General features: G+C 33.0%; 5 protein-coding genes across 5 annotated transcripts in view; 3 read left to right on the top strand and 2 right to left on the bottom strand.

The window, feature by feature from the left end:
* LOC101260396 (DNA replication licensing factor MCM2) overlaps window positions 1–4437 on the top strand; it is a 5666-nt gene extending 1229 nt beyond the window's left edge. The window contains exons 3-17 of the mRNA XM_004250651.5: window positions 62–225; window positions 320–509; window positions 630–849; window positions 927–1134; window positions 1215–1349; window positions 1506–1697; window positions 1796–1968; window positions 2039–2227; window positions 2335–2451; window positions 2900–2984; window positions 3073–3225; window positions 3314–3439; window positions 3548–3730; window positions 3863–4024; window positions 4111–4437. Of these exons, the coding sequence (XP_004250699.3) occupies window positions 62–225; window positions 320–509; window positions 630–849; window positions 927–1134; window positions 1215–1349; window positions 1506–1697; window positions 1796–1968; window positions 2039–2227; window positions 2335–2451; window positions 2900–2984; window positions 3073–3225; window positions 3314–3439; window positions 3548–3730; window positions 3863–4024; window positions 4111–4230 (2417 nt within the window). The 3' untranslated portion in view covers window positions 4231–4437. The remainder of the gene's footprint in view (window positions 1–61; window positions 226–319; window positions 510–629; window positions 850–926; window positions 1135–1214; window positions 1350–1505; window positions 1698–1795; window positions 1969–2038; window positions 2228–2334; window positions 2452–2899; window positions 2985–3072; window positions 3226–3313; window positions 3440–3547; window positions 3731–3862; window positions 4025–4110) is intronic.
* A 3212-nt stretch (window positions 4438–7649) lies between these two features.
* Window positions 7650–14674, top strand: LOC101260690 (uncharacterized). The gene is made up of 2 exons (XM_004250652.5): window positions 7650–8063; window positions 13899–14674. The coding sequence occupies exons 1-2, from the start codon at window positions 7756–7758 to the stop codon at window positions 14362–14364; spliced, it is 774 nt and encodes a 257-aa protein (XP_004250700.2). The 5' UTR covers window positions 7650–7755; the 3' UTR covers window positions 14365–14674.
* Window positions 14675–18921: 4247 nt separating this feature from the next.
* Window positions 18922–22101, top strand: LOC101260989 (xyloglucan endotransglucosylase protein 2-like). The gene is made up of 4 exons (XM_004250653.5): window positions 18922–19327; window positions 19958–20058; window positions 20699–20892; window positions 21588–22101. Exons 1-4 carry the CDS (start codon window positions 19144–19146, stop codon window positions 22009–22011), a joined length of 903 nt encoding a protein of 300 aa, XP_004250701.2. The 5' UTR covers window positions 18922–19143; the 3' UTR covers window positions 22012–22101.
* A 3605-nt stretch (window positions 22102–25706) lies between these two features.
* LOC101261291 (uncharacterized) lies at window positions 25707–32102 on the bottom strand. The gene is made up of 14 exons (XM_004250654.5): window positions 31785–32102; window positions 31268–31695; window positions 29976–30113; window positions 29589–29670; window positions 29382–29458; window positions 29175–29281; window positions 28139–28256; window positions 27905–28021; window positions 27716–27807; window positions 27511–27577; window positions 27337–27415; window positions 27128–27219; window positions 26348–26491; window positions 25707–26251 (listed from the first exon to the last, which is right to left on the bottom strand). The coding sequence occupies exons 2-14, from the start codon at window positions 31559–31561 to the stop codon at window positions 26219–26221; spliced, it is 1440 nt and encodes a 479-aa protein (XP_004250702.1). The 5' UTR covers window positions 31562–31695; window positions 31785–32102; the 3' UTR covers window positions 25707–26218.
* Window positions 32103–56190: 24088 nt separating this feature from the next.
* LOC138339435 (uncharacterized) lies at window positions 56191–59115 on the bottom strand. Its single transcript, XM_069291032.1, has 7 exons — window positions 58891–59115; window positions 57984–58305; window positions 57672–57896; window positions 57256–57353; window positions 57044–57153; window positions 56595–56719; window positions 56191–56405 (listed from the first exon to the last, which is right to left on the bottom strand). The coding sequence occupies exons 1-7, from the start codon at window positions 59113–59115 to the stop codon at window positions 56191–56193; spliced, it is 1320 nt and encodes a 439-aa protein (XP_069147133.1).
* Window positions 59116–72089: the final 12974 nt, after the last annotated feature.

Genomic DNA, 72089 nt, shown 5'->3' with positions numbered 1-72089 from the left:
TTAGTATGACTTCAGAGCAGACTAAAATCTAAAAAGCTAACACTCGGGTATTTTGCTTCAGATACTGATGATGATAACTATAGGCCATCAAAAAGGACTAGAGCTGATTTCAGAAGGAATTTTGATGATACTGATGCAATGCCAAGTTCACCAGGGGCATCACAACGAGTAAACTCCAGCCAGGATGTACCAATGACTGATCAAACTGATGATGATCCCTATGAGGTTTGTATTTTCACAGTAACACTTCTCTACTAAGGTTAATCATAATTGAATTGCCTGAATATATCTCTTACAATTCTTTGGATTTTCCATGCAGGATGATGAAAATGATGAAGGGGAGTTTGAGATGTACAGGGTTCAGGGAACACTTAGGGAATGGGTAACTAGAGATGAAGTCCGGCGCTTCATTGCGAAGAAATTCAAGGAATTCTTACTCACATATGTAAATCCCAAAAATGAACATGGGGACTTTGAATATCTTCGACAGATTAATGAGATGGTATCAGGTAAATACGTTTCTGAACTTGTCAAGTCATCGCTGACCTTTTCAAGAATGAATTAAGTTTTATGAGTTCCAACAGAGATCTTTTATTAATTTAGATCTTCTGTTCATCATTCATCTGCAGTTAATAAATGCAGCCTTGAGATTGATTACAAACAATTCATATATGTCCATCCCAATATTGCCATCTGGCTGGCAGATGCACCACAATCCGTTCTTGAAGTGATGGAAGAAGTTGCCAACAAAGTTGTCTTTGATCTTCATCCCAACTATAAGCAAATTCATCAGAAAGTCTATGTCAGGATTACCAACTTACCAGTTTATGATCAGATTCGTAATATAAGGTAATATCACTTGCTTACTTTGGCTTGACTACAGCTAGTGTAAATGAAACCTCACTTGAAGTTGTCATTCTTTGCAGGCAGATCCATTTGAACACCATGATTCGTATTGGTGGAGTTGTCACCCGGCGATCTGGTGTTTTTCCCCAATTGCAACAAGTGAAATATGATTGTAACAAATGTGGAGCAGTATTGGGTCCTTTTTTCCAGAACTCATACTCAGAAGTCAAGGTTGGTTCTTGCCCAGAGTGTCAGTCAAAAGGACCATTCAGTGTCAATGTTGAGCAGGTAAACATTGTGTTGTATATTTCTCATAGAAAGAGAACTATGAAATTGATAACTTGATTATCTTTCTAAATCTTTTGCAGACAATATACAGGAACTATCAGAAACTGACACTACAAGAAAGCCCAGGAATTGTGCCAGCTGGTCGGCTTCCTAGATACAAGGAAGTGATACTGTTGAATGATCTAATTGATTGTGCCCGACCAGGAGAAGAGATAGTAAGACTTTTAACTTTTTTTTGGCTTGTTTATGATAATTAATCCTAGTTAAATGAATATTTGGCATGTGCATTACCGTGTGTTTCTTAAACTTGAAGGTTTTGGAACTTTTCAATGACCTTGCTTAAGACAGGCAGTGTTTCTTTCTAATGTCAGGAAGTCACAGGAATCTACACTAACAACTTTGACTTGTCCCTAAATACCAAGAATGGGTTTCCTGTCTTTTCTACTGTGATTGAAGCAAATTATGTTACAAAAAAGCAAGACCTCTTTTCAGCTTACAAGCTAACTCAGGAGGACAAAGAAGAAATTGAGAAGCTGGCCAAAGACCCTCGGATTGGAGAACGAGTATGTCCATGTGCCTTGTCAATTTTAAAATCCAGTTGGTCCTTTTGATTTGTAGACTATCTTAGCTATCTCTTTTCTCATGTATTTTTATTCCATAGATATTCAAGTCCATTGCCCCGTCAATTTATGGCCATGAAGACATAAAGACTGCCATAGCTCTTGCAATGTTTGGGGGCCAAGAGAAAAATGTTGAAGGGAAACACAGACTGAGAGGAGACATAAATATTCTCCTGCTAGGTGATCCAGGCACTGCAAAATCCCAGTTCCTCAAGTAAGTATTTAATCTTGAATGACCTCATTTTGAATCAATGAGTACTGTAATCACCATACAACCCTATCAGGTATGTCGAGAAGACGGGACAACGAGCCGTCTATACAACTGGCAAAGGAGCTTCTGCTGTTGGGCTTACAGCAGCAGTACACAAGGACCCTGTCACTCGGGAATGGACCCTTGAAGGAGGAGCACTAGTTTTGGCTGATAGAGGAATATGTTTGATTGATGAGTTCGATAAGATGAATGATCAGGATAGGTATGCAAGTCTGATAGCTGCAGTTTTAGCTGGTCTTCCCTACATTGCTTGCTTGATTATAACATTTTCATGTTTCTTTCTTTTTTTATTTTTTATGTTTTCTTTAGAGTGAGTATTCATGAAGCAATGGAACAGCAGAGTATTAGCATATCAAAGGCTGGCATTGTCACATCTCTCCAGGCCCGCTGTTCTGTTATTGCTGCTGCAAATCCTATTGGAGGAAGGTATAGGAGAACTAAATTTTGATGTTTTAAGAAATAGGATGATCATATGATCCTAACTGTAGACATTTCCTTCCAAGTCGATGTTACTATTAGTAGGCTACCAGCTCTATCTTGGAAATCTAGCTTAATCCCTCTATTACAGCTGTGGTTTCAACATCTTTGATGGTCACCAGATCTTGGATTTCTTTACACTTTCTTTATCTATGCATTAGATTTAGGTTTCCATTTGCTTTTGTTGTATTGCCATAAAATTCTCACTTTAGCTGCTACCTCACATTCACAGCATCCAATTGTTGTTCTAATGTGCAAATACAATTTGGTGGAATCAAGCATTCTACTTTCTGGAAGTCACTATTTATCCTCTGAATAGCTTATGCTTTTATATTTGTCTTTTCCTGACATTTCTTCCCTGCTTTAGTTTAGTGACTTTTCTCTTAAATCCTTGTAGATATGATTCCTCGAAGAATTTCACGCAAAATGTGGAATTGACAGATCCAATTATTTCTCGATTTGATGTGCTGTGTGTGGTCAAGGTAATGTCATTCTTTTAGAGCCCTGTCAATCTAGTTTAACTTTTCCTTAGTGGAACTTTTGAAACTTAAAGGTTACTGATTTGTGCAGGATGTGGTTGATCCAGTCACTGATGAGATGCTTGCAAAGTTTGTTGTTGATAGTCATTTTAGGTCACAAGCAAAAGGTGCTACTATAGATGAGAAGTCATTTACTGATTCACGGGATGATGCTCGTGCCACTATGGCTGCAACTGATCCTGAGGTTACCCTTGCAGCTTAATTTTTTACCATTTCTTTGAACTTTTATGTTTTATTTTCTTGAATCTATACAAGTTCCTTTTTCCCCTCAGATAATTCCACAAGAGTTGCTAAAGAAGTACTTAACTTATGCAAAGTTGAACGTATTCCCAAAATTACACGATGCAGACTTGGACAAGCTCACACAGGTTTATGCTGAATTAAGGAGAGAATCTTCGGTGAGATTGCCATTTAGTTGAAGCTTCTTTTTGAAATCATTTGAAGTATGGTAGCTTAAGCTTTTTAGCAATGACACATTGTCTAATGTGTTCCATGTGCATGTACAGCATGGACAAGGAATTCCCATAGCAGTGAGGCACATTGAATCGATGATAAGGATGTCTGAAGCCCATGCAAGGATGCATCTTAGACAACATGTTACTCAAGAAGATGTGGATATGGCAATTCGTGTCCTTCTGGATTCATTTATATCAACCCAGAAATTTGGGGTTCAAAAAGCATTGCAAAAGGTAATACTATCAGCACTCTACCTCTTTGTAGCTCATGTTAGGCCTACATAAGGCATAATCACATTATATTCATATGCCCCAGTAATAGTTGTTGATTTGGACATTTTGAAATGGTTTTGAATTTTGGTGCAGAGCTTCAAAAAGTACATGACATACAAAAAAGATTTCAATGCTATCATTCTTCACCTCCTACGTGGGCTTGTAAAAGATGCATTGCAGTTTGAGGAAATTGTTTCAGGTTCTGCTGCCAACCTAGACCATATTGATGTCAAGGTTGAGGAGCTACAAAGCAAGGTATTTATACTCGAAATTCTCTTTATTTATGTGATTACTTCCCAACCGTTGCCTAATGAACATCCCATTCTCTTAAATCATTGCAGGCACTTGATTATGGCATGACTGATCTCAAAGCATTTTTCTCAAGCAATGAATTTACTAAAGCAAACTTTGAGTTGTACGAAGATCAGGGTATCATAAGACATCGCCTTCCAGCTCGATGAGTTATGTTATTGTTTCAGATTTAGTCATATGGCAGGTTGATCTAGTTTGTTTTAAATTGTACACATATGAATGCAGAACTCTGAGACGTTCTTAACATTTGATCAGTTTTAGCTTCTACAAGGAATTTGTTGTTTGCCTTTTGTTGTACTTGTATTACAGATAATTTAAGTTGTTTCAACAGTGAAAAGTTACTTTAATACTAACAATTGAGCCAAAAACACTTGGGTTAACAATATTTTGGTAACGCTAAAAATTGTAATTAACCAAAGATCTTTGAGGTACTTGTTTTTATCAAGATAAAGACATGTTCATTTGGATATAAATTTCTCATATTCAATGTGTAACTTACTAGAAATAAATTGAAGGAGCAAGTTTTGTTCATGGGATAAATTAGACACAATTTAGTAAGTGTTCATTTATGTTTCATTTAAATTAGTATCAAAATATCAATCAACTATACTTATCTTCTTTTAAATATATTTCACACTTCAAAAGGCTCACTTTCTCCTAGTTGGAATGTCATGTGACCATGTCATTGAAGTTTTTTTTTTTTTAAGAATAGACTAATTTAATTCATCAAACTCATTTAAATAAAATAATGCTCTTATTATTTTATAAAAAGAATATATTCGTTTGTTAAAAAGAAATTTTCATGCTTAAAAATCTTTTATCATAAATTTTTTTTTATGCTATTAAGAATAGTTTTTCAAACTTAGTATAATGTCATAAATTTTGAATACTTGTAAAAATATATATTCAAAAAGTATTGATATACAAATTACTCATTAGTGTCAACTTATATATTCAAAAAGTATTGATATACAAATTACTCATTAGTGTCAACTTATATCAATTGATCATATGTTACATAATGGATCACTAATACTAAAGGTCAATTAACTATTAAAAATAATTAATTGGTACTTTGAAATCCATATTTACAATATCTTTTGACGAAAAGAAAATAAAAAGTGAATAATATTCATACTAGAAAATAAAATTTTGATCTTTATGAGAATATATATTAGTGTTTTATTGTATGATAAGTTAAAATATAATATAACATAGCAAGAAAAAAAAATTAAATGTTCCCTCCCTTTCAAAAAGAATGATCCCATTTTCTTTTTAGTCTGTTTAAAAAAGAATGATCTATTTCCTTTTTTAGCAGCACTTTAACTTTAACTTTTTATGTAGCATGTTTAAGACCACAAGATTAAAGGGTATTTTAATACATTTGACATAACTTTAAATTAGAACCACAAGATTAATTTTTTTTTCTTTTCTTAAACTCCGATCCAAGTCAAACTATGCTTATCTTTTTGAAATGGAGAGAGTAATAACTTTCTCTTTCTTACAAACTGTTTGTCAATCTTACAAATTTATTTGAATGCATTCATAAAAGAATTGCTTAAAAGTTTTAAATAATTTACTTATGGGATTTTAAAAATTACCAAGTAAAAATTGCAGACAGAGTTATTTTCATTGAATTTTGTTTGGTAAAAGAATATAAAGAAATTGTTTTTTTATTTTTTTATACTATTCGTAAATTCTCATGTAATTTTTATATTTGTCTTATATAGACATAAGTTTGATGAATTAATTTTAAAAATGATGATTTAATAACATGACATATCAACTAGAATAAAAGGAGATTTTTGAGATAAGTAAGTATTTATTTTGACAAAAAACAAGGATAATATTATTCACTTTCTAATTTTTTTTCAAGAAAAAAATATTGTAAGCATGGAATTCAAAATACACAATTAGTTTTATTGTAATAGTTTCTTGACATTTAATATTATTGATTCATTGTAAAATTATGAGCAATTGATGTAAGTTAGAATGCATGAGTGTTATGTAAATTAATAATTTTTTTTGGACGTATATGTTTACAAGTATTCAAAATTGATGATATTACAGTATACTTCAAAAAACTTATTCTTCATAACATAACAAAAATAAATTTTTTAATTATAATAAAAGATTCTTAAGTATGAAATATTCTTAATAAATATATATATATATATATTTAAAATAATATGATAATTATTTTAGGTATATAAGTTTAATGAATTAAATTAATCTTTTATTAAAAAAGACTTTAATGACATATTATGTCAACTAAGAGAGAATGAAACTTTTGAAGTGTCAAGTATCTTTGAAGGAAGATGATAATAATTGAGTGATATTTTAATTTTAAATAAAATATAAATAATATTTCATAATAATTGGTTAATTTAGGTGGCCATTTAGTGAATTGGCTAGGATAAATTATGTGACAGACCTATCGATAATAGTAGACAAAGAATAAAAAAGAGTTTTCAATTGTGAGGTGTAATTGGTATAGTACCCCTTTTAGCAATAGGGAGTAAAATTGCAAATTCATATTAAAAAATTTGTATTCGATTCTTAATTGTTTGTCTATTTTTTTTTTTAATTGTCTTTAATTACTTGTATATTTTGACGAATAAAAAGACAAAAAAAATTACTTCTTATGCCTTCAATTAATAATATTTAAAAAGATAGAACTTTTTCAAAATCTTCATCTTTAATACTCTCTTTGTTCCTAATTATTTTGTCTACTTTTTATTTTATAGTTGTCCTTAATTACTTGTTCATTTTGATATATCAAGAAAGGACAATTTTTTAATTTATTATATCCTCAATTAATTAATTTGAAAAAGGTAGAAATTTTTTGAAAATCTTAAGTTTTTAATTCATCCACTTCATAATTAATAATGATAACATGATAAACTGAGCATGCCAATAATTATTTTTTAATATGCATGTCAATTTAAAAGTAGACAAGTAACTAGGGACATAAAATAAAATGATAAACTTACCATATCAATTAATTAATTTAAAAAAGGTAAAACTTTTTAAAAATCTTAAATTTCAAATTGATTCACTTTATGATTAATAAGAATAAAATGAATAAACTCAATATGTTAATAATTATTTTCTTAACAAATATATCAATTCAAAAATACAGCTTGCAAAATGGTCATAGATTTTAATTATTCTTTATATTTCTCATTGGTGAATTAAGACGGAAATACTATCCTAGGGCATCATTTATACCTAAATTAATATATTGAAAAAATAAGGAGAAAAGGACAAAACCAAGTTATTTTTACCCCTCACTTTCGTGACTGTGGCAACGTCATTCATGACGGAAGACATCCCTAAGTATCACAAATTATTTATATTATTAGATAGTTTGACTCGAATTAAAATTGAATAATTTAAATAAAATTAAATAATTTAAATAAAATTAAATAATTTAAATTGATTTGAAGTTTTTTATTTAAGAAGGGATATATTTATTAATTATTCACTATAAGAATATAAGTAATTTATTTTTAATTACAAAATTAAAGTTAATCAATAAAACAAAAATAAAGGGTAATTTTGATATTTTCCCCAAAAAATAATAATAAAAAAATTTGGGAAACTTCTCATATAGAGTAAGTAGTAGCAAAAGGGGGATTGTTTTGTGAAAGAGAGAAGAGAAAGGTGAAATTATGGGTATGAAGAGATGGGTAACGATAGGTGTAGTAGTAGCGATAATGGCATCAATGAAAGGATTAAGCAGCCAATTGGGTTTCGAAAAAGAGATAGCAATTCAATGGTTAAAGCTAATGTCCGATCGATTAGGAAATTGGGCGATCCCTGCTTATGTTGCTCTTCATACAATTACACTTGCTCTTTGTCTTCCTTATGCCGTCTTCTTTGAAGCTGGTGCTTCTCTACTTTTTGGCTTCTTACCTGCTGTCTTGTGCGTCTTTTCTGCTAAAATTCTTGGCGCTTCGCTCTCTTTCTCCATCGGCAGGTAAACCCTTCTTCCTTTTTCTTCTAATTTCCAACAAATCAATATATCATGCGGGGTTTACATAATCTTTTATCTTTTTCTTCTACTTTGGCTTCACTGTTTCTTTCTTCAAATTTCGGAGTTAATTAGTTACGTATTTCTCTAGGATTGTCATTTTTTAGTTTGCCTCAGCTGACTTCACTGTTATTTTTTCAAAATATTATCTGGGTATGGGAGTAATTTAGTTATACTTGTAGGAATTATTTATGTGGGGTTTAGATGATCTTCAATATTGTAATTTTTTAGTTTGGGAATGAAAGATCAGCTCAGTTCACTGTCAACATTTCATATTATTGAGAAAAAGGGGATTGTGAGGAAATGGGTGACAATGCAGTGGTGGTAGTGATAATCGCTGCGATGAATGGATTAAGCAGCCAATTAGGTTTCGAAAAAGAGGCAGCAATTGAATAGTTGAAGAAAATGTTGAATCAATTGGGAAATATATGTGGGGTTTAGATAATCCTTAATTTGCCTTAAAAAGATTGTATTTTTTTTTTCAATTTGGGAATGAAGGGTCGAATGAGCAGAAGGGATATAAAGGATTAATATAAGTATTTGGGGTTAATTTGCTTTGAATAAAAGATTGTTTATTTTTAGTTTGGGAATGAAAGGGTCAAATAGAGCAGAAGTGATATAGATGATTTATACAAGGAACTTGGGATTAATTTGCCTAAAAAGATTGTATTTTTTCTAGTTTGGGAATGATAGGGAATCGAACAGAGCAGAAGGGATATAGAGGATTAACATAAGGAATTTGGAGTCAGTTTGCCTTGAAAAAGATTTACTTTTTAGTTTGGAAATGAAAGGGCTCGAATAGAGTAGAAGGGATTTGAGGAGTGATATAAGGAAATTGGGGTTAATTTGCCCTGGAAAAGAGACATTTATTTTGGTTTGCTTATGAAACAGATTCGAATAGAACATAATGGGTATTGAAGATTTAATGTAGCGAAATTGGGATTCAGGTGTAGTTGTTTAATTGATTTAACAGTAGATACTTGAGAATTTGTTTGCTGAATTCATAGATTATCTGGGGTTTCCGAATTTTATTTGACAGTTGAATTGTACATCTTGTCTCCTAGAAATTGTAGATGATTCGTGATTAGCGGTGATTGTTTGATCTAGAGACTAGATACTTATTACTCATGAACTTGTTTCAAATTATCAAGCCTACCTAGGTTTCCGAATTTCATTTGACGGCCGAATTGTATGTTTTGTCTACAAGAAACTATATCATCTATTTTTCTCGTGAGTCCAAATGAGGAGATTGCGAAACATACCCCTTTATTTCTTTGAAAGGTAAGTTTATTACAGAGTAATCTTACTTTTGTTTTGTTTCCGTTGACCGGAATAGTATGTTTTGTCTTGGCATATTGAAAATTGAAACAAGTTACAAGGTTTCCTCTCTTTAAGCTTTGCAGTTCAATTAGGGCTAATAACATTTCCTAATAAAAGCTTCCAACACTAGATTAGTGCTTGTCTTTCTATTTGTTAAATAATACCAATAAAAATAATAGTAATAATAAGGCTTATCCCATTGGTGCCCCCCCTAAAGTTGACACCAAATTTCACTTGGGCACCTCAATTGGAGGATGTTCATTTTAAACACTTTAAGTAGGGTCCTATTATGTTAATTTGACACTTTTTGATGAGTTGACATAATTATGTGTGTTGCACTAGCTTTGAGCGCGTGAAAGGCTTAATTTTAGTGTTTTTTTTTTCTTCTTTCTCTCTCCTTTCCAAACTTTCTCCACTATCGACCACCACCTTGCCACCACGTTGCCACCATTGTATATTAACTTTCTCTTCTCTTGTCATTGTATATATCAACAAAAATAACTTAACAAAGGACCCAAATATGTCTACAACATATATCTTCTTCGTGATATCAATTTTTTCCACCTAATTTTTCCATAGTTCCATTGTCGGAAACAGTGTTGTGAAAAGCGCGCTTCAAAGCGAGGTGACCCTTGTGCGCTTTTTTATCTTGAGGCGAGGCGATCTGAAAAAAGCTCTCGCTTCAGATGAAGAAGCGAGAAGCGACCCTAAGGCAAAAGCGCAATAAAACGCGCTTTTTATTAAAAAAAAGCGACAATTAGGGTTTTTTTTTTTAAAAAAAAATTTAGGTTTTTTTTTAAAAATAATCTGAAATATAACCTTCTCTCTCCTCACGATTCTTCTTTCACGACTCTTTCCCTTCTTTCTCTCCTCACGACTCTTCTTTCACAATACTTCTTTCCCTTCTTTCTCTCCTGACGATCTCGATTGAGGCTGCCTCTCTCTTCAACCTCGACCGCGACTGCAGGTAACTTTTTGTTATCTCTTTTTTAGCTAATGTTTATTAGTTCATCTCTATGAGTTTCTTTTCTCCTGAAATATACAATCTTCGCCTGTGCTTCATCTCTTCATCTCTCTGAGTTTCGACTACTCTAGTTTTTTCTTCTTCTTCTCTTCTTTTCTTCATCTCTGTTGCCTGCTCTGTTTCTAATTAGTGACTGCTGCCTCCTCTGTTTTTTTTTTCAATTCTTTTGCTTTTTTTTATTTTGAGATCAGTTTAGCAGCCTTGTTGAAGAATAGGAGTTTGAATCTTTGTGATTTAATTATGTTTTTTATTTTTTGCTTTATATGTTATGACTTATGAGTATTTTTGCCTATGTAATTTCTTTCAATCTAAGGCTATATTACCTCTATTTAGTAATTTAATATTTTTTTATTTTTATACTAAATGTCGCTTTTTTTAAAAAAAGCGCGCGCTTCGCTTCACGCTTCTCGCTTCTGTGAAGCAAGCCCTCGTCGCTTTTTTCCGCTTCTCGCTTCCCAAAACACTGGTCGGAAAGTTCACTGAATCCTTCAAATGCTTGTTGGTCTATTTTCACCTTTCTCTATTAAGTAATTCTTTTCCAAGTTTCAATTTTTGAAACACTTCTACTCCTCAAAGCTTTTAACTTTTCTATTTCGATAAACCCATTTCAAGTAAATTCATAAATAGATCTGATGTCATCATGGAATCAATTCTTTTGGGTACTTTGAAACTTTCAAAAGGAGCAGTTCCAATGGTGGAGGTGATTGGAGAAAAAAACGATGAATTTGAACAGGGATGGCAATGGGGTGGGGCTGGTTTTGTCTTATGCGGGGTAGGGCGGGGTGGAGCGGGGCGGGTTGATTTTTTTCAAAAGAAATTAAGTGCGGATGCGTGGCGGGTTAATTAACATTAGATATGAAATTATGAATATTTACCTATGAAATCAGTAGATAACTTGAGTGTAGAAGCACAGCGAAAATTTATTTACTTTTCCTTTAAATGTTTGTCATTTTCCCTTTTTTTTCCTTTTATTGGTATCTCAAATGTCCATTTTCCTTTAATTTTAGAAGTTCAAATATGTGTTGTTTATCGTGTAAATCTTCAGAAAGGAAATGGCAGAATATTGATTTTTTTTTGGATCCTATACAGTATATAATTATCAACATTTGCTGGATTTTCAAGGATGCTGAATCTTTCTGTTTTTGGGGATATTGAATGCTTATGTTGGATAGTGTTTGCCTCCGCTGAAGCAATTTCTTTTACCAAAATTCTGAAGTGAGGGGAATATTGATACTAAATGAATATTGCCTATCGGAAAAAATAAAAAAATGTGAGTTTTATATTTAATATCAAATTCAGCTTTTAAAGATAAAAAAAAATCATGTGGGGTGGGTCTATGCAAGGCGGAGCGGGGCGGGTTGAAAATGAGAATTTTTGTTATGCGGTGTGGAGCAGGGCGGGTTAAACTCTTCACGTGTTTGCCCCTTAACCGCCCCGCCCCTGCCCCATTGCCATTCCTAAATTTGAAGGATCGAAGAGATGGTGGTAATATGATAGTTGGATTAAAGGTATTTGCTTATGACGCAAATTGATTATAATAGGTAGATTTGAAGAAAGAGATGGTAAGAATGATAATCTTCAAATTTGAAGGTCATAGTGGTTAGAGGAGGAGGAGATGTGGAAATGGTAAAGGATGAAAATGACGGAGGAGAAAAAGAAAGGTGTTTTTTTTTTCTTCTTTATTGAAAGGTAAGTTCTAAAGTAACTAATTAAATAGTTTTAAAATAGGTTTTGATTCATAATATATTTCTTTAATAATTATTTTCTATTTATACGCCACATGTCTTTATTTAATTCGCTACTTTGACACGATATCGCTGTGTGTAATAACACATCTTATATATTTGGCTGGTTGTAAAAAATAGTGACAATATGACACATCGTCCTCCTACTTAAGGTGTTTAAAATGAATAAAGCCTACTTGAGGTGTCCAAGTGAAAATTGATGTCAATTTTAGGTGGCTACCGATGGGTTCAACCTAATAATAATAATCTCAGAAGAAGCTGGTAGAAGCTAGGTTTGTGAGAATTGTACTAAGTCAAGTAATCTCTTTTTCTTGACCTATACAAAGAAAAGAATATGTTTTTCTTGTTCTTTTATTTATACGCCAGTATCATAGACAACAACAACTATGCCTCAGTTCCCCCAAAAAAGTAGCATAGACAAATATAGAAATTAGTGCTGCTACAGAGAAAGATGTAAGAATGATCACCTTCTTAGCTACATTAGGAGATACAGACAAATGTCAATCCATATCTGATGAGGAGTGTAGCTTATAGTACTATCTGAGATGATTTGCAGCTGACAATGCCATGCAGCCGAGATCAAGGTTTCATTCTTTTCAGATATTGAAACTGCACTTACTTTCTATAAAGTCCATAATCGTTCAGATTTTGGTTACAGCATAGTGAATCCTTGCGGCTGCTGCTAATCTGTTGGACAGCAAAAGGCATAGTTTTTTTGTTGTTTTTTTTTTTTTTAAAAAATTAGTAATGTTGTAGAAAGCAAAAGGCATACATTTATTCCTGCTTTATGTCAGTTGTTTTTTAGAATTCTTTCCCTGATCTTATATCCCTCAAGTAATACCTCAGTTTTCAAAACTCGTAGTTGAAGGGGTTAAATTTGGATTGAACCCATATCTGAAGCAATATTATAATGGAAGTACCTAGAAGGGAGAAAAAAGGGTTAATTATAGGAAAGGTTACCTTGTAGACAAATCATTGTTGTTTCACTCTAAGTGATCTTTTATCTTCCCCAAATCTGACATCCTAATATCTGATAAATGTGAAGATGCTATAATATAAATTTGTTTACAAATAGTTGATTAAGCGAGCTAAATTGGACCATGAAATAAAAAAGTGAAGTAGGCAAAGATGTTGTGGAATGCATATGTAATATATTAATTCGGTTGACTGTTCGAGGATGCATAAATGAGACAAAGAAAGTAAAAGTGGGGATACGATCAGCTTATAAACAAATTAATTTACAAACAGCTGCAGTCAAAAGCATTGTGTTTTGAACTGTGCACCATTGACCCTCGGAGGTTTCTCCGTTATCAAAAAAAAAAAGATAACTTAATTTTTCAGCAGATGAACAACCTAATTTGGAGGAATTGGATATGGTATTGGCTTGAGGAAAGGTTATTGATGATTTGGCTACTTTCTTTCCATTAATTGAATGGACAAAGGAAATTATATTCTAGTCGTTGGATTTCAGAATAACAGGTGACGAGATGGTCATCTGTTCCCCTTCCCCTCTTTTAAGCTTGTCTTTCTGCTTAAGCGAAATAAGCGTATAGTATCCGAGGAGGTGTACATTTAAACTGTTCACCTGAGCACACTCTGCTTTGGTTTGTGAAGTTATAATTTGTTAAATGTTGTCGATATTTCTCCCTCTTAGGATCCTGACATTTCAATTCTAATATTGTACTTCCCCAGGTTTGTGTTTCACAGTTCCAGCTCTGCTGTTGAGTGGGTGCAAAACAACAAATACTTCCATGTGCTTTCAAAGGGTGTTGAACGAGATGGATGGAAATTTGTACTCCTTGCCCGTTTCTCACCTATACCGTCTTATGTCATCAACTATGCCTTAGCAGCCACCAATGTTAGGTTCTTCCTGGATTTCCTACTTCCAACAGCAATTGGCTGCCTGCCAATGATCCTACAGAACACATCTATTGGCAGTCTAGCCGGTGCTGCTGTATCATCCGGCTCTGGATCTAATACATCCAATTTATGGTCATACATCTTTCCTCTACTTGGTATCTTAGCAAGTATCCTCATTTCTTTGCGGGTGAAAAAGTATTCCAAGGATATCTCAGTCGCTGAGACAGTTCCTACAGATGATAACAACAACAATAGATTGACTGGAAGGGTAAAAGGAAAAGACTCAAAGAAACAGTAATATACTATATATAGGTTTTTCATTCCTTCTTTCCCTCTTTAATATCCCCCTGATGGTGATCGAAAGGTAGGGATTTATCGAGCCATGGCTGACATAACCCGTGGTCCCGTTGCTAAGGAAGAAAATGAATTGCGATGAGAACATGGTGGTTTTTCCAAAAGAAGTTGATAATTTATTTTATCTCTTCCTACATTATGGTTAAGAAATTTGATGTTTGTGTAGACAAAATCAATTCTTGAAATCAAAGAGATACTGTGACCGTCATATAGAGATTTAAGCTTAATGGATAAATGGTTTATATTCTCCTTCACTATGCATTTTGTTTTAGCTCGAATGTTTTATTCATGTAGTTTTGTTGCTTTTGTTATCGGTTATCATCTGTTGTTTAATATGTTTAGGTGATTGCACTATTTTGCAATTGTTAATGTTCCTTGCTTGAATGCTTCCGATGTTCTCTTCACTATCGTTTTCCCTTTTCATTTCCATTGAGAGTCTTCTGGAAATGACTTTTGTAGCTCCATGAGATTTGGGGTAATATTTGCGTACATTCTATCCTCTTTGGACTCAGTTTGTGGAATTTCATCGAGTATGTTATTGTTGTTAGGTTTGTGTTTCCGGGAGGAATTCGATCTCGGAATACCACCTAAATAACTACGGCCAGAGAGTCAAATAGGTTGGGAATAAAGGGTCCGAGAAAACAGTTTGAATGATTTTTTGAAATGGTGCATCATATTATTTTCTTTTTATGTCAGTTGATTAATTAAGGTGGAGTCTCGTAGATATATCTAATAAGATTCTCAAATATCTGGAGTTTATTTTTGTATAATATATGGATGATACGATCCACAACAAATCCTATGAGTGAAGACATGGTTGAATTCTATTGAATTTCATAGACGGTATAACTTTGATTTAGTCAATTTCTTTCTATCACATCGTTTTAAATGAAGTTTTACCGTATGACCCTTATTATAGGTACTATTGCATGTGGCTAACTCAATAATTGAAAGTTAGTAGTATAGAGATATGCTTGACCTTTTGTCACGATAATAAAAGGTTTTTAGGATGTACTTGTGTATAGCGAAAACTTAGTTCACCGAACTGATATTTTTCTTCCGTGTGGGACTTCCTTTTTGATTAATTTCTGGCAACACATAAATTATGTTTGCATATAGTTAAGACAACTTCAAGAAATTAATTAGCACTCTGGAATTATGAACCTTCTAATTGCAGAAAAGATAATGATGGAGTATTGGTTAATTGATGCCACTTTAATGCTTAATTAATTTGTTGAAGCAAATGTCACACTAGCACATGAAGATGTCAGTGCTTAGTTAACCATAAATTTCTTTAGACACCATAAATCGAAGGGTAATTATACTGTATCACTATTTAAATATATTTTTTCCGTCTCTATTTAGTTGTCTATTTTAGAAATGACACATATATTAAGATAGTGATAATAGTTATAATTTTACCTTTTTTACTTATGATTTCAAAAAGGATGCATTAAAACTAAGAAAAATTTCAAGAAATTTAAATGAGGGTATAATAAGAAATTCTTTTATCCTTCATTAATTTGTCAAAATAGACAAATAAATAGGGACAACTAAAAAGAAAATATGAACAAATAAATAGGAACGGAGAAAGTAATAAATATAATGTCTTGAAAAATATAATAGATTAATGATAAGAATATATACAAAAAATGTAAAAATTATTCATTAATTTTATAAAAAAAAAAACAAATATTATTGAATATTTCAAAATATTATAGTAGAAAAATCAATTATTATTGAACCGGGGAAATATCTCATTAATTACTTTCTTGTTATTTTAATTAGGCTTATATTGATGGACTAAAATACTTATTTTCGTGTTAAGATAATAATGTCACTTTATTTTATGTTAATCATGTGACCGTTGCAAAGAACAACTTGTCAATTACAAGTTGGGTTAGCTTCTGTACAACCTAGTCAGTCTAATTATTATTTCCTTCATTCCATATTATGAGTTTTTTTTAAAAAAAATTAACACAAGTTTTTTTATTTTTAATATTATTTTTAAAATATTTTTTTAATTTTATTATTTAAATTAGTATTGGAATTAGTTATTATAATTAATATTTAGTTATTTTTTTATAATAATTAATAAGGATAAAATAGAAAATTATATTTAATCTTTGTCCTAACCTAATTTTCTTTAAGGGTGTGAAACACTTCAAAACTTAAGTTAATATGAAATGAAGGGAATATTGTATAAGATTTGCCTTTTAAGTCTTGGTTGTATTCGAAGTATCAACTTTATCTATTATGCCTTGTGTGACGTCCGAGTCAATTTTTTTGTTACTTTAGATAATTGATTAAAGATATTTAAAAAATTTTCTTTTTTATAACAACTTTAATAATAGAATTTCGCCTAAATTTTAGTCTCATGTGCTCTACATTATCGTTGCTTCAAATATATTATCTTGATTTTATTTAATTTGAACTGACCTTTAAACTCTAGAATTTATTTACAAACTTTATCTATGTCATTAATCAACATTAAATGTGATTTACAAATGAAATATATTATGACACCTCATCGTGGATTCATTGCATCAAGATATATATAAATAAATATTTGTGTTCATGTGATGTGTGTTGTTGGTATAGTTAGTTGGCTAATGATATTTGCATCCAACGGAAAACTATATTTTTATGGATATTCCCAAATTAATTATGAAGTGAGAGAAAGCTCTGTGATTATTATGCACATAATTAAATGTGATTATTATTAATTATGTCCTATTGTAATAGTTCTATGTATAATATATAGTTGCTTGATCATGTGCCTTGGTTACAACTATTGCCAGACTTGGCACATGTCATGTGCTATAATACTAATAATTATTCATTTGAAAATTTTTAGAAAAGACAAATTATTTTTATCATATAAATTCGTAAATTAAAATTTTAATTTATCTATTTTAAAATTAATTGGAATAAAATAATCAATTTATTATATTTAAATAATTATTTTTTAATAAATGTTTCAATTCAAAAATGGACAAATAATTAGGAACAAAGGAGCACCTTTTAGTGATAGTAATTAGGACGAAAAGTAAGAATTTATATGTATAAAATACTACCATTTCTATCCCTTCTTACTTGTCCACTTTTTCTTTTTAGTTGTTCCTAATTATTTCTTCATTTTGACAAATCAAGAAAGGATAATTTTTTTTATCTATATACCCTTAATTAATTATTTTGATAAAATGTGGAACTTTTGAATTCTTAAGTTATTAATTCATCTACTTCATAATTAATAGGTGTAAAATAGTAAACTCACTATATCAATAATTATTTTCTTAAGAGGTGTGACAATTTAAAAGTGGACAAGTAATTAGGAGCAATTTCGGTATTTAACCTAAAACTTAATAACTCAAAATTTTCCCAAATTATAGAAATCACATACTCCTCCTGTCCGATATTGCTTGTCATTGTTTTTATTTTTAGAGTCAAACTATAAAAACTTTGACGAACATTTAAATTTTTATTCTTTCATCATATTAATATGAAAAAAATTGCAATTTATAGTACTTTTCATATAATTTTAGAATATTCAATTTTTTTGTTTAGAATATCAAATTAATATGATCTAATTTAATTTTAAAAATTAATCAAATTGATTTTCGAAAAATGTAATATGATAAACAATTTCGTATCGGCAGAGTATGATTTAAATTGTGTAATAACATGTGCACGTGCGTGCAATGCTAGTCATTGACCATTAGAGACTTTCGAGATATAATTAATTACATAATCAATTCGTCATTAATTCTGCCTCTTGAATCCTGTGACTATAACTAATTTTTGTAATTGTGATGTTGGGTCGGTTTAAATGCATTTTGACTAATTTTATAAGCTAATTTTTATTTTTATAAAATTGTTGTACGTAATTTATTTTGTCTTTTTATTTCTTAAAAGAGTATTTGTATTTAAAATCTCATAATTTTCTATATTGACCAAACAGATACCTTAAGTGCCACTTTTAAATTTATGCTATTGAGTGATGTTCTTACTGGGTATACCAAATACTTGTTGTTTAGTGTGGTGGATAACAATAATCACTTAATGATAAGAAATAAAATTAATTTATTTTGTATTTGATTAGAAGTATTAATTAGCAAATCTCAAAATTATCTATAGCCAATTATATTAAAATAATGAAATTTGTCATTAACTTATAAGAAATTCAAATTTAGGAGGTCGAGATAACTTTGTCTTTCCTATACTTATGGGTGGAGTATATATTTTTTATCGAAAAATTATGTAGTGTTTGAATATTACAATGTAATTATTATAAAATATTTAATTTTGCAAATTCTTAATATAATTAGGAAATAAAATTGTTCACTTTTCATCAAATTTCTAATTATGTTATTGCATATATGCTCACCCCACGATTCCTTAAAAATCACTTATTATGAAACGAGAGAATTAATTAGCTAGCTAGTATTGGGACTGCCGAAGTTGCAGTAACTTCCACGTTAGAGTATCTACACTATATATAATGGCATAGAATTAGTACATTTTCTCATCCCAAAACCAAAAAATAAATAAATTCTCTTAGTAGGATTCTATTTATTTTAAAGAATGCTCTTCATTAATTGAGCTTTCTCATTTTTTATTTGAAAGTCGTAACAACATTTTAATTCGCATAATTTATAGTTATTATTAGAGATTTTCTTTATATTCGATTTCTACTCATCGACTCGAAAATAATCGAAACATTATGGGCTTCAAATGGACGATGATGTTGGTGTTGTGTGTGTTAATAGGAGGATCAATGGGAGCTAAGCCCAATAAGCCAATTGATGTCCCATTTGGAAGAAATTATGAACCTAGTTGGGCTTTTGATCACATCAAATATTTGAATGGTGGCTCTGAGATCCAGCTCTCCCTCGATAACCGCACCGGTAATATTTTATTTTTCATCGGATGTGTTTGGTACGATTAAAGTTATTAATTGTATTATTTTTGTTGTTAATGTTGATTTTTGCATTACTTTCAGCATGACTAGCTTCTCTACTTCTTTATTTGTTTTACATACGTGATTTTATTTGTTATGTTTTCCTTTACTTCGAAGGTTTATCGAAAATAATTTTTCCGTCTTCACAAGATAAGGGGTAAGGTTGTTTATACACTACCCTTAACATTCCATCGTATGTATTTGGTATGCCGAAAGTCATTAATCGTATTATATATTGTTAATCTTGATCTTTGCATTGTTTTCAACATGACTTGTTTATTTGTGTTACATACGTGTTTTTTTTGTTATGTTTTACTTGAATCGAGGATTAATCGAAAAACAGTTTCTCCGTTTTCATAAAGTAAAGGCTAAGGTTTTATATACACCACCTTTTTTAGACCTCGATATTATAGTGAATATGTTATTGTTAGTTTTAGTTTTTGTAGAACAATCTTGACTTAACTTTTGATACTAATATTATTATTTACTTTAACATATACTATACTTTTTTTTTCAAAAAGTGTTAGTATTTCTTATGTTAATGCTTCTGATTTTGAATTTGTTTTGGGACATATAGGCACTGGTTTTCAGTCAAAAGGATCTTACCTATTTGGGCACTTTGCTATGCACATAAAGATGGTTGCTGGTGATTCTGCAGGCACTGTCACTGCTTTCTATGTAAGTCAAATTACATATACTAATAGTCAATTAATTGTGTTTAGATCTTAAACTTGTTAAAATTGATCTATATAAATTATACAACAAACATATCTTTTGTTATAATGTAAAGGTGTGATAGTATGTGATAAAGCTAGGGTTTTTATTTAGGGGTATAAAAAACTTATAATAATGTCGCTAGCAAGGATATATATTAATCAAAAAGCAAGGAGCGTCAACATTGATACATATATATATATATGTGTGTGTGTGACTATAAAACTAAAATTTTGACCTATTTATACAATATAATTTCCTAGTGAAGGGATGTCGCTTGACAACCCTCGAGCAAATGTAGCCCCGTCCCTGATGATAGGCCGCTTCGAACAAAATAATAATTCGAAACTATTTGCACAAAACTTTGTGTCACGGGGCTTCTTTGTAGGTTTTACAGCCGAAAAACTATATTCAGAGGTGGATTTAAGCAGATTTAATTTTATCTCATACGCTATATATAACGATAATAATAGCATATCCAATATAATTCTAAAATGTGAGGTCTGAGATATATATATGTTAAAAACTTATTGTTACATAGATACAAAAATTTCCGAACCTGTGAAGTTGTTCTGACGATGTGAATTACTTTGTGTGTATATAGTTGTCTTCTCAAAATTCAGAACATGATGAAATAGACTTCGAGTTCTTGGGGAATAAAACAGGAGAACCATACATTTTACAAACAAATGTATACACAGGAGGGAAAGGTGACAAAGAGCAAAGGATTTACTTATGGTTTGATCCAACAAAAGATTATCACACTTACTCTGTCTTGTGGAATCTTCATCAAATTGTGTAAGTAACTTTTTATTTTTTTATGATCATTTGATAATTGAAAATCGTTTATTCTTTAATTAATTTAGATTCGTGTTATACATTAAAAAAAGAATTTTATTAAGGGGTTTTACATTTCAAATGTCCAACCTGTTTAAATTTAAATGAATTGAATTATATGATTATTATTAATTTAACATAATGAATTGAACTGACATGATTCATCAAACTATTGAGTCAAATGAGTCAAAATATAACCAAACCCAAGTTTACAAACTCAAAATTTGAAGATTGGGAATTATATAAATCTGAAAAAATTAAGGTACTAATTTAAAGAAAATGTCAGTTTCATTCTTTTTTTCTCAAAAAGGCGACAAAAAAAAGGAGGTTTAGTTAGGTCAGGATCGAAGGGTTAAGTTACCATCGTTACTTGAATTATTTTAATCTAAATAAACTTTAGGCACGTTAAATCATGAAAATTTATTAGTTTGACTTATTTTAACATAAAAATAGCGTTTACTTCATAATTTTTGATTTGTTTTCAAATAAATAGTTATTATCTTAAAGTTTCATATACCACAAGTGAAATTTTAGGTCATTATCTTTGCTCTTTATTTCCTTTATAACTAAAGAAAAATACATAATTATATATAAGTTTTTTAAAATATATTTTAATATATTCAAATTTAATTCAATGCTTCCTTTTTTGACAACAGATTTTTTGTGGATGAGTATCCCATAAGAGTGTTCAAGAACAACAAGAACTTAGGTGTCAAATTCCCATTTGACCAATCAATGAAGATATACTCAAGTCTATGGGAAGCAGATGATTGGGCAACAAGAGGTGGACTTGAGAAAATTGATTGGTCAAATGCACCCTTTGTTGCCTCATACAAAGGCTTTCACATTGATGGTTGTGAATCTTCTGTCAATGCCAAATTTTGTGCCAATCAAGGCAAGAGTTGGTGGGATCAAAAGGAATTTCAAGATTTGGACAAAACTCAATGGAGGCTTTTGAGAAGAGTTAGGGACAAATATACAATTTATAACTATTGTACTGATAAAAAGAGGTTCTCTACAACGCCAATAGAGTGTAAGAGGAATAGAGATGTTCCAAGGAATTCAAGAAAGGAAAATTAAGTTTGGTTTATTATTAGGCATGTGTCTGATTCTGTAAACGCTATGCATTTTAGAGGATCTAATATGAATATGATAATATTTTTTATAAAATTGAGTATGGAGGCTGTAATATTGTGTGTAGCAAGTCTACTACAATACTTTAATAATAATAATAATAATAATAATAATAATAATGATTTTTAATTTTTGAAGAAAAGTAGCACTATCATCTACTATTTTTTTTTAAAAAAATATTTGGTGTTTGCTACTTATATTGATGCTCGATTGATTTGAACTTGCGTTATGTAACGCTTATAATTAAATAAAATTTCTTAAACAAAAATGCTACCTACAAATAGAGTTGTTAAAATGAGTTGGCCCAACTCTAATGAGCTAGAGAGTTAAATGGATTGACATGGTCTGACCCTTTTAATTAAGGAAAAATTAGTAAATTAGTCAAAATAAATAACATATTTAGTAAAAATATCCATACTTTATAAATATTAGCAATAATGTTAAAAATGTCATTATTTTAAAAAATTTATGTGTTCCAATTTTCTTCCTATTTTATCTCTCTTTTTCAATTAATTCTATATATCTTTTTTTTAAAAAAAAAATAATCATTCTCTCTCATATTTATCTTTTCAAATTGTTAATTCTCTCCCCCATTTAATTTTTTCTCTCTCTCATGGTTATCTTTTCTGATTTTCCTCCAACATTCAAGTTGCAAATATTTTTTTGCCATATATTTTGGTTGTTTTTTAATCTAAAATTGAATCAACAAGAATCCCTTTGATTAAGGTATCTCTAATCTTTATCCTATTTTCGTATTTCTTTTCTAATTTTATTTTTGTTTAAACCTTAAAAAAATGTTGTTTGTATTTTTCAATTTCCGTTATGATTTACTCTCCAATGGCTGAATTCAAGAGGCTTACTAGAGGTATTCATCTTAATCAACCAATTTCTGGTTCCATCCTTTAATTTATTTATTACTTAACAAATAGTGTATAATGTATGATCCGCTGCTAAAATGAGGGAAGAAAGAAAGTAAGAACATTTACAAGACTCATTGGTGTGCAAAACCTTCCTCAAATTCAGAACAAAATGTAGAATCTTTGTCTACTCGTGAGGATCTTGAAAAAGACGACGAAGATCGGATAGTTGTCGAACAATTTTCTATTAGTTTGTTTTGTATTTATAGTTCTTTTTTAGAATTTGGTATGCTTTCTTAATTTGTATTCAAATCACTATGTATATATCAATATTTGTATTTATTAAAAATTTCATGTTGCATGGTTTATGAATCTTGTATTTGTCCCTAATTTGTATTCATTCAAATGTATGTCAACTAGTTATGTATTTATTTATAAGAAGAACAACTTTCTATTAGTTTATTTGTATTCGAATACAAATACAAATAATAGACATATTGGAATGAGTACGACTTATAAAATGAAACAAGATTTTGAAAAGAAAAATAAATACACAGTGAAAAATATATACGAATACAAATGTATTTCTTAAATAGCTACATTTTATTTGACATACATATTGGAATGAATACAAACTAATAAAGGTATGTCAACTGAATTTGACATTTTTTTCTAATTTATATTTATTCTAAAGGTATGTCAACTAGTTATGTATTTTATTTAAGAATGAGTACACCAAATATTCAATTATTTCTTTTCAATTTTATATTTCATTCACTTTTTCATCATACTAATTTTTTGTATTTTATATATTATTATACAAAATTCTAAATAAAAATTATAATAAATAGAAATACAAATAAAATACATATTGAAATGAATACATACAGGATTTTGAAGAAAAAAATAACTATATAGGGAAAAAAATATATGAAAATACAAATATATTTCTTAAATGACTATATAGATAAATTCGGCATACCTATTGGAATGAATACAAACTAATAAAAAACTATAATAAATATAAATAGAATATATTGTAGAATGAATATAATTTTAAAAAGGTAAAAGTTCTGGAGAAAAAAAATAAAATTTAAATTTTATTTGAAAATGTAACTGATGAGAAAATTAAGGATGCAAAAATATTCCCCCCCCCCCCCTTAATTTAAATAATTATATTCTTTAAATAAAAATAAATAATAAAAACATAAATAAGATACATAACAAACTAAAATGACATTTTTACTAAATATTGAAATTGTTGCTAATGAGTCCTCTTAAATGCTAAAATATTGACATTTTGAAAGCAGTCCAATTCAGTCCTAAAGGGGCCACGGGTTGGCCATTCAACCAAAAAAGGGACAACATTTTCCTCTTAGAAAGGATACGAACGTTGATGTCCGATGAACACGACATCAATACATAAATAAATTTATTCATGAATTACACATACTTCAGTAAATATTTACAAAACAAATACATAATAGCCAAGATAAAACATTCATAAGATTCATCCGAGCAAAAAAAACATTACATGATCACTATTTTCATAAACAAGATAATAAAACTATAAAAGAGAAGTGAAAAATTAGGCATATAAACAAAAATAAAAGAGGTTAAAGATTCGTAGTTATTATGGAGTAATAGACTTGGACTAATAAGAAAATTTAGTGGGCTAAAGACCCTAAAATGTAAAAGATATTATCTTAATTTTATACAAATATTTTAAAAATATTTATTGACAAAATCTTAATAAGTAAAACACTATTAAAATATATAAAATAAATATTTTTCAAAATTCACAGCCCGCGGGCTGGCCTCTGAGGCTTGCAGGTTGGGCTTACGAGGCCAGCGAACCACATGAAATTGGACTAAGAAGTCTCATTCATAAATGGACTGAAAAAATTGAACCCAATGCTATTTAATTCAAGGGTCGGATTGGATCGATCTAGCGCGTCAAGCTCATTTTGACAACTTTACCTACCAAATACCAATAACTAAATTTTTACATATTTAAGACTTGAATCCAAAACCTTTAATAATGAACGAAGAATTTACTTATAATGAGTTCACATTTTGAGATCGTTGTTAGTTCAGATTTTGTGATGCATTTTTTAAAAATCAATTTAAAATTTTAAAAACTATCTACCAGGAAGCACCTTATTAAAACTTTTTTTTTAAAAAAAGACTTGGGCTTTTAGTAAATGAATTAACTTCTAGTTTTCTACTATTTCATCACTATATTAACTTTGAGATTTTGATTGTTGAACTAATTTTGTCTTTAAATAAATTGATGGTGGTTGGTATTAATATGCACCTACTTTTCAACTTGGATTCTGTATATACACTTAATATGACTTAATTTTTATACATTATAGTGTAGTTTCGTGTTATGTTACTATTTGTTACATGCATAAATTGGTGTGGGTTGGTATTAATGTGCCTGGAATTTCGTATCCTTTGACTTTTATCACTCAATATATGGTAATTTTTTTATGCTGATTACCCTATTATTTTGTTATATAATTTTTATATGTTACTATTTGTTTTTTTGTTTTTTTTTTCTAAATCATTTTTCTTCGAGTCGAATATCTATTAAAAATAATGGTAAAAATAAAATTTATTTATACTCTATTTTCTTCGGACACCTCTTTGTGAAACCACACCATGTAATTTTTATGTTAGTAATATTTGTACATTATAGTAGTGTTCAAAATTGACATAATATTGGACTATACAAAGAAATAGATTTCAATTTTACATAGAAATTTAAAAGTAAAATAATTTCTTAGACTGTAAGGACAAATGTTATTGCAATATGTTGACAACCAACGTGAAACTATGATGAATTTGTGCCCACCTACAGGCTATATCGAACATGAATAGAGAAAACTAGATAACAGAGGATTCATGTATCCGACCTCAACTCAACTAGTCCGATATTTGATACAGCAAGAAGTAGTGTGTGATGAGAAGTCAATCTCAGTGGACCTAAAAACTAACTACTGCAGTTTACCAAAGAGAAAATATTCATTGTCCTGAGGTAATACCTCTGCTGCTTCTTTGAGCAGATTTCTCATTCATAAAAAAACCGCGTTTCGAGCTAATAAAATATGATGTGTGTGTGTGTTTCGTGCACTCGTAAGTCAATAATACATATACATAAATTTACATATAGAGAGTGTCACGCGAAAGATGGAGAGATTATGCCTTGTACTAAGCTCTGAAGATTTCATTACGCGAAAAAATTATCAAGCATTGGTGATAATTGCTTTAGCGCCGGTTATTGCTCTCAGTTACTTCTTAGGTCCGACACCAATCACCGTGAGCTGCCAAAAAATGGAACGAATAGTTAAGAGGAAACTATTGAAAGATCACAAATTCATCGAAATGGATAATGTGTAAGAGTCTAAGCATGTACTGACAATGTTGTTTTCAGGCCGCCTCCAGTAGAATCCCTGCAAAAGAACAGGCAGGATGTTGCACGATACAAGAATGTAAATCAGCAACGCGTTTGTTCCCATCCATTTCAGTATTGTGGTCCAGTGTCTATAGCCCCACACATCAACCTATACAAAGGACAAAGCTTTTAGCTATGTGACTCAAGAATGACTTACTTACCAACCCCTAGCATGGCTGCAGTTTTTGACAGAGATAAACTATGACGAAAAAAGATTGGACTGTCTCAAAATCATATTGCCTGGGCGGAACTAGGGTAGCGGAAGGGGTTTGTCGAAAAAGTACACTATATATACAAGGTCAAAATTATTTCTTATATTAGTGGATATGAACCCTTATTTATATTTTGAATCTCCTTAGTGGAAATCCTTTTTCGGCAACTAGATATAGCTACTTGTATATCTGAAGCTTTTCGATAAAGGAACTTCTTATATTAAATCTTGACTCATTGACAATGGAGTTTTAAGAAGTAGAAAAAAACTTTTGATATGTAAAGCCAAATATATGCGAAATACAAAACTCATTCGTTAAACTATACTTTCCACCGAGTTTCAACCATTACACCATTGAACCAAGAAATCCTGAGGGTCAATAGCACAAGGTTCGAAACTAAGTTCTTGGAGATGCAAGTAGATAAAATCAGATACCAAAACCAAACACTACGAAGCTTTGCCTTAGTAGAGACAGATCTAGCATGTTCAGATAATGTTCGAGGAAAGACTAAAAAGGGATGAATAGTGTCTAACCATCATATAGACTGCAGTGAAGAGAAAGCCAGCAGAGCCAGCAGTAATACACATATAACTGAAGGAGTACAAAACCTTGTTTGCGTGCATCCCTAGACAAAGTAAATAAAAACGAGAAGTTAATACTCTGTATATTTGCTCTCTATGGTAAAACAAAGCTCTAAGATATATACAATGAAAAGGAACAGATGTTTAAAAGAAAAGCTTACCCAGGCAGTCACATGTTACACCCAATAGCACGAGACAAGAGGATGGTACCAACCATTGCTGAATTCTAACTTTATGATCCTGGAACACATTAGGATGCAGAGCAACAAAATAAGTGAGCTTCTCATCCAACGGAAAGAAAGAATAGACAAAATGAGAACGCACAAAATGTTTACCTTGAAATGAACAATGATGTGTCCGTAATGTAAACCAATGAAGCAAGTAACAATAGCCATCAATGAGCTACAACAAAGTCAAATGAGCTTAATTGGCAAATTCCAACCAAAGATAAGAGAGTTAAAAGGAAAGGGGCTTTTTTTATTGAGACACGTCATAAGTTTCTGGCAAATAACAAAAAATATTGAGGTATCAATAACAAACCTCAAAAGTCCTTCTGGGTCGAAAGGAGCTTGACACCATGATGGAGCATCTACCGGAAGGGGACCGTAGTTAGGGGAGTTGACACTACATTCCTGTCAAGAAAACAATCAAATGTTTGAATATCAAGGAATGCTGAAAATGGTAAGTAACAGAAAGAGAAACTTTGAATAATTAAAGGAGGAAGAATACTTTTGATCGTCCATAAATGGCTCTTGCATATAAGTGTTGAATACCCAATATTTTTCGATCAATCATTCCAACAGCATTACATGCTGGTCCACTGTCTCCCCGTAAACCACATTTCACCTTCAAAGGGAACATAGTCATGTCAACGAAACTCATCATTTTTGTAAAAAACGGGATGTCATCCCAGACCTTTCAATGAAAACTAATATAGACAACTAATTGCAGTGAAGAACTTACTGTGAATATCTTTGCTTCTGAAGAAGATATGTCCATTGGCATCTGATATTCCCAGTCAGAAACATATAAACCGTAGAACAAAGAAAGGTATAAAGCAGTAACCATTATAGCCATGGCCCTGGAGAAACAAAAATAGAGGGAGAAAAAGGAAATATGATTAAACAGGAGGGTGAAGATTAAGCATCGTTTTCTTGTTTTTGAGAATAATGCAGATTAAGCATTCAACATTAAAAAAATCGACAGAAGCATAAAGCTTTAGGAAAAGTTCAAAATGCACCACATTTGCAGCTACATAAGACAAACAAAAAAATCAGACAAATTGCAGCATCTTGTTCTTCTATGGATACCCCCCTACAAATAGTCCAACATGAAATAATCTATGGTTCATCACTATCCGTTTGTCTGCCCTTTTGAAGAGAACAAATTACTAGTCTGATATTAATAGACTCGGATCGAGCAGATCAATCTCTACATAGACTCGGCTTTTGGGATCCTTGACCCTTTTATTTACTCTTACAGACTCACTCTATTTATCACTTCAATAAGCTAAAAGGTGTCATTGTCCATATTAGTATGTATCATCTCCAATCCTGATGTACACCATGAGGACCAGGTACTTGCCACCCTATGGGCAGGGCATATTGCTTAAAAGACCATGTTGTTAAAATTCCTACACCTTATTTGAACAGAATACGCACAATAGATTTTTTATCGTTGAAAATAACCACATATTAGTATTATCTAGCCACTGGAAATCAAGCCTTCACCATACCACACCAACATTTTGCAATACAGTTACTTTAATACTAGACTTCAATGATTTCATAATTCAGACTGAGGACCATCTTTTGAACACAACCAAAAGTATCAACTTCAAATCAAGCTGATCTTGTACTAATTTAAAATTTTGTCAACAATATGTTATGCTCAACATAAGCAAGACATATTGATGAAAAAAGTAAGTAACATTACCGCAAGGGATGAATAGTTTAAATAATCTTTATTGGAACGAATGGTCAAAAGACTCGGAACTCACCATTGTTGATGGTATCTCTTCAACAAAGATTGTCCTGAATTGACTTTATTATCACCCTTGAGCCAGATTTCACACATTGCTGCCAACAAAAATGATATTGCAATTCTCTGGGGAAGAAAAAAAAAGTTGAAAGAAATAATCCACTTGAAAAAGAAGAGAAATACACGATATAATATAAAACAAAAAAAGAATATGGCGGCTTCATACCTGCAATATACCCATCCATCTGATTCTCTCAACGTCCACTCCATAAGTTAGATTTTTGATACCATGAAAATAGCCTCCTGTTTAGAGAGGGATAAAGCACGTAAGTGTCATACTTTCCAATACAACAATCTAATATTTTGCACCGCATGACAATAAATAAACAGCTGTTGCAAGGTAAAGTTAGACAGATGACTAAAAGAAGAGCACCTTGAAGAAAGAGTCCAAGGATGAGTAGCTTAAGCGCGCGGTGAATTGCTTTTCCAGTTGCAGTCAGTCTGCAGGGTATGTTCTGTATAACACAAAAGAATTTCTATAAGCACAAGAAACAGAAACATCTGAAACTCCAATACAATAGCTTACAGAAACAGCTCAGCCAATATAAAATCATAAAAGTGTCCTTCATATCTTGATTCACAGCTTGTCCATATACAAAATGCATAGATACTAGAGATAAAATTTGCTATAAAACCAATATCTATATTTATGTTGTGGCTCAAACAGAGAAAGCTCTCTGCCCCCAAGACAAATGTAAATGCACAAATCCAGGAACAAAACATAGTTAAATAATCTGAAATTTGCTTAAAACATATTTACCTTGTACCCAAGTGCAAGCGACACTCCAACAATGAAGAGGAAAAATGGCATGACAAAATCTGCCAGGGTTATACCATCCCATGGTGAATGATTGATAGCAGGATAAATTCCACCAGCGTATTCCACAAATATCATTAACTGCAGAAAGTGTACCAGCAGCAAGAGAGAATAAGATAATACATTTTAATGAAAAGAACCAAATTGCTCATTCAGGCTTTAGGAATTAGTTTCACATAAACAACAAACAAGCAATCTAACTCCCTCCTTCACATGTGCTAAAGAAGAACTATCGTCATATTTCCCTTTTTTTAATAAATAAATCCTACATGATAAGACATTTTTAAACCTACATAAGATTAGCATCCTTGTCTGGTAAGCCTTGTTCAGTTCCATCTCCTTTAATCCAATTTTCTCATTGTATCCCCGAAATGGTACATTGTTCTCGTTTTCCCACAACTATTTGGCACCAAAACAGGATGATCCAATCGAACATAAGCTTAGGCTTGAACCATCACAATGTCATCAGTTTTTGTATAATTTTTGCACTTACTTAACAAGATGAAATGAGGTCTGTGGTGCGTGTTTCTGAATCAAAATCCTGCTTAAAAGTCAAAACATCCTTTAAGTCTTAAGCACCACCCAAGTCCCTGTCTTTTCTTCCAACTAAAGTTCATACTTTACAAGTCAAAACAACTTAATACACAAGTCAAAGAATAATGAGCCAGTTGTAACTTGTAATCGTATCTATGTAGTAGTCGTACTCTTGGAACAATCAGCATAAACAGATGACAAATTTGGAGGAATCAAGTAAAAAAGCTGTGAACTTTACTCAAATGCAAAGAAATCTGACACAAGAAAACACTAAAGGAAAAAAACAAAAAAATAGAGAAGAGTCAAAAACAACTAAACAATAAAATTGCAAGAATCTGGAATTCCCGGAGAGATCGAAAAAGACAACAATATGTCCATTGAATCTTCAACTAAGACTTAATGCCAAAATTAGTCCTCATAGCAATATGAAGCTGGTAATATGGACTTGGACTTTAACAAAAAAAATTCAACATTTTTGTTAAAAATAGAAAAGATGAGAAATGAACTAAAAATAGACAAGACCCAAGAAAACAAAAATTAGAAAAAACAAGAAAATTTTCAGAATGAGGAAATCCACAGAGACAACTATATGCACATTGAATGAACAAACATCCTAGTGTAATTCCACAATAGATCTTAACACTGATGAATCATTCAACTAAAACTAAAACTGAATCATCTAAGTATATGAGATATATTACCGCAACAGTGATACCGCGAAAAATGTCAAGAGAAAGAAGACGACCACTCCCTCCTCCAGTCTTAGACCTATGAGAATGAGGTCCACCATGATCACCAATGGATTTAGGCAATGTAGACAAAGGAGATATGGGTGATTTCTCTAAATTACTTGTTGCATCACTAGTAATAACCTCAATCCTAGGAGATAAATTCTTCCCTTCTCCTTCAACTATAATATCCCCTAGTTGTAATTGTTGTGGATCCCATCTTAATCTTGCATCTTTCTTCTCTCTAATTAGTTGATAAGATCCCATTTTTTTCTCTCTACTAATTTTGATTTACACCATTCAACCACCAAAATCAACAATTTTCAAGCAACACCCTTTTCACTAAAACTTGTAGATTCAATCTTTTAATGCTCCAGATTCTTGCACCAACAAAATCTTCACTGCAAAAAAAAAAAAAACATCAAATTTTTATTAGTCTTTAATTTCTATCCAATAACATAATGGGTATCTGAAAACAAGAAAAACTCACCCCACCAACAAAAATTTTTGCAAGAACCAGCACCAGAGGGGACAATAATGTACCAAAAAAAACCCCTCTGTTTTACACAAAACTAAAAAAAATGGTAGAGGGTACACAAATGTTTTAATTGTTTTTTATGTGTATAATAAGTAGACACATATACATATAGATATATATATAGATAGATAGAGAGAGATAGGGGATGAGAGGATGATATGTAGAGAGTGGTGTATGTGCTTATATACAACTCTTCTACTTATAAAACATCTTTTTTATTTACTATAATCCAATTCAGATTAGAACAAAATTAATGGATCGAATATGAATAAAGGTAAGTAAAATTTATTGATATTAAATGTATAAAAAAGAAATTTAATAAATATTTAATACAATAGCTATTACTGTAATATTTATATTAGATAAACTTCAAATCATGCTCACTAGTTTGATATAGAATTTATTTAGAACATTCTGAACATAAAAATGTGATATTATATAGAAAGGGTATTCAAAATAAAATTTTGAATAAGTATTTATTTGGGGAAAAAATTATGAGTGCAAAAGATTGTTAAACTATATGTATAAAAAAAAAGTTAATTAATTAATTGTGGTAATATTAATTGATTGTTGTAAAAATATATAAATATTAAATATTATTTGATATGAATTTAACGAAGAGTTTGAACATAAAAAGGTAATAATAGAAAGAAGAGAAAAAAAAGAGTTGAAAAGAGTATTTGAAAATTATATTTAGAATATGTAGTTAATTTGAAAACAAAAAAAAATAAAAGGTTAAATTTTGTGTGTAAAATTTTTTTTAGTGTAATTTTAAAACGTAAAATTATTCAGAAATCCAATCAAATATATAAGCAAAATGCTTTTTAAGAAAATTATGAATATATGCTCCTAAGTTTTATGCACCTTTATAGTAGGAAATCTTTTATATTATTAGTTTTCCTAAAATATGATATTTATAATCTTCAAAATAAAATAAATTTCTTACTATATATAAATAATTTTAACTCTTTCCTAATAAGGTTTATAATATCATAATTATACTTTTTGACTTTTAAGTTACTATTATATGATATTATAGTCCATAGTATAATTATAAATTTATAACAGTATATTTGGAATATAAATATAGAAGTTGACTCAAGATTTTAATTTATGAGTTTAAATATTAAGATTTTTGTATTAATCACATATATATATATATTTATAATTTATTATAATTTTATTAAATTTGTATTTCGATGTATTTTAACCAAAACTAATAATACACTATAGCTTTATCGACTCAATAATAAAAATTGAGCATCTATGAATGGCATCCAAGGAAAGCATTGATATTTGATATACTAATATGCTCATGTTTTACGTCTACTTGACATTTGCAGACAAAAGATCTTCACATGTGTTGGAATATGGAACAATTTTTTGAAATCATCATTCAAAATATGAGATCATACTCTGTATTGGTAACTCATATAAAAATTGTAATGTAAATTTTTATTAATGTTTTTTATCTTAACAATTTCTTAAGGTGAATTTATTCATATTATTATTATTTTTTTAAAGAAAACTTTAAAATACACATAGAACGGAGTCAATAGTAAAATTAGATTCAAATTCTTCATAACTTACTCGACATGATAAATAATTTGAGAAATGCTAAAATTCCTTTACTCATTCTTAAGATCTCAAAGAACCCCCTATTAATACTCTCTTGATGACATTAGGCAGAACAAAACTACCTTATTTGAATGTATTGACCTTATCTTATTTGAACGGATTGAACTTAACAATTATTTGTACTGTGAAAAAATAATATTTTTACCGATGAAATTCAATACTTATTATATATGTGAGCCGAGATATGATGATAATTACATAATTTTGGTACAAATTTTATATGTCCTCTTAAAAAAATCATTTAATATATCAAAATATAGTGTGTGTATATATATATAAAATGTGATTTTATAGTTTCATCCCTACTTGTTACAATAATATCATCTATCTGTCTTTGTAAATTTTTTAATTATTATTTTTTTAAGTTTGGTGTTAATTTGGTGAATGTAGGAAGGAAAGGGTGGGTGGTGTTGTGGGTGGGTCCCCGGAATAAAAGGCTATTGTTTGCTTCAAAAATGGGAGAATAAATCAAACAACAAACGCGTCCTTATGCTTAATTTTCTTTTAAATCGTTAGAAAACTTTCTTACATATTCTTCGATCAACTCTCTCCTATGATATGATATGTACTATGTGTTCTAAAATTAAATTAACTTTTTAGATTAAAATAATTCTTATATAAGATCGTTTAGGTCACATGCTAAATTAATTTAATATACACATTACATTTTCAAAAATTTGTCAACACAAAAATCTATCAACCTTATTTTTGATCGATCGCATGGACATCACCACAACTAAAAGTTCATCTCCATACTTTTTTGTATGTGATATACCTACTATGAGAAAATAATTATTTTATGATCAATTATAATTTGCAGTGAAAAAAGTATTTTATAAATATCTTAATGTACGTAATTCACCTAGCTAGTATAATTTATTACATGTATCAAAAGATAGCAGCGGTAAATTTTCTTATCAATATAAAAAAATAACTAAATTTTGTTTTGGAGGTGTATATATACATGTGCGTGGAAAACCTATCAATATAAAAAAGAATAACTAAAGGAATTTTTGTTTTTGGGTGTATATATACATGTGTGTGGAAAAATTTAAGATTTGAGAAATAACTCATATTTTCAATGGTAAGGTGAATTTAATGTAAAAATTCTTAAGAGAAATACAAGAAAATGTCAGAAAATAAATTTACGTATTAAATATTCATAAAATTAAAATTTTTTTATAAAATTAATTGGAATCACCAAAATAAGATTGTAGATGTATAGAATTATTTGATTAGGCCGGCAAAGGCATATGCTTCAGCTGTAGTGGCAATAGTGTTTTATTAGCCATGGAACATGACTCTTTTTATTATTATGTTGTATATATATGCATGACTTAGGCTTTGCCTAAATATTAAAATACTTCAAGGGACGCTTTACATAAAACAATTTATTAATATGAATCATCAATGATAAAACAATGAGTACTTACACATCTTTAATATTTTATGTATAAGTGCATCGTTCATATATGACACACTTCTTAGAAAAATATTTGTGAAATAAACTAAAAGTTGGTATCCACGTTTATTTTAAATTATAAAAAAAAAGTTTCTAACAATTCACTTAATATGAACCAGAGGAAAATAAGAAGTTGCAAATATAAGTATCATGTCATTCTTAATAAGTATTGTGATGATATGGTAAGTGTTTCATCATTCTTAATGTAAATTTTTAAAAATTAAATTAATATATAAAATATTCTTTATTATAAAGTGATTTACTGCTATAAAGAAATTTCTCGATACAAATCTAAATTTAATTTAGTTTGAAGTCAATCAAATACCGACCAAGAAAAACAAGAAGCTATTGATAGATATATTCTCTAATCTATTTGATTAAATCAAACTATTGTTTGTGAATTATATTACACACAAAGCATATTTTTTTAGTTACTAAGAGCATGCTTATTTTCCATCCAAATCACTAAACAATCATTAGCAACAAAACGATCACCCAACAATACCTAAATATTACAAGGAAATCACAATATGGTGTTTTATAATTAAAAAGTTACTCAAATTCAATGGTTGAGCTTAAAAGGGCGGAAATTATTCTATCTCAATTTTTCTTGCTAGAAAAATCACATTATAATAGATATTTAATTTATCGATAAGTATTTCATCTCACCATTACTCATTCGCATATATCAATGATCGTTCTCACTTAGTATACATACATAGATAATTTTTGAATATAAATTAGTATAGTAATATCCCTAGTTTGATTACTAAATCTGAAATAAACTATATCAGCCATACTAATTAGTATTAGAATAAGTTATTTATGTGATTGGGTGAAACAAAACAATAGTATCAGAATTAGTTATTTCGGTATTAAAACAATAAAAATACTTCTGAGGTTCCTCAAACTTTCTTTCTATTAAATAAGGAGAAAAATATTTTTATAAAAAAACAACTTATTCTTAAATATTATGCAATGCACATTGTTTTTAATACAATAAACCAAAACGCTAATTAAAAAAATATTTAAATAAATATTTCAACATAGTTTATCTTTCAAACCAACAACCCTAGATAATGATATTTAGGGATTGAACTAGCAAGGATGGACAAAGCTATTCATTCGAACCCTTCCACTGTAAAAAAACACACTATATATACGAAATTAATTTTTTTAAATAATAGATACCTAAAATAAAAGTTAAGTCTCTTATTTATTGTGATTTCAAATACGTGTGAACTTAATAATAATGGTGTACCATGAACTCATATATAGTTTTATATTATATGATTTGCCTAAATATTAAATACATGAAAGGGTCAATTAAGAAGAAGTACTATATGTTAGGTTAGGTCAATTAGTGATGACCTATTGCATGTACAAACATTAATGCTTATAAATTTGACAATTTCATTGATTAGAAAGGTGTGACCACGTTGACAAAGTTTAATTTTTTAGGGTGTTGAATATTATCTCATTTGAAATAGGTCATAAATACGTTTATATTATATATATATATATATATATATATATATATATATATATATATATATATATATATATATATATATATATAATATATGATAATTACCACATGCGGAAATAAAAAGATTTTTCGATGGAATTTGAGTCCTCTAAGACTTTTTTTGATATTATGAGTGAGTTAGAATTATAGTTTTTTTGACTTGGTAAATATATTTTAAAGTTTCATGTGAACAACAAGTGAAGAAATAAGACTTTTCATTTCCATTAGAACGGATGCATTTCCATTATAATTATTGCAGAGCAGAAGTGGAGCTAGATAGGAACTTAAGATTCGGATGAATTTAATAACTTTTTAATAGATTTTGTAATTGTACTAAAATATTAATTAAATATATATGTATATTAATTTTTAAATTCTTAAAAATTAATTACATTTTAAAAAAAATAAAAAATAGAACCTCCAGAATCTTAATTCAGGCTTCGCCTTTGCACAGAGGATATTTCTATTATGTCTTGTTTATATAACATAATTTTTATTGTTTATGAAAAAATGAAAAAGGTTTTCCAACTTTGTAATTTTAGTCAGAACAATTCTGTATTATTAAAATATATCATTAAGTTTAAATTTATATTTATTATTTTATAAGTAATCTACTGTGTCACTTTTTATATTAAAATACAAATACTCCATTGACTTACAATATGATTTTACAAACAGTTTATCATATTTACAAAATAATAATCGAATAAACTTTAAATCGAATCACTCAATATGCAAATTACACAATTTTAATGTCTTTGGGGTAAAAAGTTCTTTCATTTCTTGTTTATGGAATATCATTTTTGATTGCATATGAAGTATATGAAAAAAATTATATAAATTTGAAGTTTGTAATTTCAAATATCCGATGAAAATTTTATTTTAAATTTAGAATTATTTTATAAGTTATATGATTATGTCACTATTTATATTGAAATGTAAATACTTTTTTTTTGACTTTTAAAAATAAGAAAAAGAATTTGTTATAAAATCAAGCTATAAGAATATAATTATAAAGAGAAGAAGACAAGAGAAGTAGATAGAAAAAGAGGAATTTTCTTCTTATTTAAGTGTATATTAGTCTCATCTGCATATCTCATACAATAGTGAATGAACAACCCTATTTATAGGTTGAGAAATCACTCCAAAAGTCATCATATTAAGTACCATAATAAATAGATACATTCTTATCCAAAAAAGTTCATGAAACCTAGTGAATATGGATAGTTGTTCATGTACTTACTTTATGGACTATTCATTCATTCAATGGATTTATAACACTCCCCCTTGGATGTCCATAAATATTGTGCCTCGTTAAAACCTTACTAAAAAAATCCTGTGGAAAAAAATTCTAGTGAAGGAAAAAGAGTACACATATCTTTTGATACACATTATTTGTTGCCTCATTAAAAACCTTGCCAGGAAAACCAAGTGGGAAAAAACCTCGGTCAAGGAAAATAGAGTGCAACGCGTATTATACTCCCCCTGATTGAAACATCACTTAATTTCTTGTGATGATGTCTCCAATCTTCGTACATTGTGGTTGATATATTCTTTTTCAAAAAAAAAAACCACACATTTCCTGAATATGGTGTGTCATTTATCTCAACCAGACGCACTTTCGACTTGCTTCATGAAGGGCTCTTATTTCTGCGTAGCAAGATTTGCTTTATTGATGCTCCAGGATATTATTGTGCCTCCACATGAAAACAAATAGCGTGTTTGAGATTGTGCTTTATGCGGATCAGATAAATATTCTGCATCTGCATAAACAATCAATTTTGTCTTGAATTCCCCGGAATAGAATAAACCCATAATTATGGTCCTTCGAGGATATTCAATCATGTGCTCAACACCATTTCAATGTCCTTTTATCGGGGAGAAACTGAATCTTGCCAATAAATTTACTGCAAATTAAATATCTGGTCAAATGTTGTTAGTAAGATGCACTAGTGCCCTGATTGCACCAAGATATAGAGTTTCATCACCAAGAAACTCTTCATTCTTCTTTTGAGATCTAACTGAATCATCATTTATTTCAAGCGATCTCATAATCATTGGGGTACTCAATGAATATGATTTATCCATATAAAATGCATCAAAACATACATGTGTATGTGAACTGATAGACAAATATTTTATTTGTCAAATTATCAATCAGTAGGTCAAGACAAAAATTTGTCTTACCAAGATCTTTTCGTAAAATATAAGGACAATTAGAGTCATTCTTTTGTACCCTTTTCCTCCTTGACTATTTCAATCCACATAAGGATTCCTGAAGCTTTATTGAAAAAGTTCATTTCAAACTCTTATATGCTTCAGACACCTCGATTGTTTCAAGGATTTTCATATAACCTTCGTTGTCTATCTAGACATTGCAATTATTCTTTACATACATTCAAGTTTTTCGTATGTTGCCAGATCAAAACAAACCTCATTGCATCCACCATACGAGAAAAATATTTCAAAAAATGTCAGAATTTTTGCGATGAATCTTTATACCCCAATACAAAAACAAAATTTGATATCTTACGGTTATACAATCTCATAATAATTTATTTATACCCCACTGACATTATACCTTGATTTATGGACTATCTGTCCAAAACGTCACTTTTGTAAGTGAAACGATATACTTGCATCATGCATTTTACTTGGTCAACCTTTTATCTGTCCACACTATATGACAGATTTGAATTCAAGATCCTCGTCACAATTTATATCATTGAGCGCTACCTCATATCAAAGATACCGTCGACAGTTATTTGATATCGATTCCAATATGACATAGCTTATTGAGATCTCTTCATTTTTCATCATTTTCAGGTACCTGAACCTTTTTCAAGGTTTTATGAATTGTTATGTCGTGGTACTCTCTTATAGTACTTGCCTCATTATTATGACCATATTGATCATTTGCTCCTCTCCTTCTTCAAGGAATTTTATATTTGTAATCGATTGGTCTATTACGCTTACAACGTATCATAGACTATGTCCTTCAAGGACTTCAGATTGGAGCATTTGCAGCTGAATTATATCATAGGGTCAGTGCATTCATGTGGCAATTGATTTGCAACATTATGCAAATGAATTATTCCTTGAACTTTAAGTTCACATATATAATTAACGAGGATCTAGGTAATTCATAATTAAGCTCACACATCATTTTCGGCTGTCAAAATCATCTCTCCCCCTAATGTTAGAAAATCTAATATTCATCCCAATCTTATTTGAGAATTCATCTTTGTGCGTGGTGGAGCAATTAAGATCATAACTGCATATTTAACATTTTAGATGAAAATTATATGGTTCCTGACCCTGAACCAATGTTAATGGGGAGACCTTGTTGGCTTGATGCATACATGTGTTGCTACATGTTAAATAAATTTATTTCATACCAAATTTTATTTTGGGAGTTCTGTTCTCATAACCATGATTTAGTTATAGTTGGAGGCATACAATTTTTGCTAAATCAATCAGCATTATCAATATAATTTCATAATTTGGAACTATGCTCTTAATTTAACAATTCGAGCAAACAACCTTACAAACACCAATTTAAGTTGACAATTGTAACGACCTGTTTAGTCGTTTTGAACAGCAGATTTTATTTCTGGAAAAACAGGCTGAGATGACGGAACCCACGACGGACCGTCATGGGCACGACGGACCGTCGAGGGGTCTCGTTTCAAAACACTTAGAAAATCTGAAATTGGGTACTGAAAATCGACCCTCTGAACTTCGTGACGGAATGGCAGGACGGACCGTCACAGACCCTTCAGAGAAATTGAGTCTCTGAACTCTGTGACGGGCAGCAGGACGGACTGTCGCAGGCGCGACGGGCTGTCACAGACTGCGAAATCAGTCATGGTCGGATTTCTTGATACGTTTTAAGGGACGTTTTTGACTATTCCTGCTTTAATTATAAAGTTAGTGGGTTAATGTTAATAAGTCTAATTACTTGGGGGGTTAAAAGAGGTAACCTTAAGTTAATTAGTGGGTTATTATTGCCATCTTTTCTTCTTAATTATATACTAATTAGGGTAAAAGAAAGAGGGTTTGAATAAAGAAAATAGAAAGAACAAGAGAGAGAGGGAGAATCGAACAGGGAGAGAAGAAGAACAAAGCTTTGGGAATTTGCTTGCTTGATTTCTAATCTTCGGTGGAGGTAGGTTATGGTTTCATGCTTTCATAGTAAACTCTTAATAGAGAATGATATGTATTGATAGTATTGTAAACCCTGCTATGTGCTTAATTGTATGCATGCATGAACGTGATTATATAATTGTGATTATATTAAGCATGATGAAGTTATTGAATCCCAAATATTGATAAAAATCTAATCTCTTTTTAATGATGATGCCTTGGTAAGGGAGAAGGCTTGATGAACTAAAGTAATGAGATTGATGATGCCTTGGTAAGGGAGAAGGCTTGATGAGTTGATAGAATGAGATTAGGGGATCGGGTGTCACGAACCGACACGTAGAATTAGGGGATCGGGTGTCACGAACTGACATGTAGAATTAGGGGATCGGGTGTCACGAACCGACACGTAGATTTAGGGGATCGGGTGTCATGAACCGACACGTAGATTTAGGGGATCGGGTGTCACGAACCGACACGTAGATTTAGGGGATCGGGTGTCACGAACCGACACGTAGATTTAGGGGATCGGGTGTCACGAACCGACACGTAGAATTAGGGGATCGGGTGTCACGAACCGACACGTAGATTTAGGAGATCGGAGTGTCACGTACCGACATAAGAGGATTAATGAATATGAGGGAGCGGAGTGTCACGTACCGACACAAGAGAAATAAAGATAATGAATCTTGAAAGATGTTAATATACTCAATCTAATGAACATGATTCCCAAATGAGTATGGTATTGAGGCTTGAGTCCTCATGTGTGAACTTGACGGTAATTGTTAATGATATAGTGCTTGTTGTTGCTACATGTTGAGTATCATAGTTGATTTTATGATATTACTTGGTATATATTGATTTCTATTTTGAGTTGGCCGATGATATCTACTCAGTACCCGTGTTTTGTACTGGCCCCTACTTTTATTGTTTTCTTCTTTGTTATTTGTGGAGTGCAGTAAACGTGCCATCGTCTTCAACTCAACAGTAATTCTAGCCAGTCTTCGTCACACCGGATCTTCAGGGTGAGCTAACGCTTCTAGCTTGGACTGGATCTTCTTCTTCAAGTCTTGATGTCTTGAACTTCCGGCATGGACTAGCTTTGATTTGTTTTAGCTCTTAGAATACTCTTAGTTTAGTAATTTGATCATAGATGTTCTTGTGATGATGACTTCCAGATTTTGGGGATAATAATAGTTATTGATTTTATTAATGAGTTTAAGTCTTCTGCATTACTTTCTGTTGATATTATATTGAAATGTTAAGGTTTAGATTGGTTGGTTCGCTCACATAGGAGGATAAGTGTGGGTGCCAGTCGTGGCCCGAATTTGGGTCGTGACAAACTTGGTATCAGAGCATTAGGTTCGTTGGTCTCATCACACAAGAACGAGTCTAGTAGAGTCTTAAGGAACGGTAGGGGGACGCCTTTACTTTTCTTTGAGAGGCTATAAGACTTTAGGAAAATTCCATTCTTTCATTCTTTCTTTCGTGCTACTACTTGAATCCAATTGGTATCTAGGTGATACAAATTGGTATCTACCATCTTCACTCTCTTTCGCAGATGGTTAGAACTAGAGCAACGACTACGCCAACACCAACACCAGCACCGGCAGGACAGGGTGCGTCTGAGCCAGCCACTGGGGCTGTAGCTCGAGGAAGAGCAGCGGCAAGAGGCCGTGGTAGAGGTTGTGGGAGGACGTCCTCTAGGGGAAGAGGACGAGCACCTAGTCCATCTGATACTAGGGCAGTGACTCCTCCACCGACTGAGGAGGTAATAAGAGAAGGGGAGGATGGGGAAAATGAACAAGTGCAGAATGAGGGATTGCCACCCCAGCCTACCCCAGAGATGATAAATCAGGTGCTCGCTTTTCTTAGTGGGTTGTCCGATCAGGGTCAGGCACCTCTAGTGTTTTCTGCACCAACACCTCCGGTTTCAGAGGTACAACATGCAGCCACTATGGCTCCTCGTATGGATGCCTCATTGGACATAGGCACGTTTCCACGTCTGACTACTGGGCCTATAATGACAAATGATCAACATGAACTTTTCAGTAAGTTCTTGAAATTGAAACCCCCATTCTTCAAGGGTGCGGAATCTGAGGATGCTTATGATTTTCTGGTTTACTGTCATGAGCTACTACACAAGATGGGTATAGTAGAATGGTTTGGTGTTGAGTTCGTGAGTTATCAGTTTCAAGGGAACGCCAAAATGTGGTGGCGGTCGCATGTTGAGTGTCAACCAACAGAGGCACCACCTATGACTTGGGCCTCATTCTCTAGCTTGTTTATGGAGAAGTATATCCCCCGAACTTTGAGGGATAGCAAAAGGGATGAGTTCTTGAGCCTAGAGCAAGGTAGGATGTCGTTCAATGCATATGAGGCTAAGTTTCGTGCACTATCCCGATATGCCACCCAACTTTGTTTTAGTCCACAAGAGCGGATTCGTCGTTTTGTGAAGGGGTTGAGGTCAGAGTTGCGGATTTCAGCCTTACAGGTAGCGGCTACGGCAAAATCCTTCCAAGAAGTGGTAGATTTCGTGGTAGAGGTGGAAGGAGTGAAGCCAGATGAATTCACCATGGCATCGACATCAAAGAGGTTTCAAAAGGGAGGTGAGTTTAATGGTTCTTACTCTAGAGGACAGGGTTCCGGAGGTTACTCAGTTCGACCTATTCAGTCTTCACTACAGACTGTAGTTGGGGGTCCACCGCAGACCGGTCAACACTTCTCTAAGAGACCTATGCTTGACTCCAGAGAGTGTTTGGATGTGGGGAGACTGGACATATTAGGAGGAATTGTCCAAAACAGAGTTATAGACCCCCAATGGCTAGAGGTAGAGGTGGTCATGGTAGAGGCCGTTATTCTGGAGGACGTGGTGGTCGAGGTAATGGTGGTCACCAAAATGGACGAGGTGATGGGCAAACTGGAGCCGCTACATCACAACATGGTAGGGGCAATGGACAGACAAACGATAGGGCCCATTGTTACGCTTTCCCTGGGCGGTCTGAAGCGGAGGCATCTGATGCTGTCATCACAGGTAATCTTCTGGTTTGTGATTGCATGGCTTCTGTATTGTTTGATCCTGGATCCACATTTTCTTATGTATCCTCCTCATTTGCTAATGGTCTAAATTTACATTGTGAATTACTTGATATGCCTATTCGTGTTTCTACTCCGGTGGGTGAGTCTGTGGTAGTTGAAAAGGTATATAGGTCTTGTTTGGTGAACTTTGTGGGGAGCAACACTTATGTAGATTTGGTTATCTTAGAAATGGATGATTTTGATGTAATTCTAGGTATGACTTGGCTTTCTTCGCAATTTGCGATCTTGGATTGTAATGCTAAAACGGTGACGTTAGCCAAGCCTGGGACAGATCCGTTAGTGTGGGAGGGTGACTACACTTCCAATCCGGTGCGTATCATCTCCTTTCTTCGTGCTAAGAAAATGGTTAGTAAAGGGTGTTTAGCTTTCTTGGCACATCTCAAGGATGACACTATCCAAGTACCTTCGATTGAGTCGATTTCGGTGGTCTGTGAGTTTCTGGATGTGTTCCCTGCAGATCTTCCTGGTATGCCACCAGATAGGGATATTGACTTCTGTATTGATCTTGAACTGGGTACTCACCCCATTTCTATACCCCCTTATAGAATGGCTCCCGCGGAGTTAAGAGAGTTAAAAGCCCAACTTCAAGAGTTGCTAAACAAAGGCTTTATTAGACCAAGTGCATCTCCTTGGGGTGCTCCGGTTTTGTTTGTGAAGAAGAAGGATGGGAGTTTTCGAATGTGTATAGACTACAGACAACTAAACAAGGTAACCATAAAGAACAAGTATCCTCTTCCTCGCATTGATGACTTGTTCGATCAGTTACAAGGTGCTTGTGTCTTCTCTAAGATTGACTTGAGATCCGGTTATCATCAATTGAAAATACGGGCAACGGATGTGCCAAAGACTGCTTTTCGAACGAGGTATGGGCATTACGAATTTGTAGTGATGTCTTTTGGTCTTATGAATTCCCCTGCTGCGTTCATGAGCTTGATGAACGGGATTTTTAAGCCATATTTGGACCTCTTCGTGATCGTATTTGTTGATGATATACTGATATATTCAAAGAGCAAGAAAGAACATGAGGAGCATTTGAGAATGGTATTGGAAATGTTGAGGGAGAAAAAGCTTTATACCAAGTTCTCTAAGTGTGAGTTTTGGCTAGATGCAGTGTCCTTCTTGGGGCACGTGGTTTCTAAGGATGGAGTGATGGTGGATCCTTCTAAGATTGAGACAGTAAAGAATTGGGTAAGACCTACTAATGTGTCAGAAATAAGGAGCTTTGTTGGGTTAGCTAGCTACTACCGCCGATTTGTCAAGGGATTCTCTTCTATTGCTTCCCAACTGACGAACTTGACTAAGCAAAATGTTCCATTTGTATGGTCGGATGAGTGTGAGGAAAGCTTTCAGAAGCTCAAGACTTGGTTGACTACCGCACCCATTCTCACCTTGCCAGTGGAAGGTAAGAATTTCATTGTCTATTGTGATGCATCTTATTCGGGTTTGGGTACAGTGCTAATGCAAGAGAAGAATGTGATTGCCTATGCTTCAAGATAATTAAAAGTGCATGAACGTAACTATCCAACTCATGACTTGGAATTGGCCGCGGTAGTGTTTGCATTAAAGCAATGGAGACACTATTTATATGGGGTTAAGTGTGAGGTCTATATGGATCATCGTAGCCTACAGTATGTCTTTACTCAGAAAGATTTGAACTTGAGACAGAGGAGATGGATGGAACTACTGAAGGACTACGACATCACTATTTTGTATCATCCGGGAAAGGCGAATGTTGTAGCGGATGCTTTAAGTAGAAAGGCGGGAAGCATGGGAAGGCTAGCTCACTTGCAAGCTTCTAGACGCCCATTGGCTAGAGAGGTTCAGACTCTAGCTAATGACTTGATGAGATTAGAAGTAAATGAGAAGGGAGGATTGTTGGCTTCTGTGGAGACAAGATCTTCCTTTCTTGACAAGATTAAGGGAAGACAGTCGGATGATGAGAAACTGCGCAGAATCCAAGATAAGGTATTGCGAGGAGAGGCTAAGGAAGCACAAATCGATGACGAAGGTGTTTTGAGGATCAAGGGAAGGGTATGTGTACCCCGCGTTGATGATTTGATCAACACTATCCAGACAGAGGCTCATAGTTCAAGGTATTCGATACATCCGGGTGCAACCAAGATGTATCGTGACCTAAAGCAACACTTTTGGTGGAGTAGAATGAAGCGTGATATTGTGGATTTTATTGCCAAATGTCCAAACTGTCAACAAGTAAAGTATGAACACCAAAGGCCCGGAGGAACACTTCAGAGAATGCCCATTCCTGAATGGAAGTGGGAGAGAATTGCAATGGATTTTGTAGTTGGCCTTCCAAATAGCTATCACTCAAGCATTGATATGGCTCCATTTGAAGCATTGTATGGTAGGAGATGTAGGTCCCCCATTGGTTGGTTTGATGCATTCGAGGTTAGACCTTGGGGTACTGATCTTTTGAGGGATTCGATAGAGAAAGTGAAATCTATTCAAGAAAAGCTTCTAGCGGCTCAAAGTAGACAGAAGGAGTATGCAGATCGGAAGGTTAGAGACTTGGAGTTTATGGAGGGTGAACAAGTCTTGCTGAAGGTTTCGCCCATGAAAGGGGTGATGCGGTTTGGTAAGCGAGGTAAACTTAGCCCAAGGTATATTGGTCCATTTGAAGTAATTAAGCGAGTAGGGGAGGTGGCTTATGAGTTAGCCTTACCTCCAGGGATGTCCGGAGTGCATCCGGTATTCCATGTGTCGATGTTGAAAAGATACCATGGGGATGGAAACTACATTATCCGTTGGGATTCAGTTTTGCTTGACGAGAATTTGTCTTATGAGGAGGAACCTGTTGCCATTCTAGATAGGGAAATTCGCAAGTTGAGATCAAAGGAGATTGCATCCATCAAAGTTCAATGGAAGAATCGACCCGTTGAAGAAGCCACTTGGGAGAAGGAGGCAGATATGCGAGAAAGATACCCATATCTGTTTACAGATTCAGGTACTCCTTTTTGCCTTTGTTTTCCTTCTTGTGATCGTTCGAGGACGAACGATGGGTAAATTGGTATCTATTGTAACGACCTGTTTAGTCATTTTGAACAGCAGATTTTATTTCTGGAAAAATAGGCTGAGATGACGGAACCCACGACGGACCGTCATGGGCACGACGGACCGTCGAGGGGTCTCGTTTCAAAACACTTAGAAAATCTGAAATTGGGTACTGAAAATCGACCCTCTGAACTTCGTGACGGAATGGCAGGACGGACCGTCACAAGTGTGACGGACCGTCACAGACCCTTCAGAGAAATTGAGTCTCTGAACTCTGTGACGGGCAGCAGGACGGACCGTTGCAGGCGCGACGGGCCATCACAGACTGCGAAATCCCAGTCTGGGTCGGATTTCTTGATACGTTTTAAGGGACGTTTTTGACTATTCCTGCTTTAATTATAAAGTTAGTGGGTTAATATTAATAAGTCTAATTATTTGGGGGGTTAAAAGAGGTAACCTTAAGTTAATTAGTGGGTTATTATTGCCATCTTTTCTTCTTAATTATATACTAATTAGGGTAAAAGAAAGAGGGTTTGAATAAAGAAAATAGAAAGAACAAGAGAGAGAGGGAGAATCGAACAGGGAGAGAAGAAGAACAAAGCTTTGGGAATTTGCTTGCTTGATTTCTAATCTTCGGTGGAGGTAGGTTATGGTTTCATGCTTTCATAGTAAACTCTTAATAGAGAATGATATGTATTGATAGTATTGTAAACCCTGCTATGTGTTTAATTGTATGCATGCATGAACATGATTATATAATTGTGATTATATTAAGCATGATGAAGTTATTGAATCCCAAATATTGATAAAAATCTAATCTCTTTTTAATGATGATGCCTTGGTAAGGGAGAAGGCTTGATGAACTAAAGTAATGAGATTGATGATGCCTTGGTAAGGAAGAAGGCTTGATGAGTTGATAGAATGAGATTAGGGGATCGGGTGTCACGAACCGACACGTAGTATTAGGGGATCGGGTGTCACGAACCGACACGTAGAATTAGGGGATCGGGTGTCACGAACCGACACGTAGATTTAGGGGATCGGGTGTCATGAACCGACACGTAGATTTAGGGGATCGGGTGTCACGAACCGACACGTAGATTTAGGGGATCGGGTGTCACGAACCGACACGTAGATTTAGGGGATCGGATGTCACGAACCGACACGTAGAATTAGGGGATCGGGTGTCACGAACCAACACGTAGATTTAGGAGATCGGAGTGTCACGTACCGACATAAGAGGATTAATGAATATGAGGGAGCGGAGTGTCACGTACCGACACAAGAGAAATAAAGATAATGAATCTTGAAAGATGTTAATATACTCAATCTAATGAACATGATTCCCAAATGAGTATGGTATTGAGGCTTGAGTCCTCATGTGTGAACTTGACGGTAATTGTTAATGATATAGTGCTTGTTGTTGCTACATGTTGAGTATCATAGTTGATTTTATGATATTACTTGGTATATATTGATTTCTATTTTGAGTTGGCCGATGATATCTACTCAGTACCCGTGTTTTGTACTGGCCCCTACTTTTATTGTTTTCTTCTTTGTTATTTGTGGAGTGCAGTAAACGTGCCATCGTCTTCAACTCAACAGTAATTCTAGCCAGTCTTCGTCACACCAGATCTTCAGGGTGAGCTAACGCTTCTAGCTTGGACTGGATCTTCTTCTTCAAGTCTTGATGTCTTGAACTTCCGGCATGGACTAGCTTTGATTTGTTTTAGCTCTTAGAATATTCTTAGTTTAGTAATTTGATCATAGATGTTCTTGTGATGATGACTTCCAGATTTTGGGGATAATAATAGTTATTGATTTTATTAATGAGTTTAAGTCTTCTGCATTACTTTCTGTTGATATTATATTGAAATGTTAAGGTTTAGATTGGTTGGTTCGCTCACATAGGAGGGTAAGTGTGGGTGCCAGTCGCGGCCCGAATTTGGGTCGTGACAACAATAAAACACATATGATCATCGCATAGATGCATCTATCATATAGTTGCAGATGATCCACATGGAAGGTGAATGAGTCCATATTCACCTTTTTATATGTTCCAAAAACTTCAGGGGATTACAATCTCAACCTTAGCTGGTACAATGAAAACAAGCAACACAAGAGAATTCTTGAAGAATCTTTTATTTCTTCATCATATAAGTCACATAAATTCTCAATTACATTTGCATCATATTTAAATCAGAATGGTCAACTGATCATGCGAACTGATCTTTATTTCAGTACACTTATAGTTTACTTTTTCATGTGATTCCATCAGCATGTCCATGTTTGTGTGCAACAAACACGAGGAAAAAATGGATAATATTTATAACCCTCTTCGATTGTAGTAATTTAAAGATATTAAATCTTTTCTAATTTATAATCTCAATATTTCTTTTCAATTCATCAGAAACTTAAAAAGTTTCTTTTGAGACTTACTACAACCCAATATTATTCCTTTGATAATAGCATAACTCGTTAGATCTTGCAATTTAATTTTGTGTACTATCACATATTCCATGACACCATCCCTATGATGAGCATCTCCTTCAAGAAGGAAATTATATTATCATTGTCATGGTCAAAATCATTATGAGCAAGACATGTTTCTTGCTTTACTTTTGGTGTACCATAGGTACACAACCAATGACAAATTTGTATTGTCACACAATAATGACTACAAACCTTATTGGGCAGAACTATTTCTTTCTTTTGTCCTTTCGGTAGTTCACAATAAACATACCATAGTGACGTATAAACATATACATTTAACCCGGGCAAGCAATTAGTCCCTCTACGGTACCGCCTCTTTCAACGCAGAATAGCTGAACAATCGGAATAGAAGTCCTATTTTCACCTTTCCTGTCAAATAAAATTTATTTCCTCTCAAACCTCCCGTAGAGGTAAATTTTGGTATATATCTTTTTTTTTCAAACCTCTCATAGAGGTGAGTTGTGGCATATATTCAATCCATAATGATTTTATCACATCTTGACCCATTCTCTTATAGAATGGTCGAGCATTCACGATACTCATCACAAGTCACATTCTCTTCAAAGAATGGACTAATCATTTATATGGACTTCATAAATTTGCATTATAAGTACATTGTCATGATTTTAAAATTCATCATGTTTCTATGATACACCTCAACATCACTTTGAAAGATCAGGTGTATCATCACTTTATCTTCTTGTCTTTTGATGGAGGATTTATAAACTTGTCAAATTATTGGGTCGACAACATTCACAAGTCCAATGTCCTTTCATACCATTTTGATAATGAAAGTTGCCTTCACATTTCGAAGGACTATTTGGAGAACCCATAGTGTTCTTCCTTTTATAATTACCACAATGGTGACTATTATAATTTCGTCCCTTCATGCCCTTTTTCATATCGTTAATCATTTGTCATCTTTTAGACTAATTATTTACTGTTACCGCATTCATACGATAGAATGGAGCAAGTAAACATCAGATTTCAAAGTTATCATATGTTGCTACCACATTCTTTTCAAGGAACGGAGCAACTCAATGGAGCAAATTTCAAGGCTTTTCATCAAAAATATATTATTTTTCTTAGTCATCATTTTATCATCGCTATGGTGCATTGTCTCAAATTCAATGTTTTACCCATATAAGGCGTGTTACGCCATAATTCTATAGGAATTGAACCCAATCATGGTGCATCAAAACTCAAATTGATGTCTTACTCTTTTGGTGCGATAGAACTTGAATCTATCGTCTTATCCTCAAATATGGCATCCGGACTTTAACTTGATGTCTTACCCTTTTGGTGCGATGAAACTTGAATCCATTGTCTTACCCTTAACCAACGGTATAATAAATCGAAGTACAACATGACTTACCCTTTAAGTCTTTCAAAACAATCAAAATAATATTTAAACTCATGCTATTAAAATTCTATATCTTTTTCCAATTAAGAAGTTTTGTATATCATGTCATATTCAACCAATAGTTGTATATGCCTTTGGTTCCTGATAATTGTTAGTGATTTAATACTATTGTATTCTAAATCATAAAAATATTTTAGAAAATATATACTTAATTTTATGCATATAACACCTTGATTCTCATAACGAGATCAATCAAAATATGAGTCAAAGAAAAACTAAAACTCAATCTTAATTGACTAGAGACTCGTGCTGATAACGTGTTATAAAATCAAGCTATAAGAATATAATCATAAAGAGAAGAAGACAAGAGAAATAGATAGAAGAAGAGGAATTTTCTTCTTATTTAAGTGTATATTAGTCTCATCTATGTATCTCATACAATAGTGAATGAACAACCTTATTTATAGGTTGAGAAATTAATCCAAAAATCACCATATTAAGTACCATAATAAATAGATACATTCTTATCCAAAAAAATTCATAAAACCTAATAAATATGGATAGTTATTCATATATTTACTTTATTGACTATTCATTCATTCAATAATTAAAGTTAAACGTACTTCCTTGTTTTAATATTGGCTCAACTTTTAGCCGTCTAGGACATATACCATAGTAGGATTTTTTAAAATTATTTTTCTATTCATTTTCTCTTCTTTGTTTTAGAGTCACTTTTTGCCTATTATTTTCTTAATGGGTTTTTATTTGTATTTTCTACAATTTTTTTTATAAGTGAAGTTTTGTTTTTATAATTTTGAGTAAATTGCTATAATTTAAATGATTGGCGGTTATTTATTGGATAGAAAATTGATTTTAAAAAAAAGCATGGTTAGGTAAATTTGTACTTGAGGTTTAATTTGATGATTTTATTGGTGTGGATTAAATGTTCAACCCAACCATGGTTTAGATGTAATTTCTTTAATTTTATTAGTAAGGTACTTACATTTAACAGCTCCATTAATACTTCTAATAATTAAGTTGCTTAAGAAGCCATCTATTAATTTTTATCCAAATGACCTTTGAGTTGCTTGTAAGGTTACCGTCATTGCCATTTTTCATGTAATTTTAGAAATTTAAGTTTCAATCACTTTTAACTTTTATTTTATTGTATCAAAATTATTCAACTATCTTTGTCTTATCTAAATAATTACAAAAAAAATTATCAGTAATTAAATAATGTTCTCACTCAAATTTAGAGGTGGAGCTAAAGGTTCGAAGGGGATTCATGATTAAAATTAAGTCATATTTTATCGTATGAAGTAAATAATGATAATAATAATATATAGAGAAAATTGTCTGAAAAATAATTTAATTTTGGTCGAAATTGCTATATTTGGAGAATTTTTTTACTTTTGTATTATTTAATAGTTATTTTATACAGTGCAAACGTGGACACATTACTATTTATATTTATGCAATTTTTTTTTTGTTTATACATGGACACATTTATACTTTTAAAATACACTATTAAATAGTACAGAGACAAAAGATATTTTCCAAAATTTGATATCGTTACAATAATTTCAATCAAAATTCGAATACATTTCAAATTTTTATAATAATAATAATAACAATAATAATAATGAATTTTCTTGCTGAATATCTTGTTCTTATTGCTATTCAAATCCATATATTCAATAATAGTGACATTTAGTGACCAAAAAGATTCAACCAAACTCTTTTGGTGGAGAGTTAATACTAACAACAATAATAATAATACTCAAATTTTTTTAGCATGGTCGTTATAGTAGTGCATCGTGATTCATGATTTATGTAACATAGTTTTAGGGGTCATTTGATGGAATAAAAATAATAATTTTATAATAAAATATATATAAAAAGTTATTTTATCTTTCATTTGTGTATAAATATAAATAAGTCATAAAATTAATTTAGCTCACTATTCTGCTGAAACAATGAAACTGTTTTCTTGTATAAAAAATAAGATAATTAATCTTATTAAATATTTTTATCCAATACTACCCCTATAACTAGTGACGACTTGTTCCATATAAGATTAATATTTTGACGATTTCATTGGTTAGAAAGGTATGAGCACGTTGAATAAGTTTATGTCTTTTATGGTTTAAATATTGTGTCATTTCAAACAGGTCATAAATATATTGTGAAGTATTTAGAGATCATTTGATGTGAAGGATAATATCAAATAGTCTCAAAATTAAATTATAATATAATTTAAGTTGTTGTTTAGTGGTAAGTCAAGAATAATTTATTTTGGGGTTAATAATTAATATTAATATAAGTTATTCCTTTTCTTGGGTGGTATAATAATCTCATGATAAAATAAATAATTGACAGAAATGTCTCTTTCAATCCTTTTGTTATACCACCTTTTACATTCAAGAATGGTACTTTTGTAAACAAATAAATTATTCTTAAAATTTATTATTTTGAATATAATAAACGAAACACTCAATAAAAATAATCTCATTATAATTTATCCCATCATAATTAATTCCATCATAACTTGAATTCAAACTAAACGACCCCTTAGAGCCTATTTGGTTTGACTTAAAAATTGATCAAATCTACTTCTTAAATCGTTTTTAACTTTTGAGAATGTTTGACAAAGTTAAAAATATCTTGAAATAAGTTTAAAATGACTTAATAAAAAGTTTAAAAATCAAAAGTAAGTATTCTTCCATTTTTTTATTTTTTGAATAAGAAGCCATTTAAATTTTACTTTTTATTTTTGACTTAAAAACTTTTTTTAATCCGCCAATTCAAACGGGCTCTTTTTATTGTATTTGGTGTACTTTGCGTGACATATATGAACGAGAAATATTTTTAAAAAGTTTATAATTTAAATATGTTAAGAGATTTTCTATATAAGCAGAGTCAAAATTAAAAAAAATTATGAATTTTTATATTAATCTTAAGTTGATATTACAATAGTATTTAATTTTACAATTTTTATTTTATATTTTGGATCAAAATTACCCCTCAACTTTGTTTTACTAGTTGACTACACCACTGATGTTAAAAACAATTTATTGTTACCTCTGTCGTTAATAAACTTTACAAATATACCCTTCCTGAATGGAAAACCCCAAATCAATTAAAATTATCTGATTTTACTTAGATTATTCAATTTTAACCTGACCAGACCCACTAAATATAATAATTTTTTTACCCAAATAAATTTTGTTTTCCCACCACCTCCGCCGAACAACCCGCTAACAGATTTAGAGTCTTCAGTGGAAACTTTGGCATAATGTCACGACCCAAAATAAGTCGTGAGTGGCACCCACACTTACTTCCCTAGGTGGGCGAACCAACCAGTCTAAACTCCAACATATACCAATAGTTCAACTATAAATAACAAAAATAATGCAGAAGCTCCAAAACTTATTAAGTAACCAATTTAAATAAGTTTCTAAAGTTTAATACTTATTATCCCAAAATCTTATAGTCATCACATCAAGGACATCTATTTTCAAATAACAAGTCTAAGAGTGTTTAAGAAACCAAAATAAGCAAAAAGATGGTCCATGTCCGAAATTCAAAGGCATCAAGACGTGAATGAGAGAATCAAGCACGAGCTAGAATTAATAGCTCACCCTGAATTCTGATGTGCTGGAGACTGGCTAGAGCTAAGGGCGAGTCGAAGTCGATGGTACACTTGTTGCACTCCATAAAAGAACAAAGAAGAAAATACAAGTAGGTGTTAGTACAATGAACACGTATTGAGTATGTATCATTGGTCAACTCAAAATAGAAATTAATATATATTGAATAATAATATAAAATCAGCTACAATACTTAACAGGTGGCAAGCAACAAACACATGAACCAATGACAACAACACCATAGTAGGTACACCATCAATCACAATATCAAGCACACCTATGAGGATTTATGTCTCCACACTATACTCATTTGAAAAATGGTTTCTTTGAGATTGAGTAATATTAAGTTAATTCAAGATTCATTTTATTTAATGTTATTGTGTCGGAACGTGACACTCCAATGCCATCTACCGTGTCGTAACGTGACACTCCGATCTCATAATACCATGTCGGAATGTGACAATCCGATCCAATAATACCGTATCGGAACGTGACACTCCGATCCAATTATCTCATTATTTTATTTCATCAAGTCTTCTTTATTCAAGGCGTCATTTTAATAGAGAGGGTTCAAGATTAGAAATCCAACAGTCTCATAATTTTAGGCCAACCACAAACCACACAATCAAAACAGACAACCACACAATCAAGTACATACAAGACTTTACAATAGCACTCAATACATATCAATCGCTATTTAGAGTTTATCTATCAAATAGAAATAAATCATAATCTAACTCCACCAAAGGATCGACGTCAAGCAAGCTACTTCTTCAATACATTCCCTTTTCCTCAATGCCTCAAAACCTTTCCAATCTATCAAGTGTATATGCATACTTATAATTTAATGAGTCTATAAACTCTCAAATTATTCTATGTCCATCCTAAACCAAAAAACTCACCTACCTAATAGTATAGTCAATCTCCTAAAGTTTAAACCTAAGAGTAAATCTTAATTCCTTGAATTTTCATAAATTTAATGGTATTCAAATAATACAATTAACCAAATATTTAAATATTAAACTCAATATGTCAATTTTTATTTATTATATCATAATAGGATTATAATATTAAAAATTAGGCCACTGATTACGAAATTAGTGGCAGGCTAGGCGAAATCATGAACCTTAATATTTTGACGTCAAAATTGATTAACATTTGCAAACAACACTAGTTGCTGCGCAGGGATGATTGTTTCATCTTTACGATCACCATTCACTTTAATTTTTCCAACCTATTAGCACTCTCCTAACACCAACTCTAAGCAATTGTATATTCAACTAACATTTACTTCAATAGCCAATTTTATTCTTTCTTTTGCTCCTCAATATCATATAAATATATAATAATTCATCCTACCTATTTTATAATAATAATTTTGATTCCTAATAAGAACTACAACTTTACAATATTACATGCATAATAGGAGAAACTACCCATACTTTCTTTCAGCATTAAAGTAATTCTGAGTTAGCACAGAAGTACGGTACCAATTCTAAGAACTTTTCTCCAAATAAATTCTGAACCTAATTGCTTTACAAAATCAATTATAAAATACTAAAACTGATCCACTAAAAAACCAAGTGGACTCTTCAACTGGACGATTCTTCCACTGAACCTTGATAGAGACAATCTCTTTTGATCTCAATTGCGGACCTCCCTATATAGAATAGGGATAGGCTCCTCCTCATAAGACAGATTCTCATCAAGAAGAACAAATCCCAACGAATAATGTAATTTCCATCACCACAGTATTTTTTCAGCATAGACACATGAAATACCGGGTGCACTCCTGACAATCCTGGATGCAATGTCAATTCATAGGCCACCTCCCCCACGCGCTTTAGAACTTCAAATGGACCAATATACCTCGGACTAAGCTTACCTCGCTTACTAAACCGCATCACACCTTTCATGGGTGAAACCTTCAGCAAGACTTGCTCACCCTCCATATACTCCAAGTCTCTAACCTTTCAATCTGCATACTCCTTCTTCCTGCTCTGAGCTGCTAAAATCTTCTCCTGAATGAATTTCACTTTCTCTAACGATTCCCTCAAAAGATCAGTATTCCAAGGTCTCACCTTAAATGCATCAAACCAACCAATGGGAGACATATATATTCTCCCATACAGTGCCTCAAATTGGGCCATATCAATACTTGAGTGATAACTATTGTTGTACGAAAACTCTGCTTAGGGTAAGAATTTATCGCAATGACCACCAAAATCTGTCACACACGTACGAATCATATCTTCCAACACTTGAATTGTTCGCTTAGACTGTCCATCAGTTTGAGGGTGAAATGCAATACTAAGATCCAATGTAGTACTTAATTCAGCATGTAGGGTCCTCCAAAACTTAAAAGTAAATTGCGTACCTTTATCTGATATGATGGAAAGTGGAACTCCATGTAATCGAACAATCTCCGAGATATAGAGTTTGGCTAACTTCTCTGCATTATAAGTCATCTTGACCAGAATGAAGTGAGCAGACTTAGTTAACCTGTCAACAATTACCCAAATAGACTCAAACTTATCTAATGTCTTTGGAAGACCAACTAAGAAATCCATTGCAATTCTTTCCCACTTCCATTCAGGAATGGACATTCACTGAAGTGTCCCTCCAGGCCTCTAGTGTTCATACTTTACCTGCTGACAATTCGGTCATTGGGCAACAAATAACAATGTCACGCTCTATTCTACTCCACCAATAATATTGCCTTAGATCATGATACATCTTGGTTGCACCAGGATGTATAGAATACCTCGAACTATGAGCCTCTACAAGAATAGTGTGAGTCAAATCATCAACACGGGGCATACCTACCTTCCGTTAATTCTCAAGACGCCTTCCTCATCAATTACTGCCTCTTTAGCTTCTCCTTGCAATACCATATCTCGAATTCGGCTCAGCTTCTCATCAGCAAACTGCTTTCCCTTTATATTTTCAAGAAAAGAAGATCTTGCCTCCACACATGCCAAAAATCCCCCTTTCTCTTGTACTTCTAGCCTCATAAATTCATTATCCAGAGTTTAAACCTCTCTAGTCAATGGGCGTCTAAAAACTTGTAAGTGGGATAAACTACCCATGCTCCCTGCTTTTTTACTTAAGACATCTGCCACAACGTTAGCTTTTCCTGGGTGATATAAAATAGTAATTTCATAGTCTTTCAATAACTCCATCCATCTCCTGTGCCTCAAATTCAAGTCCTTCTAAGTAAAAACATATTGTAAACTACGATGATCTGCATAAACTTTACACTTGACCTCATATAAATAATGCCTCCACTGCTTCAATGCAAATACAAATGCACTCAAATCCAAATCACGGGTCAGATAGTTACATTGATGCACTTTCAGTTGCCTCGAAGCATAAAAAATTACATTACTCTCATGCATTAGCACTGCACCCAAACTAGAATAAGATGCATCGCAATAAACAATGAAATTCTTACCTTCCTCTGGCAAGGCAAGAGTCTGTGCAGTAGTCAACAAGATCTTGAGTTTCATAATGCTTTCTTCACATTCTTCCAACCATACAAATGGAACATTCTTCTTAGTCAAATTGGTCAGTTGGGAAGCAATAGAAGTGAACCCTTTGACGAATCTGCGATAATAGCTAGCTAAACCAACAAAACTCCTTACCTCTGAAACATTAGTAGGCCTTACCCAATTCTTCACTGCTTCAATATTAGAAGGATCCACCATCACTCCATCCTTAGAAACCACGTGCCCCAAGAAGGACACTGAATCGAGCCAAAACTCACACTTGGGGAATTTCGCATAAAGCCTTTTCTCCCTTAACAACTCCAATACAATTCTCAAATTCTCCTCATGTTCTTTCCTGCTCTTTGAATATATCACTATATCATCAATAAATACAATAACAAAGAGGTCCAAATATGGCTTAAAAATCCTGTTCATCAGGTTCATGAAAAGAGCAGGGGCATTCGTAAGCCGAAAAGACATTACTAAGAATTCATAATGCCCTAACTTGGTTTCGAAAACAGTCTTTGGAACATCTGTTGCCCGTATTTTCAATTGATGATAACCAGACCTCAAATCAATTTTAGAGAATACACAAGCACCCTGTAGTTGATGGAACAAATCATCAATGCGAGGAATGGGTTACTTGTTCTTAATAGTTACCTTATTCAGCTGCCTGTAGTCTATGCACATCCGAAAACTTCCATCTTTCTTCTTCACAAATAAAACAGGAGCACCCCAAGGGGATGCGCTCGCTCTAATAAAACCTTTACCTAACAACTCCTGAAGTTGGACCTTTAACTTCCTTAACTCAACTGGAGCCATTCTATAAGGGGGGATGGAAATGGGGTGAGTGCCCGACTCCAGATCAATACAAAAATCAATATTTCTATCTGGTGGCATACCAGGAAAGTATGCAGGAAACACATCCAGAAACTAACGAACTATCGAAACAGACTCAATCGAAGGCACTTTGGAAGTATCATCTCTAAGATGTGCCAAGAAATCTAAACAACCCTTACTCACCAACCTCTTAGCACGAAGAAAAGAGATAATACGAACTATAGTGGAAATATAGTCACCCTCCCACACTAGCGGATCTGTCCCAGGCTTGGCCAATGTTACAATTTTAGCATTACAATCTAAGATAACAAAATTTGGAGAAAGCTAAGTCATACCTAGAATTACATCAAAATCAACCATCTCTTGAATAATCAAATCTACATAAGTATTGCTCCTCACAACATTCACAAGGCTAGACCTATACACCTTTTCAACTATCACAAACTGACCCACAAGAGTAGAGGCACGAATAGGCATGTCAAGCAAATCAGAATATAAATCAAGACCAGTAGAAAATGAGGAAGATACATATGAAAATGTGGATCCAGGATCAAACAATGCAGAAGCCATTCAATCACAGACCAAAAGAGTGCATGTGATAACAACATCAATTGTCTTTAAATCAGACCTCCCGGGGAAAGCATAACAATGGGCCATATCACCTGTCTATCCATTGACCCTACTAAGATGCGCTACAGTAGTTCCAACCTGCCCGCCATCCCGACTGAACTGGTGACCACCATTACCTTGGCCACCACGTCCTCCAAAATGACGGCCTCTACCATGACCACCTCTGCCTCTAACTACTGGGGATTTGTAACTCTGCTTTGGACAATATTTCCTAATATGTCCAACCTCTCCACATCCATAACAAGTCCTGGAGTCAAGTATAGGTCTCTATGAAAATGACGAAGTCTTGAGATAACCTCCAAACTTAGAAAAAGTCTGACTGGTCTGCGACGGAACCCTAGCTGAAGCCTGCAATGAAGACTGAATAGGACGGGCTAGATAACCTCATGAACTCTGCCCTCTGGAGTAAGAACCACTAAACTCACCTCCCTTACGGAACTTATTAAATGTCAACGCCGTGGTGAAGTCGTTTGGCTTCACCCCCTCTACCTCTATCACAAAATGAACCACTTCCTGAAAGGATTTTGCTGCAGCAGCTACCTGTAAGGCTGGAATCTGCAAATCTGACCTCAATCCTTTCACAAAGCGGCGAATCCGCTCTTGTGGACTAAAGCAAAGCTGAGTGACATATCTGGATAGTGCACGAAATTTGGCCTCATAAGCAGCAATAGACATCCTTCCTGCTCTAGGCTTAGGAACTCATCTATCCTCTTATCCCCCAAAGTCCGTGGTATATACTTCTCCATAAATAAGCTAGAAAATGATGCCCAAGTCATAGGTGGTGTATTTATTGGTTGACACTCAACATACGACCGCCACCACATTTTGACATCCCCCTAAAACTGGTAGGTCACAAACGCAACACCGAATCGTTCTACTATGTCCATCTTATGTAGCAGCTCATGACAATCAACCAAAAAATCAAGGCATCTTCAAATTCAACACCCTTGAAGACTGGAGGTTTCAACTTTAAGAACTTAACGAAAAGGTCATATTGATCACCTGTCATTATAGACCCTGTAGTCAATCGAGGAAGCGTGTCTATTTCCAATGATGCATCCATGCAGGGAGCCACAACAGCTGCATGTTGTAATCCTTGAACCTGAGGTGCTGGTGCATAAAACACAGGTTGTGTCTGGACCTGATCAGATAACCCACTAAGATAAGTAAGAACCTAATTATTCATCTCTGGGTAGGTTAGAGTGGTACTTCCTTATCCTGAATCTGCTCATGTTCCCCTTCTTCACCCTCTCTCACTACCTCATCAGTCCGTGGAGGAGTCATTGCTCTATCCGTAGCTGGACCAGGTGTTTGTCTACTGCCTCTAGTGGGTGTCATCCCGTGACCTCTACCATGGACTCTTGCCACTAATCCTCCTCGAGTTACAACCCCAATGGTTGGCTCAGACGCACCCTGTCTTGCCGGTGCTGGTGTTGGCACAGTTGTTGCTCTAGTTCTAACGATTTGCGAAATAGAGTGAGAAGATCATATACCAATTTGTATCACCTAGATACCAATTGGATCCAAGTAATAGCACGAAAGAGAGAAGGAATGAAGTTTTCCTAAAGTCCTATAGCCTCTCGAAGAAAAGCAAAGGCGTCCCCATACCGTTTCCCAAAACTCTAATAGATTTGTCCTTGTGTGATGAGATCACCGACTAACGCTCTGATACCGAGTTTTTCATGACCCAAAATGAGTCATGAGTGACACCCACACTTACCCCCTAGGTGGCCGAACCAACCACTCTAAACCCCAACATATACCAATAGTTCAACTATAAATAACAAAAATAATGCAGAAGCTCCAAAACTTATTAAGTAACTAATTTAAATAAGTTTCTAAGTTTAATACTTATTATCCCAAAATCTGATAGTCATCACATCAAGGACATCTATTTTCAAATCACCAACTCTAAGAGTGCTTAAGAAACCAAAGTAATCAAAAAGATGGTCCATGTCCGAATTTCAAAGGCATCAAGATGTGAATGAGAGAATCCAGCACGAGCTAGAATTAATAGCTCACCCTGAATTCTGATGTGCTGGAGACTGGCTAGAGCTGAGGGCGAGTCAAAGAAGATGGTACACTTGGTGTACTCCATAAAGAACAAAGAAGAAAATATAAGTAGGGTCAGTAGAATGAACACGTACGGAGTAGGTATCATTGGCCAACTCAAAATAGAATCTAATATATATTGAATAATAATATAAAATCAACTACAATACTTAACAGGTGGCAAGCAACAAACACATGAACCAATGACAACAACACCATAGTAGGTACACCATCAACCACAACATCAAGCACACCTATGAGGATTCATGCCTCCACACCATACTCATTTTGAAAATGGGTTCTTTGAGATTGAGTATATTAAGTTGATTCAACATTCCTTCCCTTTAATGTTATTGTGTCGGAACGTGACACTCCGATCCCATATACCGTATCAGAACGTGACACTCCGATCCCATAATATCGTGTCGGAACGTGACAATCCAATCCAATAATACCATGTCGAAACGTGACACTCCGATCCAATTATCTCATTATTTTATTTCATTAAGTCTTCTTTATTCAAGGCGTCATTTTAATAGAGAGGGTTCAAGATTAGAAATCCAACATTCTCATAATTTTAGGCCACCCAGAAACCACACAATCAAAACATACAACCACACAATCAAGTACATAGGAGACTTTACAATATCACTTAATACATATCAATCGCTATTTAGAGTTTATCTATCAAATAGAAAGAAATCATAACCTACCTCCACCGAAGGATCGACATCAAGGAAGCTACTTCTTCAATACATTTCCTTTTCCTCAATTCCTTCAAACCTTTCCAATCTATCAAGTGTATATGCATACTTGTAAGTTAACGAGTCTATAAACTCTCAAATTATTCTATGTCCATCCTAAACCAAAAAGCTCACCTACCTAATAGTATAGTCAATCTCCTAAAGTTCAAACCTAAGAGTAAGTCTTAATTTCTCGAATTTCCACAAATTTAATGGTATTCAAATAATTCAATCAACCTAATATTTAAATATTCAGCTCAATCTGTTAATTTTTATTTATTATATCATAATAAGATTATACTATTAAAAATTAGGCCACTGGTTACGAAACCAGTGGCAGGCTAGCAAAATCATGAACCTTAATAAATTTTTGACGTCTAAATTGATTAACAATTGTAAACAACACTAGTTGTTACGCAGGGATGATTGTTTCATCTTTCCGATCACCATTCACTTTAATTTTTCCAACCAATCAGCACTCTCCTAACACCAACTCTAATCAATTGTATATTCAACTAAGATTTACTTCAATAGCCAATTTTATTCTTTCTTTTGCTCCTCAATATCATATAAATATATAATAATTCATCATACCTATTTTATAATAATAATTTTGATTCCTAATAACAACAACTTTACAATCTTACATGCATAATAGGAGAAACTATCCATACTTTCTTTCAACATTAAAGTAACTCTGAGTTAGCAGAGAAGAACGGTACCAATTCGAAGAACTTTCGGCGGCTCTTTCTGATAACTACTCTCTTGATTTCTTCTACACCGTGCGCCTCCCTCTTAAATTTTCTTCTTTTCTCCAAATAAATTTTTAGCCTAATTGCTTTACAAAATCAATTATAAAATGCTAAAACTGATCCACTAATAATTTTAATGTTATCTTCTTTACCTCTAACTATATTAAATATTAAACTACCCTACTAATTTCATAATTATAATTATGAATAGTTCAAAACACCCATTTAATATCTATCGAAAAGTATTTTATCAAAGAAAAAGTTCTAGTGCTCAAACTGACTAAATGAGTTGTTACACATAATGTCTTAGAATCGTAGTAATACTAAGTTAACCATTAGGAATGGCGTGGGGCAGTATGTCTTGCTTTAATTTTTTTTTTGCTTATTAACATGTTAAGTTATCAATCTCTTCCACTACTGATTGCCAATTCTTGATTTTACATTATTTCTTCCATTACTGATGGTCAATTCTTGATCTTACATGATTTCAATTTGTGTCTTACTTTGATTCGTCATGCACAAGTAATAAAGTAATAAGTTTGTTGAAACATTTTCTTTACACTTTCTACCTTTCATGTTGAATGTTTGTTGAATTATTTGTAACAGATCTTGAGATTTGATGAACAATAAGAAGAATGATGTTTGGTGTTTTCGGCGGTGTGAGGAAGGAGATCTTGGAAGGAGTGGTGGCTATGTTGGTGGCGGGAAAATTTGATTTAGGTAAAAGAATAAGTTATATTATAAAGTGGGCCGGGATAAGTTAAAATAGGATAGTTAAAGTAAAATTGGATAATTATAATTGATTTGGAGTTTTCCATATATTTATTAAATTTATTGACGGCAAGGATAAAAATAACTTGCTAAACAAAGTTGAGGGATAATTTTGATCCTTTTTCATATTAATAATTAAAGTAGCATTATTTTTTTTTTAAAAAAAAGCTGATAAAAAAAAGCATTATTTTTCTCCCCAATTAGTTTCCCCGCCTTTTCTGTGTCTGGCTTATAAGTAATTTTTAAATTGATTATTTGAAATTTAATATTTATTTTTATCAATTAATATTGATTAATTTTATATTTAGTAAATAGCATACGTCACATAATTTCTAAGAAAAATTTTATTTATTTATAAAAAGATTTGAAAGACCTCAAATGTATTTTGACATTTTAATTATTTTATTTAACAACCCAAATATAAATTACTTAAACAATAATATTTATAACTTATCTCAAAGATTTAAACTTTTATCTTAGTGTTATCTACAATCTACATTTGCCTATCATGCCAAGCTACCTTTAAATATTTTATTATATAAAGAAAAGAAAATAATTCTAACCTATTATTACCAGCTTTAATGTTCTTTTTGGTTTCTTTTCACCTACGTTTAGTACTTCTATATTATATATCATATGGTTTTTATATACATAAGACAAAAGTGAAATGAGCTTCTATTTTTTTATTTTACTTTTGCAGATTACATATCCCTTTTGGTCTCTATTCTCTATTAAGTACTACTTTTTATGTCTCTATTTACGTGTCATATTTTTTAAATTTATTTATAAAAAATCTGTCATATTTTTTTAATTAAGAAATATTATTTTTTTTATATAGAACACCATATAACATTAAAAAAATTATTATTATTTATTTTATTATTTTTGTAAATCATTTAATTTACGTGATAATATATATCATCTTTATTAAAGAATTATAATTTTCAAAAGTTATAAATAATTTAACTTAAACTATTTCCTTCCTAAATTTATTTTGAAACATTTTGTTTGGATTGAGGTCTATTAACTATTAAATTTTTTTTTCTCTATTTTCATATCATAAAGTTAAGGTATAATAATGCACACATAAACTTATAAAATTATATTAAATATATTATATAATGATCTAATAATACGAAATGATTCGTTTTTTAAAATATTATACTTAAGTTTAAACAATACTGGAGCACAAACGCCCTTTTTCATTCCTTAAATAACAAAACGAAATAAAGTTATATGTACTTCCCCCTTTTTAAAAAAATTGGCTCTTATTTAGCCGTCTAGTGAATAATGACATAACAATTATTCTCCAATTCTTTCTTTTAGAATTACTTTCTTGTCATTTTCTTTTTTTTTCTTATAATAACTTTTTTTGTCTTTTCATTTTTGATACTTATATTGAAAATTTAATTAATTTTAATTTGTATGGTGTAGAATTTATTAAGGAGGAACCATTCATTAATAAGATTTTTTAACCTTAAAAATGAAAATTCAAAATTTTTAATTAGAAATGAATGGATCGTATTCATTCTCACCACAATTTTGATTGGTGACACTTTTATTTGTTTCATCTACCCTTTTTTATTTTATTTTTTCCTTGCTAAGTTTTTAAATGGAAAAAAATATCTTATATCAAATTATCAAATAATATGTAATTATGTATATCATATAATTTTACATGTATATAATTAATTAAATTTTTTTTACGATAAAAATATGGTTAGACACAAGTATCTTTTTTCTTCGATGAGAGAAGTTTTTTTTTTTCAATATTGGCCTAGTCAAGCTTCGTTAATGGCCAATTTTGAAGGGTCTTTGATTTGTCCTTGCCCTAACTCTATAATTCACATATTGTCTTTTCTAGTCTTTGAGATTCCTTCGGGGCCTAGCCCCTTTCTCCACCTGAATCTAAATTTCAGTGATTTTTATAGTTGATAACACCTACATCAATAAGGAAAAGAAATAATATATACATGAGTTTAGATGGGATTAGTACTAAATGTTTAATTTGATGAATTTTATTAGAGTGGATTAAAAGTTCAATCCAGCCAAACGTTTCGTTGTAATTTAATTAATTTTATTAGAAAGATACATTTAACATATCCATTAATACTTGTAATTATTCACTAATTAAGTGGCTTAACTAAGTAGCCATCTACTATTAGCTTACCAAAAATGACCCTTGGATTGCTTGTAAGGTTACAGCCAATTGAAACTTTTAGGTGGAGTTAAATTTTACAAAATAGATCTTGAACATATTTAATTATATATGAAAAAAATAATTTTATTTTATTTTATTTAATTGTATATGTGATGGATTCGCTTGATTAGTAAGCATATCAATGCACCTGTAACCGTATATATAATTTTAAGACAAAAGATTAGTATTATCTTAGTGTTTCTTCTTTGATTACTAATTTTGACATGAATTTTATTGAAATTAGTAGTTAATATTGATATAAGTAATCTCCATTAGAGTGTAAAATAATAAAATTGAAATTAGAACAATAGCATCAAAAGTAGAATTAATGTAAGTAATCTGAGTTAGAGTGTGGAATAATAATATTGGAATTAAAATATAATAATAGTATCAGAATTAGTTATTTCAAGCTAAAATAATGATAATGACAAATACCATTGAGGTTACTCAATATATATATATATATATATATATATATATATATATATATATATATATATATATATATATATATATATATATTATTTTTGTAAACAAACAATTTCTTCTTATAAAAATATGCAATGCATGTTATGTTTAATATAACAAATCAAATAATCAATAAAAAAAAAAGCAAGAATAATTGATTTAAATAAAATATTATTATTTATTTACACTTAATAAAAATCTTAATTTTAATTATCACATCTCGTTATTTAAGTAAATACAACATTTTTAAAAGATTGAATTTTAATCACCCAATATTTTAACCATTAAGTGCATTATTGTAATCCTACAACCACTCAATGAATTTCAATAAATAGAAATAATGAATATCTGCCGCAAAATCGTAATATCATTAAAATATGCTTATTCAAGTGCACCTTGCTATCTTCATTATTGTTAGTAATCAATTTGTTTTACGTTTAATAATTCTTCTAAACCAAATACATAATCGAAATTCAAATGTAAAATTAAATTTGACAGAGAATCAAATTGCTATGTTTTATCCATATACTATTTTTTGTGAAAATGTTTGAAATGTACAGAATTTAAAAAAGAAAGTTTTTTTTAGACTAGGTGCCCGTGAAATTTTTGTGTTCGTAAGTGTAACGACCTGTTTAGTCGTTTTGAGCAGCAGATTTTATTTCTGGAAAAACTGGCTGAGACGACGGATCCCACGACGGACCGTCATGGGCACGACGGATTGTCGAGGGGGTCTCGTTCCAAAACACTTAGAATTCTGAAATTTGGGTACTGAAATCGACTCTCTGAACTTCACGACGAAATGACAGGACGGACCGTCACAAGCATGACGGGCCGTCAGAGACTCTTTAATGAAACGAGTCTCTGAAATCTGTGACGGAAGCAGCAGGACGGACCGTCGCAGTCACGACGGCCCGTCGCAGACTGCGTAATCCCAGGCTGGGTCGGATTTCTGTTAAATGTTTTAAGGGGCGTTTTGGACTATTCCTGCTATAATTATAAATTTAGTGTGTTAATGTTAATAATTTAACTACTTGAGGGTTAAAGCAGATAACCCTGAATTAATTAATGGGTTAATTCATCATCTTTTATACTTAATTATATGCTAATTAGGGTAAAAGAAAAAGGGTTTGAATAAGAAAAATAGAAAGAACAGAGGAGAAAGAGAGAAACGATCGAGAGAGGGAGAAAACGAAGAAGATAGCCAAGATTTTGAGGAATTGCTTGCTTGATCACAATTCTTCGGTGGAGGTAGGTTATGGTTTTATGCTATTCGTAATAAACTCTTAATAGCGAATGATGTGTATTGGGTAGTGTTGTAAACCCTTCTATATGCTTAATTGTATGCTTGCATGAATGTGATTATATAATTGTGAAAAAATAAGCATGATGAAGCTATTGAATCCTAAATCTTGAAAATCCTAATCTACTTTGTTAATGATGATGCCTTGGTAGAAAAGAAGGCTTGATGAACATGTAGTGAGATTAGGGGATCGGGTGCCACGTTCTGGTACCAGGATAGTATATGAGGATCGGAGTGTCACGTTCCGACACCAGGATAGTATATGGATCGGGTGCCACGTTCCGGTACCAGGATAGTATATGAGGATCGGAGTGTCACGTTCCGACACCAGGATAGTATATGATGATCGGAGTGTCACGTTCCGACACCAGGATAGTATATGGATCGGGTGCCACGTTCCGGTACCAGGATAGTATATGAGGATCGGAGTGTCATGTTCCGACATTAGGATAGTTTATGGATCGGGTGCCATGTTCCGGTACCAGGATAGTATATGAGGATCGGAGTGTCACGTACCGACACGAGAGGGATAAAGATAATGAATCTTGAAAGATGTTAATATACTCAATTTAATGAACCTAATTCCCAAATGAGTATGATGGGGAGGCGTGAGTCCTCATTGATGTGCTTGGTGTTGTGACCAAGGGTTATGGTAACTGTAAATGCCGCATGTTGAGTATTATAGTTGATTTTATGATATTATCTGATATATACTGTTTTCTATTTTGAGTTGGCCGATGATATCTACTCAGTACTTGTGTTTGTACTGACCCCTACTTGTATGTTTCTTTCTTTGTTATTTGTGGAGTACAACAAACGTATCGTCGTCTTCAACTCAACCGCAACTCTAGCCAGTCTTCATTACATCGGATTTAAGGGTGAGCTAACGCTTCTAGCTTGGACTGGATCTTCTTCTTCATGTCTTTATGCCTTGAAGTTCCGGCATGGACTAGCTTTACATTTATTTTAGCTTTCTAGATACTCTTAGAATTAGTATTTCGAGGATAAATGTTCTTGTGATGATGACTTCCAGATTTTGGGTATAATAATAAGTGTTTGAGTTTTAGAAGTTATTAATCTATCTTTATTAATGAGTTTTAAGTCTTCCGCATTGTATTTTGTTCATTATGTTTGAAATGATTGGGTTTAGATTGGTTGGTTCGCTCACATAGGAGGCTAAGTGTGGGTGCCACTCACGACGCGTTTTGGGTCGTGACAAACTTGGTATCTGAGCATTAGGTTCGTTGGTCTCATCACACAAGAACGAGTCTAGTTGAGTCTTAAGGAATGGTAGGGGGAAGCCTTTACTTTTCTTTGAGAGACTATAAGACTTTAGGAAAATTCCATTCTTTCTTTCTTTCGTGCTATTACTTGGATCCAGTTGGTATCTAGGTGATACATATTGGTATCTGACCATCTTCACTCTATTTCGCAGATGGTTAGGACTAGATCAACGACTGCGCCAACACCAACATCGGCAAGACAAGAAGCGTCTGAGCCAACCACTGGGGCTGTAGCTCGAAGAGGAGTAGTGACAAGAGGCTGTGGAAGAGGTCGTGGGAGGACGCCCTCTAGAGGAAGAGGACGAGCACCTAGCCCATCTGGTACTAGGGCGGTGACTCCCCCACCGACTGAGGAAGTAGTAAGAGAGGGTGAGGATGGGGAAAATGAGCAAGTGCAGAATGAGGAATTACCACCCCAACCTACCCCAGAGATGATCAATCATGTTCTTGTTTATCTTAGCGGGTTATCTGATCAAGGCCAAGCGCCTCCAGTGTTTTCTGCACCACACCTCAGGCTTCGGAGGTACAACATGCGGCTATTGTGGCTCCCCGCATGGATGCCTCATTGGAAATAGGCACGTTTCCTCGGTTGACTACGGGGCCTATAATGACAAGTGATCAGCATGAACTTTTCAGTAAGTTCTTGAAATTGAAACCCCCAGTCTTCAAGGGTGCTGAATCTGAGGATGCTTATGATTTTCTGGTTGATTGTCATGAGCTACTACACAAAATGGGTATAGTCGAACGATTTGGTGTCGAGTTTGTGACCTATCAATTTCAAGGGAACGCCAAAATGTGGTGGCGGTCACATGTAGAGTGTCAACCAACAGAGACACCACCTATGACTTGGGCATCATTCTCTAGTTTATTTATGGAGAAGTATATACCCCGTACTTTGAGGGATAGGAGGAGAGATGAGTTCTTGAGCCTAGAGCAAGGCAAGATGTCGGTGACTGCGTACGAGGCTAAGTTCCGTGCATTATCCAGGTATGCCACCCAGCTATGCTTCAGTATGCAAGAGCGGATTCGCCGTTTTGTGAAGGGGTTGAGATCAAAGTTGCGAATTTCAGCCTTACAGGTAGAGGCTACAGCGAAATCCTTTCAAGAAGTGGTAGACTTCGTGATAGAGGTAGAGGGAGTGAAGCCAGATGACTTCACCATGGCATCGACATCAAAAAGGTTTCGTAAGGAAGGTGAGTTTAATGGTTCTTACTCCAGAGGGCAGGGTTCAGGAGTTTACCCAGCCCGACTTATTCAGTCTTCACTACAGATTGTAGTTGGGGGTTCACCACAGACCGGCCAACATTTCTCTGAGTTTGGTGGTTATCCCCAGACTTCGTCTTTCTCACAGAGGCCGATGCTTGAATCCAGAGAGTGTTATGGATGTGGGGAGACTGGACACATTAAGAGGTATTGTCCAAAATAGAGTTACAGACCTCCAATAGTTAGAGGTAGAGGTGGTCATGGAAGAGGCCGCTATTTTGGAGAACGTGGTGACCGAGGTAATGGTGGTCACCAAACCAACCGGGTGGCGGGAAAACTGGAACTACTGCGGCGCAGCATGGTAGGGGCAACGGGCAAACAGGTGATAGGGCCCATTGTTACGCCTTCCCTGGGCGGTCTGAAGCGGAGACATCTGATGCTGTTATCACAGGTAATCTTTTGGTTTGTGATTGCATGGCTTATGTATTGTTTGATCCTGGATCCACATTTTCTTATGTATCTTCCTCATTTGCTAATGGTCTTAATTTACATTGTGAATTGCTTGACATGCCTATTCGTGTTTCTACTCCGGTGGGTGAGTCTGTGATAGTTGAAAAAGTATATAGGTCTGGTCTGGTCACTTTTGTGGGGAGAAATACTCATGTAGACCTGGTTATCTTAGAAATGGTTGCCTTCGATGTAATTCTGGGTATGACTTGACTTTCTCCAAATTTTGCAATCTTGGATTGTAATGCTAAAACTGTGACGTTAGCCAAGCCTGGAACAGATCCGTTAGTATGGGAGGGCGACTACACTTCCAATCCGGTTCGTATCGTCTCCTTTCTTCGTGCTAAGAGAATGGTTACTAAGGGTTGTTTAGCTTTCTTGGCATACCTCAGGGATGATACTACCCAAGTACCTTCAATTGAGTCGGTTTCGATAGTCCGTGAGTTTTTGGATGTGTTTCCTGCAGACCTTCCTGGTATGCCACCGGATAGAGATATTGACTTCTACATCGATCTTGAACCGGGTACTCGCCCCATTTCTATACCCCCTTATAGAATGGCTCCCGCGGAGTTAAGAGAGTTAAAGGTCCAACTTCAAGAATTGTTAGGAAAAGGCTTCATTAGACCAAGTGCATCTCCTTGGGGTGCTCCTGTTTTGTGTGTGAAGAAGAAGGATGGAAGCTTTAGGATGTGTATAGACTACAGACAACTAAATAAAGTAACTGTTAAGAACAAGTATCCTCTTCCTCGCATTGATGACTTGTTTGATCAGCTACAAGGTGCTTGTACCTTCTCAAAAATTGATTTGAGATCCGGTTACCATCAATTGAAAATACGGGCAACGGATGTGCCCAAGACTGCTTTTCGGACCAAGTATGTGCATTATGAGTTCTTAGTAATGTCTTTTGGGCTTACGAATGCCCCTGCCGCTTTCATGAGCTTGATGAATGGGATTTTTAAGCCATATCTGGATCTCTTTGTCATTGTATTCATTGATGATATACTGGTATACTCAAAGAGCGAGAAAGAACATGAGGAGCACTTGAGAATTGTGTTGGAAATGTTGAGGGAGAGAAAGCTTTATGCCAAATTCTCTAAGTGTGAGTTTTGGATAGATTCAGTGTCCTTTTTGGGACACGTGGTTTCTAAGGATGGAGTGATGGTGGATCCATCTAAGATTGAGGCAGTGAAGAATTGGGAGAGACCTACTAATGTGTCAGAAGTAAGGAGCTTTGTTGGTTTAGCCAGTTACTACCGCCGATTTGTCAAGGGGTTCTCTTCTATTGCTTCCCAATTGACAAGCTTGACTAAACAGAATGTTCCATTCGTATGGTCGAACGAGTGCAAAGAGCTTTCAGAAGCTCAAGACTTTGTTGACTACTGCACCCATTCTTACCTTGCCAGTGGAAGGTAAGAACTTTATTGTTTATTGTGATGCATCCTATTCTGGGTTTGGTGCAGTGCTAATGCAAGAGAAGAATGTAATTGCTTATGCTTCGAGGCATTTAAAGGTGCATGAACGTAATTATCCGACCCATGATTTGGAATTGGCTGCGGTAGTGTTTGCATTAAAGCAATGGAGACAATATTTATATGGGGTTAAGTATGAAGTCTACACGGATCATCGTAGCCTACA

Source organism: Solanum lycopersicum, chromosome 11 (genome assembly GCF_036512215.1).
Source record: "Solanum lycopersicum chromosome 11, SLM_r2.1".
Classification (NCBI taxonomy): Eukaryota; Viridiplantae; Streptophyta; class Magnoliopsida; order Solanales; family Solanaceae; genus Solanum; species Solanum lycopersicum.
The sequence above is the reverse complement of the archived record's forward strand: the minus strand, read 5'-3'. Positions and strand labels throughout refer to the sequence as shown.

Coding starts and splice junctions, on each gene's coding strand:
- LOC101260690 (XM_004250652.5), top strand. CDS start 7,756: ATGGGTATGAAGAGATGGGTAACGATAGGTGTAGTAGTAGCGATAATG. Junction 8,064..13,898: donor CTCTCTTTCTCCATCGGCAG/GTAAACCCTTCT, acceptor GTACTTCCCCAG/GTTTGTGTTTCACAGTTCCA.
- LOC101260989 (XM_004250653.5), top strand. CDS start 19,144: ATGGGCTTCAAATGGACGATGATGTTGGTGTTGTGTGTGTTAATAGGA. Junction 20,059..20,698: donor GCACTGTCACTGCTTTCTAT/GTAAGTCAAATT, acceptor GTGTGTATATAG/TTGTCTTCTCAAAATTCAGA. Junction 20,893..21,587: donor TGGAATCTTCATCAAATTGT/GTAAGTAACTTT, acceptor TTTTGACAACAG/ATTTTTTGTGGATGAGTATC.
- LOC101261291 (XM_004250654.5), bottom strand. CDS start 31,561: ATGGGATCTTATCAACTAATTAGAGAGAAGAAAGATGCAAGATTAAGA. Junction 28,257..29,174: donor AAGAGATACCATCAACAATG/GTGAGTTCCGAG, acceptor TTGTTTCTCCAG/GGCCATGGCTATAATGGTTA. Junction 26,492..27,127: donor TCACTGCAGTCTATATGATG/GTTAGACACTAT, acceptor TCCTTTGTATAG/GTTGATGTGTGGGGCTATAG.
- LOC138339435 (XM_069291032.1), bottom strand. CDS start 59,115: ATGGCTTCTGCATTGTTTGATCCTGGATCCACATTTTCATATGTATCT. Junction 58,306..58,890: donor AAGAGATGGTTGATTTTGAT/GTAATTCTAGGT, acceptor CATCAACTACAG/GGTGCTTGTGTATTCTCTAA. Junction 57,897..57,983: donor TTATGCGAAATTCCCCAAGT/GTGAGTTTTGGC, acceptor ATATTGAAGCAG/TGAAGAATTGGGTAAGGCCT.